The following is a 65,191-nucleotide window of genomic DNA, read 5'->3' on the forward strand; positions in this document are numbered from 1 at the left end:
ACCAAACAAATAAGCTCGTTAATTCAACACAGTCTGAAATATCGCCATTTTACTTATATAACTACATGCTGGCCCATGGCGTAGCCAGCATGAGGCAGACGAGACGCTTGCCTCGTCTGCAATTTCCCCAGATTTATTTTATTTTTCCAATGACACTGATATTTATTTTACAGGTCTGGGTTTACCTCGGCGTTTTTTTCCTCTCTGGTTACGCCCCAGTAGGTCTATAATGAAAATAAAACTCGTCCATTGTCAAAGTTTGCCCGAATTCCTCCATCATTTTTGCCCGAATATGAGATTATATCTATATTCTAAAGCTATAGAATATAGATATAAATATAAAATAGACAAATCATTAAAAAAAAAAAAATATGCAATATGAAATACAGTTACAAAGACCGAAATATTCGGTCTACACACGCCCGTGCAAAGGAATTTCCCTGATCTAGATACACGTCACACGTATGAGGTGCATTACGCGAGACGTCATGTAGAAACATCTTAAACTCTCCAATAAAGTAGGTACCCACGTGGACGGCTAGAACATAATGAAAATGCCATTGACAGTTCGGGTGTTTTAACGACACCACTAGAGCACATTGATTTATCAATTATCGCTATTGGATGTCAGACATTTAATAGGGCATACATATTATTATAGTTTTAGAGAGAAAACCCTCTACAATGTTTCCATTAGTAGCAAGGGATCTGTTATATGCACCATACCACAGACAGGATAGCACATACCACGGCCTTTGATATACCAGTCTTAGTGCACCGACTGGGACGAGAAATAGACCCAATGGGCCCATCAACAGGGATCGATCCCAAACTGATCGCACATGAGGCGTGCGCTTTACCACTGGGCTACGTCCCGCTCCCAGTCGAGTCAAATACCACACCAGTGATGTATAGGCAGCTTCACGTTAAGATGAGCTATAGCCCGAGTACTCTCACTGAAGAGGGCTAGACGGACATTTGGACAGATATTCAGCCCTACATATCTGTCCAAATGTCCGTCTAGCCCTCTACAGTCAGAATACTCGGGCTAGATGAACTACTGACGAAAGTTATGAAAACAAGTTGCTCTATTGAAAGAAAAAAACGAAAGAAAGAAATGTTCTATTTAACGACGCACTCAACACATTTTATTTACGGTTATATGGCGTCAAACATATGGTTAAGCACCACACAGATAATGAGAAAGGAAACCCGTTGTCGCCACTTCATGGGCTACTCTTTTCGATTAGCAGCAAGGGATCTTTTATATGCACCATCCCATAGACAGAATAGCACATACCACGGCCTTTGATATACCAGTCGTGGTGCACTGGGTGGAACGAGAAATAGCCCAATGGGCCCACCGATGGGGATCGATCCCAGACCGACCGCGCATTGAGCGAGCGCTGTACCACTGGGCTACATCCCACCCCCTTCTACAGTCAGAGTATTCGGGCTAGACGAACCAGGCGCGTGCGCAGGGGGGGGGGGGGGGGTTGGGGCCGAACCCCCCCCCCCCCCCCCCCCCCCCCCCCCCGCTCAAGGCGAATTTTTTTTTCATATCCCAATTTTTTTACATTCCTGTGAAAGCAGCTCGGCTAACCAGCAGAAAACACCTCAGAATAGCCCTAGAAGGGGTCAATTTTTCAAAATTTTCTGGAGGAGGGACCCCCAGACCCCCCGCCAAGGGCTTCGCGAATGCGGAGCTCGCGGTGTCGGGCTTCGCCAGACACGTCGACCCCCCCCCCCCCCCCCTCCCGCTGCAAAATTTCCTGCGCACGCCCCTGTGAACTATTGACGAAAGTTATGAAAACAAGTTGCTCTATTGCAGTTCTGAGTAAAACTGATGTTATAAAAATTGTAATTTTAAAACTTATGCCCAACCGCTTAAACACATGCGGGTCGTAGCCCAGTGGTGAAGCGCTCATCAGTTGCGTGGCCGGTCTAGGATCGATCCCTGTCGATGGACCTATTGGGCTATTTCTCGTTCATAAAATATAGCTTGGGGGCGGGTCGTAGCCCAGTGGTAAAGCGCTCACTTGATGCGCTGTCGGTATAGGGTCGATCCCCGTCGGTGGGCTCATTACCCTCGTTCCTGGCAGTGCACTACGACTCTCGTTTCACGGAAATAGTCGATGTGTTCCGAATGATAACTCACCGGTGACACCTCTGTCCCGTGGTATTTGACTTAACAAAAGATCCACGGTATCCACTTACAAGACCGAAATATATTTAATGACTGACAGTTACCGCAGTATTTGACATGGCTTTGTCCGGGAAAGTAGCGATAGTAACTGGAGCTGCACAGGGCCTAGGGAAGGCGTTTACTGAACGACTGTTGCAGCGTGGAGCTCGGGTCAGTAAATACATCAACAAACGTGCTAATCTTGTTACCGTATTTCCTGTATTAAGCACAGGAGCGATATTTTCTTTTCTTTTCAAAAGGTTCCCAAACGCGGCGCTTATTTGAGACCTAGCGTTATTTTTTCAAGCAGATTTCAGAAACCAAAAACAAAAATTGAAAAGGTGCCCGTTTTGTCTAACTAGAGACGATCGTGTATTTCTATCGTAGTATGCAATGGTGGATCTGGGGTGGGGTGGGGGACTCAATTTTACAACAGTTAAATATATATTTTCTTTTTCATTTTTTACGATGGAAAATCCTAAGAATTCCTTCGGAACATGTCACTGAGGCCTCCCTAAATGTATTTTCTGAATCCGCCACTGGTATGCCCTAATTCCTTTTTCCTTTATTTATTTATTTTGTATTTTGTATTATTTTGTACCACCACCCTGCTTAGTTTAGGTTAAGTACGGTCCTATACAGCTTATAACAGGTAGTTTTCTTAGCAGGTTTGTGTCGCCGATGTCAAGGTGGAAGATGGGCAGAGAACTGTATCGGACTTTGGCCAGACGTATGGCAAAGATCGAGCGACGTTCGTCAAGTGTGACGTGTCTAACGAAAAGGATTTGGAAGGTCTCGTGTACTTCTTTTTGATAACAACTCCGTCTGTCTGTGTATTTTTCTCTACAATAGGCTACATTAAATATTGATGTAATGACAGTGTCACTCAGGCCTATTGTCAATCTTTTTCATTATTCTCTGTATACTCGAACATTAATTTCATAAAGTATAAAGTTTGTTTTGTTTAACGACACCACTAGAGCACATTGATTAATTAAACATCGGCTATTGGATGTGAAACATCTGGTAATTCTGTAGGAAACCCACTACATATAACTTATACACACATAATGTAGTTACTACTTTATAGGCAGACTTAATTAAAATAATATATTCACAAGGACCTGGATTTTAACAAGTATCTAGAGTAAATGAAAGTATATAATGATATATGAAAATGAGAGAGAGAGAGAGAGAGAGAGAGAGAGAGAGAGAGAGAGAGAGAGGAGGAGGAGGAGGAGGAGGAGGAGGAGGAGCAGGAGGATAAAGGAAGAACAAATATGCACACACATACACACACACGCACGTGTTTTGATTATGTACATATTTATTATTATTTATAACAACATTTCAGTGGTCTGTAAAAAGAAGTAGGATATACAATAGGCATACAGATATGAAGGTGTTTTAGTTTACATCAATTTTACGTGACCTGTTGGGGCTGATGAAAACAAATGAACAAAAGTAATTTTAAGATTATATATCAAATAGAGAATGGTACATTGCCCACTTGGTAACGAATTTATTAAAGCAGTTTTTACTGTAGTGAATATGTTTCTCAATCAGGTATCTTTGTTTAACTTCGTTTTGGAAATGAGTAATGTTTAACTGTACATTTTGCACTTTGCATTTATATATAAAATACTTAGCTAACAATCTTTCTGATATGCAGGCTGATGCTAATTTATAAACAAATGAGTGAAATGGGACGCCAGTTAGTTAGAAAACGTTTGGGTTTATCGCCTTTGGGTATGCAGGTATATTATTCCAAGTTTCTGTGTTATAGATAATTCACCATTAATAAAAGCATAATTCACAGATCTAAGAACAAAATAACCAATATCTTTCCAAAAATTTTGTTTAATTCGGCAGAGAAACCGTCAGACCCTGGACTTTTATTGTTCTTTGTACGTTTTAAAGCATATGTCAGTAAACCCTCTAAAGAGTCTGCTTGTTCTCTGTTAAGTTTATTTATATCTTGACCTAAAAATAAGTCATGTAGGTCAGTATCAGCTATCGTATCTTCTTTTGAAGAATAGAGGTTTTCATAAAAGTTTTTTGTCTCATGCATAAGTTCATTTTTATTTGTAACGATAGAACCATCATTTTTCTCAATTTGAGTTATAGACTTGCTAATAAAGTTCCTATTTTCTAAGTTACAGAAATAGTTAGAAATTCGTTAACCTTCATCTATCCATTTGGCTCTAGATCTCTAGACACCCTCCATTTTCTTTTCACGCAGGCTTTCTAAGTCTTTTCTTTTTGTCTGTATAATTTCAAAATCTAATTGTTCGCTATTTTCTAATATCTCTATTTCTTCAATCAGCTGTTTTTCTAGTTTATAGTTTTCTTTTTTCAAATACGATGAGTATGAAATTGTCTTTCTTCTAATTTCCATAAGTAATACTTCTAGAAATAATTGATGATTAATTGTAAAATTTATTTCAGATAGGAGTATATCATCAACAGTATCCAAGTTATAGACAGACGCAGTATATTGTCTCTTAACATCAGAAATAACTTTTTTTATTATTGATATATAAGATTTATTTTTTAAGAGTGAATTATTAAATTTCCAATAGGTGGTGTGCCTTTCGTTTTCACTGAATTCGAGATTTAGACTTATAATAGAATGATCAGTTCTATATCCACAATGTATATTGGAGTTAAGGACATAAGAATACAACATTTCTGATATTAGAAAAAAATCTAATCAGCTTGTTTTATTGGGTTATTCTTCCTCCATGTGTAATTACGTAGTTCGGGATTATGATCTCTCCAGATGTTCACAAGATCTAATTCACCTATTATATCTAACACTTCATCGCGAGCTTTTGGATTGTTTACATTTATGTAGTTATGTGTATCAATCTGTGGGTTTAGAACAAGATTCCAATCTCCACCAAAAATATAATATTTATTTTTAAGAGCTTTTACTTCTTGTAGAACTTGCTTGTAAAAGTTTGGACTGTCTGAATTTGGTCCATATAGGTTTACTAATGTTATACGTATATTGTAAATAGTTATATCCACAATAAGTAAATTTTATATTCAAAATTGTTATTTATTAATATAGCAACTTTAGATTTGATTATGTATGGATCCCTTTGATTGTTCTAAATCAACTTCCAACATTATGTTTTCAGTTATTAGTCGTTGGTTTTGAACATTTCTCTTTACCATTGGTTACGCTAACTGATGTTTGAATATTTGGCCCCAGGTGCAAGCCAGTAGGAAGGACTTTGGGAGTTGGGGGGGGGGGGGGGGGGGGGGGGGGGGGGGGGGCACTGACTGATCGGGTACAAACTCTATATCAGATTTTGGTTACAATAGCAAACGTTAGTGTGATAAAAAAAGAGAAAAAAAAGAAGTTTTTTAAAAGCCCCCCCGGTTCCTATGAGCCTGAGGTGTATATATATATATTAACTGCGTTCATATCCTTCGTTATATTTAGATAATAATCCATGATACAATTCCAACTGATTCCCAACACTACATTAGTATTATTGCACTGTTATGTTGCTAAATGTCTGACAGATCTGTTCGTGGCGGTTAAACGTCGATACGGACCATTGGACATCATGGTAAACAACGCTGGGATCGCCAATGAAACGAACTGGAGTAAAATGGTCGACATCAATATGGTTAGTGTACAGCTGGGCCCGTGCTTATAAAACTTTTAGTCCAGACTCAATCGCTAATGACGTCACACACAAACAATTTGTATGGCGTTGTCATGACATTACTGTCTCAGACTCATTAGAGTGCCGAATCCAGACTCTAAAGGTTTTAGAAGCACCAAGCCAGATCTCGTGGCTTATTAGTGAACTACAAATAGACTTACATTTGTATTTCACATTCTATCTGCTCATGCGCGCGAAGAGTAACGTGCCTAGCCGAATCACGCTACTTCTGTGAGATTTAACACTTTGAGGATCATCTAGGGCAGCTGTCATATACGATGTGACTACATTCGTAGGAGATGTGAAACTGACGAATTACAAATACATATTTCATATCGGATAGTGTAATGGATGCGAAAAATGCAAAATTAAAACATTCATACAATAAAGTGAACTGTGGGTCACGTGACCTCATTTGCATATAATGGTGCTCGAGTGACCCACCTACCACGTAGCCTATATTTTGTGCTACAAGGTTTCTCCTCTCGCCTCTTTATGTCGTATCGTAGTTACCATCATTATAATATGTGCCTATCCTGAGTATTCTGCCGCGAGAGAGCTAGACGAACATTTGGACAGTTGCGATGCTCTCTTGAGGCTCATATAGACTGGATGCGGTGCGTGCGTGCGGTCCGACTTAAAAAATAAATCGAAATACATTAGTTTCGCCACCACGAAAAATACATTTTAAATTTAAAATTGGTTGTTTTTGTAGCTGGAGAAAACTTAAGTTATCGTGGTTCAGTTAGTTTTTACTGCCCGCCTCACTCCCAGGTGAAGTCTCATATAAACTGGATAGGACGCATGCGTGCGATCCGCCTGTTGCGTCTGCGGCTTGCGTTTGGGGGGCTATACACCATATACGATTATCTCATTGCTGCTGTTCGCACGCGTTTTGTAAACGCACTCATCCAGTCTAGATGCTCTCACTGAAAAACGCTTATGACATTTTTAAATATTTTTTTTAGAAAGGACTAATGAAAGGGACGTTTCTGGCTATTGAAGCGATGAGAAAAGACACGGGTGGTCATGGAGGTGTGATTGTCAATGTCGCCTCCTCTGCAGGTACACACTATTAATCACATTTCAGCTCCTTCGAAGATAAATATGAATTTGATGTGCTAACGGTCATTCAACAAATAAATAACGCAAAATTTGGCATTTATTACACTCCTCTTGTAACGTTTTGTAACATTAAGAGCACTCGCCCTTTAAAGTAACGCTCGTCAATACCCCCCCCCCCCCCCCCCCGCACCGATTTCCACGCGCGTGTGCCGGGGTGGGGTGGGGGAGTCGAAACTCCTTCCTGAGTCCCTACTCAAAGCACAACGTATTTTCCGGGGAGAGGGGGGGGGGGGGGGCAGAGAGAGATAGAGAGAAAGTGCTTGCGTGCGTGTGTGTGTGAGTAAAATCCGGTCCAACACATACATTATTTAATAGCATAAACATTTTGTTATTTAATAGGATTGACGCCGGTCTTTTGTACACCTTCATATTGTGCGTCGAAGTACGGCGTCGTTGGATTCACCCTTAGTTGGGCGGTAAGAGTGATTTTCCCTGGAGCCTGGTTCCCATAAACTCTGTAATACGTATTAGACCACACGCAGATACCATGCATGTTCCCATACGGACGTAAACGGTGTATGCCGAGTTTAATGTACAAAACCGTCTGTGACTGTACTGTTCCCATAAAAATGTAGGTGGTCTGCAGCGATCTGCGACGTATTGCGAATTTATGTGAACCAGACTTTAGTATCTTCTTCGTGACAGTAGGAGGAGTGGGGAGTAACTTTGTGGTAGAGCGCTCACCTGAGGTGCGATGAGTCGTATGATCGACTGGACAGAAGAATAAGAATATATATATATTTTTTTTAAAGTGTGTTGTTGTTGTTTTTTGTAAGGGTGGAGGTTAAACTGGGTATTACTGCATTGTGATATGATACCCCTCCCCAACACACATACTAGGTATTTTATGTTACTTACGACCCTGATGACTCTGCGAAGAGTGGTGTGTGTGTGTGTGTGCGCGCGTGCGTGCATGCGTGCGCGCGTTTGTGTGTATGTATGAGACTGTCTATATGTGTTTTTGTATTCCGTGCGTGCGTGTTTGTGGTCTTTGTGCGTGTTGATGTGTGTGTGTGTGTGTGTGTGTGTATGTGTGTGTCTGTGTGCGTGTGTTGTTTTGTCTGTGTGTGTGTGTTGGAGAAGTATTGAAGGTAGACTAACTATTTAGCCTTGACATGACATTATGTTGCAGGAGAGTCGGACTATAGTGGACCTTGGGATTAGGTTTGCAGTGATGTGCCCCGCCTTTACGGACACTGAGATCATAAAACTGGGAACTAATTCCATCATGTTACAGCCAGAACTAGCTACTAAAATGATGGATTTTGTTGGAATCAACAAGTAAGATAAACTACCGGTCAGGGTCTGTTAGGTGTTACGTACAGGACACATGGCTGTACATTACGACGAGGGAGTGCATTGCCCGTGTAGCCTAACAAAAACAAACAAACAAAAAAGAACGAAAGGGGACCTTTTAAATTTTAAAATGCCCTTTTTATCAAGTGAAAGATTTTTTTTACATTTTGCTGTTTCCTTATTACTTTTACCCCTTCCCCAATCTCCCTTACTTGTAATTAATTTAGGCTAGGTACAAACTAATTTCGATAATGTCTAGATGACAAGAAATCGTCGATTTCTTCTGCTAAAAAGGTATCTTGGCGTACTAGTTTAATTAATATTCTCTAATACCTACCTAATACTGATAATTCATTGTTTTGTTTTCATCTGCCATATTTGCGTTGTCGTCTGCTGAGGAACCCATGTCCTACGAGTGGTACAATTCAATTCAATTCAATTTATTGCATATTACCAAACAAGCTGCTTCTCCAATGTACGTCAAAGACCGTTGAGCGTGCTGTCCTGTCTGTAGGAAAGTTAATGTGAAATATTCCTTGCTGGGTTTAATTTAGTTCAGGTCGTAGGATTTAACATGGTCATACAGAACAAGCTATTGTAGCACACGCCTGTCATGGGCCCAGATTCTACTTTCGCCGGCTCCTCCGTCCAGGACAGGAATGGTTTGGGGTTGATGGGAGAGGGGGTCGCACGCGCTGGCATGTTCAAGGGAGCACAAGCAGCCCGACCAAGGTGGGTAGCGGGTTTCTAGGTTTTGGTAGGATGCGCCTATATAGTAGTACCAGTCCCCAACTCCCTTTTCTCCTCTGTCTGTCCGTCGGTCTGTCGTTCTATCTCTCTCTCTCTAACTTTTAACACGTTAGTGTCAAAATAACCAGTTACATGTATTCTGTAATTTTAAATGTGATGTGGTGTCGTTAAACAAATATTTTTTTTCTTATAGGAACCTGAGCCATGGGCGTACATAGGGGGGGGGGTTCTATGGGTTCGACCGAACCCCCCCCCCCCCCCTGAAATCGCTTTTTTTATAATTTAATATTTCTGACATTATTATATTTACTCAACATAGAAATATATGCCCAATATCTCTGCAATCTATTTTGGAACCCCCCTTTTTAAAATCCTATGTATTGGAACCCCCCTTTTAAAAATCCTATGTACGCCCATGTGAGCCCCTGCTTATAAAACGTTTAGTCCAGGCTCAATTTTATCCCATCCACCTGTCAAGGACCTTTGAATTCTATTTTCAAAAAACTACGAGTTTTGGGCTCCCTCTATTAAAAAATCCTGGATCCGCGCCTGTTCTGGAATACTGTTGTTTAATTCTTAAAAACTAAAATCAAACTTTATGCGAATGCACAAACCATGGTTTTAGGCAACCTTATCTATTCTAAAAAAAGATAATATCATCAATTTAATATTGCTTATTGCCAAACAATACATATACAAATCAAACTGCAAGACAGCCACGTTAACTACTCAAATTTGATACGTGAACATAGGCCCCTACTGAATTTTGGAAAAAACATGAGAGATATGATGGACTTGCCTGCTACAGCGAGTTTGGTCGTCATCGTCATGCAGGAACCGTCACATTATTTCAATGGAACACCATTCTTGTCATAATCACCACTGACATTACAGTTGCAATTACTGTGACATATTATAATCATAGGCATACGGGCTCCCATTGTTGTTGGGGGGGGGGGGGGGGCTGATTTTTGCCGAATCTGGATAACAACGTTTATTCATAAATTGCATTACTACCAAACAGTTACATAGGGTTGCAAACGAATCACTACGCATTTTTACACGGATTACAACTCATTTTGATGGTAGAATGATGGCAGTGGCGGATCCAGGGGTGTGTGTGAATAGGGTGGCTAGCCACCCCCTCCCTTCCTGGAAATTTTTAATGTTCATTCCAAACATAATTAATGAATTTTACGAATTAATTGCAGTTGCTGTACCGATCGACATTTGCCATTTTTAGCTAAATACATTAAACAGACAAAATATTACGTTTATAACCGACGTTTAATGCTCTTTTTACCGTAAGCGTAATGTTATCAGTTTCACTGATGACAGCTCACTTACCAGTCTATTTTTGCAAGATTTCCTCGCAGGCAAGTTCGTCGTCGTATTTTACTTACTAAAATCATTATCCGATTCGTCCAAAAAGCGACGTAGGCAGAACACATTAGATTGTTTTGTTGTTAAGAAGTCTGTGGAAGAAAGTTCATCTCAGTGTATGTAGTCTTACTGCAGTTAGAAACACAACAGATGGTTCTGCAAGTGCAAGCCTACATGATGAAATTATGCCTATTAAATAGTGTGTCTCCTAATGACATTTGCACCGTTTTCCTAACGCCTGGACAGCTAGGTCTAAGCGATGCTGAAAAGGTAAGCATGATAGATAATTGCTGGAAACCTGATGCATCATGCACACTCCATAGCCGAAAGTATAAGGACAGGCATGTGGTGTTTCAGTCGAGATGGCTCGAGCAGCACAGGTGGCTTGCATACAGCAACCATTCAGATTACAGAGGGGGTTGGTGTCTTTCACGTGTTCTGTTCCTCAGTAATAACGAAAAGGAAAAATTGGTGGCTTTTGTAAACACTCCTTTTACTAACTACAATAAATCAAAGGAATTATTAGACAGTCACAAGACAAAAGAGTACCACAAGCGTAGCATTGAACGGCCATTGTGTATTCGACCACAACAGCGCAGCATTGAAAATCGAATTGATGTTCAGATCAACCAAGTAGCATCACAAAATGCACAGAATTTTTTTTCGATTTTGCCGTATATAGTACAAGCAGTATTAGAATGTGTCAAGCAGCAAATTGCATTGCGACTAAATAGATTTTATAAAGCCAGAAATATGCAACTTCAATGCAATCTTGCGCCTTATGGCAAAATCTAATCCTGTACTTCATAATTATCTTGTATCTGGCCCCAAGAATGCACGGTACACGAGTAAAACTGTGCAAAATGAAGTAATTCATGTTGCAGCAACATTGATTCGGGACACATTTCGTCAGTGCCTTGGAACAGTATGCACACTTTTCTTCAATAGCGGACGAAACGCGCTCCCATGGGCGAGAAATATTATCTCTCTGACAGACCCATCCAAACCAGTAAAACGTGAAGTTTTGCTGGACATATGTTATTTGCAGAGAACCACCGGACTGATTATAGCTAATGCCATTCGAAATTATTTAGATGTTCAGAAAGTCGATATAAAAAATGGTCGCGGTCAAGCATACGACACCACGGCGTGTATGAGCTCAACACAAAAGGGGTTCATGCTGAAATAGCAAAGTCTGATGCAGAGTATCAAGCTTGTTGTTTGCATTCCCTGAACCTGGTTATTTGTCATGCATGCAAAATTCCACAAATTGCAAACATGATGAATTCTTGTCAAGAATTATTCAGCTACTTCGACAATTCTCCAAAACGATAAAAATTATTTGAAAAGATCGTTGATAACCTGGCCAAAAAACCTGCCAAAAAACACAAGTCGAAGAACATGTGCAAGACACCCTGGATCGAAACACACACTGCTTTTCAAACGATCCAAGACGTATATGAGTTTATTGTAATAACCCTGAATGAGATATGCGAGCCTTCGTGTGACGAAACTCTGTACCCAAACAACGAGTTATGGAACTGGGATTCTTCAACAAAGGCTAAAGCCAACGGCCTTCGACACATCTTTATGAATTTTGCACATGTTGTCAGTTTCATGTGTGCAAAAGAGATGCTGGAGCCATTGCGCCCTCTCGTGAGTGCGTTAGAGGGTAGACTTACGGAAGTTTACTTTGGCTTCCAGAAAATCGAACTTGTCACCAGTTTATACAACGATATTCGTCTTGAAATGGACAGCTGGTTTGATCGATTATATGAGAAGATACTAAATCTGTCCGACTTGATTGGGCAACAGAATAACGGCCACGACTTTGCAGTAGACAACAAAGTAGGGACAATCATCCATCAGATTCAGTATCTTAATATTGGAAGAGAACCGTTGCTATAGCTTTCCAGGACATAATATGCAACGAACATGACTGTCGTTTTAGTAACGAAAAGAGGGCACACTGTGAGCTGTGTGCTTTAATTCCAGAAGTAATCGCTGAAAAGGATTATATAAATGTTGTGGATCTTGGAAAGGTCCTGTACAAGAAGTGGAACCATGTGATGCCCATTCCGTTAGCATTTGAGTGCGAACTTTTGAGATGGAAAAATTATTGCAAGCGACATTCCCGTGACCACATCTGCTTCCCGAACATGCAGACAACACTTTCTTTCCCAACATCAGAGATCTTCTAAAGATCCTTGCTATCATACCCATAGGCAGTACAGAGGCAGAGAGATCGTTCTCCTGCCTTAGACGAATACAGACATGGCTTCGTACTACCATGACTACAGAGAGACTAGCTGACCTAGCTGTTATCGCAATGCATGGATTTTCTAGTGCAGTGAACACAAAGCAGATTTGTGACAGGTTTGTGGCTTTGCGTCCACGCCGCATGCAATCCGGGTCCTTATTGCTTGACTAATTACTGAAATACCTGCAGTTCCTGTTCACCTTGATTCTTCTTTTATTATCGCTGTTGCCAGATAAATCGCGTTAACCTTGCAATTAATTACCTTTATTCGATTTTAAAACAGGCACTAATTCCACTGTTAAAGGGACATTCCTGAGTTTGCTGCGTTGTAAGATATTTCCGACTAATAAAATATTTCTACGATTAAACTTACATATTAAATATATATTCTAGTTTATAATATCAGTGTCTATGTATTCAATGTGTTTCTGGTCGTCTTAATATTTGTAAGAAGCCCAAACTGGATTTTGTCTTCAAATAATTTCGTACGTACGAAAAAACAATATTTTAGGAAATAAGATGAAATTTAACCTAGTACAAATATTAGAACGATCAGAAACACGTTTAATATATAGCCACTAATATGTTATGCAGAAAAATATATTTGACATGTAATTACAATCGTTAAAAAGTCTCTGTTAGTCGATAACATCTTAAAAACTGCAGCAAACTCAGGAATGTCCCTTTAATGGTTTGAATGGTGTGACCTTTGTCGGTTGTGGCCTTGTATAAACCCGGATTTATTGTATTGTAGAAAATAAAGTCATCGCTATTGCAATATATGCTATGCTTTTTTCATCGTCTTTCACGAACACCTGGTATAATATTATTTGATTAGACGGTGCATGTCATTAAAAGTTTTGGTTTTGTATTGATGTCCCTTCGACTCTTTGTCTTCTGTCGCAATTCGTCATCCCATGATCTGACGTTAAAATTAATATACCGGGTATACTGTTACTTCAAAAAAAAATTCAGGAAGATGTAAATAAAGTCATTCCGTTATGAAAAATAATATGCCTGTTATCAACCAGGTGTACAATTGAACTGAGTATGGCTTGCATCGATAAGGACAAAATTAAATCGTTTTCTATATATTTTGGTGTGAATCAGGAAAACGGCAAAAAATGTATCAACTTTATGGAATTATTAATTAGGAATTAGGTCCTCGGAGATCAGTGAAATAAGGTTCTAAAATGTCCAGAATGCCGAAACTTCAGGGGACTTTGCCCCCGAAACCTTCACCATGGCTCAGCCCCCGCCGGTTTACTCCATCCCAATACAGCCACCCCCCATTATTATTTTCTAGATCCGCCACTGGATGAAAATACATGGTAAAAAGGTATCAGGTTAGCATTTTGCCCAAATATCTGTATACATTTTGCCCGAATTTGAGGTTTTACTCCAGCACTTGAGGGGCAGTTGACCCCCGCCCCCTGTCTCGTACGCTTATTAAATAATCCATTATCTCATGGGATGCGTAACTTTTTTCCAGGTGTATTCTATTGTATACTGTATATTTTGTGGTGAAATAAAATTACCCCAACCCAAACAAATCTTGCACACGAGTCTGGTTTGTAGTGTTCGAGATTCAGTTGTGTACCATTTCATTTCAGGGTGGAGACCGTTTCAGACGCGTTTATGCAACTTGTGGATGACCCAGAGAGTAACGGGACAATCGCAACCATAACCGCTAATCACGGAATTCGATTTAAGCGGCACAAGTTCACCAATTTGAGCATGCTATGAAGAATCAGCCCAAACCCCAATCCACGTGCTTATAAAACTCAAATCTAGACTCCAGACCTGTGAAGTCTCATGTGCATACACAAAAGGTGAAATGGGATCAGATTTGTGGTGTGCACAGGTTCTGAAATAATACTTTGGGCCAAACGAATGAAAAATTGAAGACTGATTGTTTGACATGTGTGAATAGTATTCCTCAACAAAACCTAGTACGTGATTTTGAGAGACAGAGACAGAGTGAGAGCAAGTTGGTAGTCCCGAGTTTGTTCTACGTGCACATTGTATTGCTATGAATACATGCATTTAATCTCTGCCAGATTTGTTCCGTTTGTACAGGAATGGCTATTTTGCACGTATAATAAATGTTTTCAAAAATGTATTTATTTTATAAACTGCTAACATGTATTGTATTGTTTATTTTAGTTTATAAGTAGACGTAGCCCAGTGGTAAAACGCTCGCATGGTGCGCGGTCGGTCTAGGATCGATCAGTTAGTGGGCTCGTTGGCCCATTTCTCGTTCCAGCCAGTGCACCACAACTGGTGTATCCAAGGCCATACTATCCTGTCTGTGGGAATAGTACATATAAAAAGATACCTTGCTATCATTGAAAAACAGTTTCGTGTTTCCCCAAGACTATTGATCAGAAGTACCAAAATTATGTTTAATAGCCGATGATTAATAAATCAATATACTTTAGGGCCGATTATACAGAATTAAAACTGGTTTTCAGTGTAGGCCTAGTGTAACAGATAAATATCTCCTTTGACGATACTTTTAAGTGAAAGTTTAGTTGCCCAAGCACGTATACTTATCCATAGGTTCTCGTTTTTCATACTGGGGTGGGGTTGGGTTAGGGCAGGCAGATGTTTTATAATTACCAGTTTGAAATGAAGTAGACGAGCTAAACATTATGCCAGCTTCTAATACTGTCCATGATTGTAATTAAAGGGACATACCCTAGTTTTAGCCCATGGAAATGCACACTAAGTTTGGTTAATCTACAGACTTGCAATACATTTGGAGTGTGTGACTTTGAAATGGTGAAATATCCTCTAAAATTAGACTAAAACTCGACTCCATAACTGTTACTTCTCAGACGCACGTGCGTTTTTAAAATATGAGTAATGCATTTTGTGATAAAAACACCAGGATGACCAAAAACACTTCGAATGTATGGAAATGAATAATCTAAACAAAATCTAAGTAAAGTATGATTTCAGTTATCAAAAACTGCTCTAATAATAAAAATATGCTTTAGTGTTTAAAAACTAGGGTATGTCCCTTTAAGGTTTTTATCAAAATTACCATGTGCTATTACATGATCTCTTGCTACCAATGGGGAAATTTTGCGGATTTCCGCTCCAGAATTACCAAATGTTTGACATCCAGTAACTGATTAAATCAACATGTTCTAGAGATGTCGTTAACAAAACAAACGTGTAAGTACACGCTGCCCCGTCTGTGGGGAAGTGCATATAAGATTCCTTGCTGCTCTTTGGGCGAGAGGTCTGAATGCGACGAGTTTCCTCTAGTATGTCAAAATTACCAAACATTTGACATCAAATAGCTGACGACCTTACAGGTCCAAAGAAATAACCGTACATGGAATCTCCTAAATCCAAGAGGCGAGACGTAGCCCAGTGTTAAAGCACTCGTTTGACATCAATCCTCATCAGTAGGCCCATTTCTCGTTCCAGCCAGTGCAACACAACATATCAAAGGCAGTGGTATGTACTACCTTGCCTGTGGGATGGTGCATATAAAAGATCTCTTGCTGCCAATCGAAAAGAGTAGCCAATAAGTAGGCCCATTTCTCGTTCCAGCCAGTGCAACACAATTAACATATCAAAGGCAGTGGTATGTACTACCTTGCCTGTGGGATGGTGCATATAAAAGATCTCTTGCTGCCAATCGAAAAGAGTAGCCAATAAGTAGGCCCATTTCTCGTTCCAGCCAGTGCAACACAATTAACATATCAAAGGCAGTGGTATGTACTACCTTGCCTGTGGGATGGTGCATATAAAATATCTCTTGCTGCCAATCGAAGAGAGTAGCCAATAAGTGGCGACAGCGGGTTTCCTCTCAATATAAGTTTAACTGGATTTGTAGCAGTACCTGATAAAGCACAAAATTTCAGCTCAACATCTTAACATTATGTGAGTGTATTTTTAAAAAAGCCTGGAAAATGGAGATGAAACCTATATGAAACCTTTAGTCTGTTATGGTTGGACTGGTAAGAGACTAAACTAATATGTTCTAGTGGTCTCATTAAACAAAATTTAACTTTATATATATATATATATACTGAACAAAAAAAGAAACTTCCGATTTGTACATATAGTATTTGTTGTGTTAAAGAATTCATTGTGTAATGAAATTATATAGGTAGTATTAGCCTTGAGCTGTATTATCAAGATTCATGAATTTTATCGATTATTTTTGCACTGTTAATCGTCGACAACGTGAAATTCAATTTGCACGTGCATGCATGGTTCGACATGTCCCGTGTAGTATTCGGTCAATTTGTTTTACTTGTCTTACTGACATTGTTGTCAAGTGAACGAAAACGCTTCAAAATTTGTAAAAACATTTACGTTTTTTACATTGTAGCATTTTTAGTATGCCAAGAATACCCAATAATTTACGCGAACGGGCGATTGGCATGTTTGATGCTGGCATGTCGACAGTTCTAGTCGAGCGATACGAAATCTTCGCGTAAGATTTCGAACGACAGGAATCACCAACGACTTGCCACGTCGTGGGCGCCCGCGTTACAACGCGTGGTCAAGACCTCTATATCATGAACACGCATTTGCGCAATCGATTCCAAACTGCCACTGCTACTGCTGCTAACACACCTGGGCTTCATAACCGAATCAGTGGGCAAACTGTTCGTAATCGTCTGCGGGAGAACGGTTTACATGCACGACGTCCTTACGTCGGATGCGTTTTAACGCAACGTCATCGTCTTAATTGGGCACGTGTACACACTCGTTGGATACGGCGACGCTGGAATACCGTTCTTTTTTCGGATGAATACAGATTTTCTTTAAAACGTGGTGATGGCAGGGTGCGCGTCTACCATAGGAGAAATGAACGCTATGCTGACTGTTGTGTTCTTGAACGAGATCGTTTCGGGGTCGTGTCATGGTCTGGGCAGCCATTGCCCATGGTTATCGTTCACCACTAGTCGTCATTGATGGCAATTTAAATGCTCAACGTTACCGCGATGACATTCTCGCTCATCACGTCATTCCTCCGTTCCATAACAACGCCAACATCTCAATTTTTCAGCATGATAATGCAACCTCTCATACAGCTAGAGACACTGTAAATTTTCTTAGGACAAATAACATTGATTTCATTGAGGACTGGCCCGCTAAAAGTCCTGATCTCAACCCCATCGAGCATGTCTGGGATAGTCTGGACAGCCGATCGAGGCGTCGTCCCAACCCACCCGCTAAACGTCAACGAACTTCGTCAAGCGCTCATTCAGGAATGGAACAACATTCCACAGGCAGAAATCTACACTTCAGTCAATTCTATGCGCCTGCGATGCACTGCAGTGGTCAATTCAAGAGGTGGTCATACCCGTTATTAAGTGAGCATTTTTTGGGTTTTTTAACCCCTACCACTCTTGGTCAAAATTTCTCCCAGTTTCCGTTAACCTATGGCCATGATTTTTGCACCAAACGATGCATCATGGAACACTCTTTAAACGCATATATAACAATTATTCCCCCGGTTTGTTTTCATCAAGTCATGTTCAAGCAAAGTTAGCGGAAGTTTCTTATTTTTTTCAGATATATACATACATCTACCCAGAAACGTTTAAAAAAACCAATATAAAAACAAAAACAATTATCGATTTTTAAAAACATTTTATTGAGACGAGTCAAATATTTACGTGACAATGATTACTATGTACAATGTGTGTATGAATGAAGGTAGCAGCACCAAAGTGCACATACCTGCCAATTATCTCAAAAACACAAGTATAACACTAATTTGTATATAGATATATTTAATGAAAAATAAAGCAAATATTTTCTTTACGATATAAAGTTGACAACAGATGCATTTTACAATAACTATCCACAAGTTGAATGATACCTGTCCCCAACATTTTGGGAAAAAAACGTTCACCTTTTTATAAATAAATAATTCTGGTGAAGATATACAATAGGCACATTAAGACACTGTCAACTATCAAGAGTACAGATCGAGAAATAAGGTCATTAAATATTATTATAGTCCTCTAAAGGTGGCAACAGGCAACAATTTGCTGATAATGCAAGATGACTGGCAGGTATGAAATAAGTTCCTAAAAATGTTTATTATGTTTTACAAAATGGATCAACAGGGAAATAATAAAAATGACACGATGTGATAAAATCCAAGAAACCATTCTCAAATTCTTCGTCGTAGTACTATGAAAATGTGACTGAAACCCAATGTTATGCTTTCTAATCAATGAATGCCGCCCTTTTTGAAGATATTTCCTTTTAAATAATCTCGTTCAGTCCAAGGTTTAAAGACAATTCTGCATTATAAATTCACACCCACAAAATACAGAAAACCGGATTAAAAACCATTAAAAACTGTGCAACATAAAACTTCACTGACAAAATACTTTGACTATATTGAACAAGTTTCTTTTTTTCCCCCTTCAGTTCCATCCCATAAGATCAGTAGACATATATTCGTGGGCTGGGCCGGCTCATGATAGCTGTAGACATGGTGGCAAGTCACACGATGAGATTGATTCCGCGTCCCTGTGCTGTTTACCTGCGGTATGGGTGATACGGCTGAGCACCCTGTGCCTGTCGTGGAGCCCCGTAACCCGCACCACCACCGTACCCAGGCTGCTGTTGTGCGTCGGGACCACTGTACGCACCAGGAGCAACAGGTTGTGCCCCCGCTCCATAACTAGTCTGGTCCCCATAGCCTGCTGGAAATAAATAAATAATATGTAATGATAAATAAAAAACTTAAGAACCGGTTTGAATTTTCATTTCTTCAGAGAACTGTACAGGTGGAAGAGTCAACTGTCTTCAGAAGTGTCCTTTTCACTGATCCAATCTGTAAATCTACTCGATTTTATTAACAGTAATCAAAATATTTTTAAAAATCAAACAGACCGAAAAAAAATTCCCCAACTATTCTGCTCAAAACGTCACTTTTCAGTGCTACTGAAGAACTTACTTTGAAATGACCACTAGGATTATTAGTGACACAAAAGAGAAGCTACCATATTCAAGGCATTTACTACACAGATTACTGCATGCATGCAAAGCTTTGTCAATAAAACCCTTGATTTTATTTTTCACAAAACTTTAAATTGAATACCATACCAGATTAGTGATCCAGATTTAGTCTTTATTAAGGGATACAATTTGACACTTTAAGGGTATTTCTGTTTAAAATCCAAAGAATTTAAATTAAATTTTAAATAAATTATCAGAATTGTTATTTTAAAGTTGTGAATAATATTTGATTGTGCAGTTTATAATTATGGTAGGTGTTGGTATGTTTAAAAACATTTTCTGGTAAGTTTTTTTTTAATGTTGGTTATGTAATTGGGACTGGAAAGAAAATCAATCACTCATGCATGTTGGGAGACGCGATAATCCCAATTATTGTGCCGATATCAAGCAGCTGTATCTCTCTGGCTGGGATATCTCAGCCCCAACATACACCAATGAATTCCATTTCTGAAATAAAACATGAATTTGGTACAGAAATGTCCGATTTCCAACCTAGGTATAATGGCCTATCCCCTGTAGAAGCTACCACACTCTCCCTTGTGTAGCTTACCTTGTCCCCCAGGGGCCGTGTACTGCCCTCCCTGTGCAGAGTTCTGTCCGTAAGACCTGTTGGGTCCATAACCACTAGCGTCTTGCTGATACTGACCAATACCTGCAGCAATAAACGTCAGGCTTAAGACTTTGACGTTAGTTATCGGACTCGCACACCTACTCAAGTTAAATTAAATCAACTACCTATATTTAGTGACGTTTGCACACAGGTGTCCACAAGTGTGGCTGTACACCAATCCCTTCCCTAGTATTACCATGCAATGCTTATAAAATGTACCGCAAATCAGTAACCTTGTTTAACACCCAGAGACTAAACTACTATGGAAATAAAAATCAATACTTCATTGCATCCTTCCATGAATGAATACATTACTTGAAACAAAATTAAATGGGCCAATTTCTTTTGTTTAAAGTTGAAGAATCAAATTGGTTTGAGAACTACTGTGAACATTATTCATTACATTTAAAAAAAAAAAATGTATATATGTATATATATATATATACTCTTCAAAAAAAGAAACGCAAAAGGGTACAAATGGGTTATAACTCCGATTTTATGTTTCCTACCGGTTCATGCTTTGTGAATATAAGGTCATTGCATGTCCCAAACACATTCCCACGGTTACATTCGATAAAACGCAGCTACTGTACAATAAAGTTCCAAAATGTGAATATTCGCAAAAACGCAGCCACGTGCAAACCATGTCACCACTGCACGTGCGTTGTCTGCACGTGCAACATGAACACCGACAGTATAAAAGTGCAGGGTGTTCGCTTGCCTGGCCTCTGTATCTGGCCGACAGTTGACAATCCAGGACATGCCACGTCTCAGTGAACCGCAGAGAAACGATGCCATCGGCCGACTAGACGCAGGCGAATCCAGAACGGCCGTTGCCAGGGCATTCCATGTGTCCCCAAGCACCATCTCCAGACTGTGGGACCGTTACCAGCAACATGGATCAACACGTGACCTCCCTAGATCCGGTCGACCACGGGTCACTACCCCCGGGCAGGACCGCTACATCCGGGTACGCCACCTTCGGGAACGATTGACTACTGCCACCTCCACAGCCGCAGCAATACCAGGTTTGCGCAGGATATCCGACCAGACCGTACGGAACCGCCTACGTGAGGTAGGAATTCGTGCCAGACGTCCAGTTCGAGGTGTCATCTTAACACCACAACACCGTCGACTCCGACTGCAGTGGTGCCAGATTCATCGACAATGGCCTCAACTGCGATGGAGACAGGTGTGGTTCAGTGACGAGTCCCGATTTCTGCTCCGACGTCATGATGGAAGATGTCGCGTGTATAGGCGTCGTGGTGAACGTTATGCGGCAAACTGCGTGAAGGAAGTGGACAGATTCGGCGGGGGTAGTGTCATGGTGTGGGCAGCCATCTCACACACTGGCAGAACTGACCTGGTCCACGTGCAGGGCAACCTGAATGCACAGGGCTACATTGACCAGATCCTCCGGCCACACATCGTTCCAGTTATGGCCAACGCCAACGCAGTGTTCCAACATGACAACGCCAGGCCTCACACAGCACGTCTCACAACGGCTTTCCTACAGAACAACAACATTAATGTCCTTCCTTGGCCATCGATATCACCGGATTTGAACCCAATTGAGAATCTATGGGACGAGTTGGACCGACGCCTCCGACAGCGACAACCACAGCCCCAGACCCTGCCCGAGCTGGCAGCAGCCTTGCAGGCCGAGTGGGCCACCATCCCCCGGGACGTCATCCGTACTCTGGTTGCTTCAATGGGCAGGCGGTGCCAGGCAGTTGTCAACACACGCGGAGGCCACACCCGGTATAGACTCCAGATGACCTTGACCTTGGTGGTGTGTCCTATCACTTACTCACAATGGACTAGAGTGAATTGTGAACAATCCTGCAACATTTGGTAATTATCGGACTCACCATTCAATAATTAAATCAATTCTCCAAATGTTACGACAATGTGGTTTTGCGTTTCTTCTTTTGAAGAGTATATATTTGGGGGGGGGGGGGGGGGGGGGGGGGGGGGGCAGAGAGAGAGAGAGAGAGAGAGAGAGAGAGAGAGAGAGAGGAGGAGAGGGAAAGGAAAGGAAAGGAAAGGAAAGGGGAAAGGGGAAAGGGGAAAGGAGGGTGTGTGCGTGTGGTACCTTTACAAAATGTTGCTAAAGCTGCATCCAAAAATTTAGTAGCCAATCAGCCAGAAAATATATAGCCAAACAAAATAATGCTCTTTCAAAGCATTACTTAGTTTTGGAATTGACATTTTGGGCAATTTAATGGTAGTTAGTTCATCAAATTTTCCTTTAACAATTCACATTTTATGTTCACCAAATTTCACTTCAAACGTCTGTAAAGGCAAGGTGGTTGACCACAGACAGGACAGCCTAATCCTACATTCCAACCAAAATTATTATAACAGGCCATAGAATTTCAAATTTCACGGGGAAAAACCTTTTCGGTTCCGTGCTTTGTGATCATGGGAACCCATCGAAAACTGTTTATTAAAAATAATGATATATATATTATTTATTTAGTAGTCGCTCTATATAATAATCATGAGAAACAAAATTTAGGTTCCATGATTTTGCACACGCGCTACAGGAAACAATAATTTAGGTGAAATCCAAGGGCCTGCGTTTCACTTGAATTGGCAAGTGGCTACTTAATCCTCAACTTCTGTGAAGACAAGGTGGTTGACCGCAGACAGGACAGCCCAATTCTCGACACCAAAAATAAAAAGACTACAACAGAAACAAACCTTGAGCAGCCGGCTGTTGTTGAGCGGCGTATGGATCAGCTACCGGCGCCACCTGCTGGCCTCCGTACGTACCTCCATAACCCTGAGCTCCTTGACCTTCAATCAATCACAACAGAAATACTTAAACAACTTCATTATTACCAATACATCTGACTGACAACATATTTAAACTTGGTCCGGTAACTGCATTAACTATGTACACCAGTAACAGCAGCTCTAGATATAGCCAAAACTTACATTTTTCTGAAATATTTGGGTGCAACAAATAGCAACTAGTGGTTTTAAAATTCTAGTAAAACCTCTGAAATCAAATTATGACTTAAAATTAGTCAGTGTAACATTACATATAAATATATAAAATCAAGGCTTACCAACTGATAAATGGATTTTCTAGAAAGATAGCTGTATATTACAAACCCACTATTTGTTATCAACTCCACTATTTGCTATCAGTCAGGTAAGCCTTGAATAATCTAATAGTTCTAACAGTATAAGCTAATAAAGAATGCAATCTGGTCCAACTTTGAAAATTCGTAATTTCAGAAAATATTTTACTCCCAGCCAAACCAAATAAAAAACACCCATTCTTCTTTTACCATTTTTTTTTAAATATAAAAGGGACAAATTCAAAATTAGAATGCTAAAGTTTGACCAGAAATACGTAAGTAAACTGAGCAGAGAACAAGAATTTAAAAGGAGCTGTACCAAGCAAAACATTTGATGTTTTATCCTCAAATAATTATCCATCCACTTGTTACCAAGGACCCTAATTCAAGTGTTTTGTTATGTTAGCAAAAAGGTTGATTCAAATGCATAAAGCATTCAGTCTTAGTCCCTGCTCAAGCGATACAACTCAGATGATAGTAATGTCAACATATACATTTAATAACCAAAGCTAGGGCATATACGTATAAAACTAATTACTATTTACAACAAAACCATATCAATTTAAATAGTTCTCTAAATTATATGTAAATTAAACAAATTAATTTAATAACTGAAGGCACAGTATCACAGATTACCTTTAAAAACAACAACCCCAAAACCCCCCACATTGAGTATGTAAATGAAATTATTTAACTGGCATACTAAATATTGCTAATGTACCACCCAATACATTTTTGTATACTCCTCTTCTGCCAATGCTATTTTGCTGGATCACTTATTATATCATCCCGTCCATGGCACTATGCCTTCAAGTCTAAATAATTATCACAAGATTAAGATATGGTTAGCAGCCAGGATACATCTCTAATGTAATTTATTTATGACTAATTTTAGCAGCAGCAGCAGCAAACTATATTTTTACAATTCAAAAATTATTATTGTGGCACACCTAATCCTGGCTACTTGCCATTTCATCTTCAGTCTCATAAAGACTTGTAAAACTAAACTTAAACCGATACAGCACCAAGACCACCCACAACTATAACTAATGGGCAATCCAGAGTCCATCTCTTAGTATAAAAACAAATGGGTGGGCATAAAAAAATAAGAGCTTTTAAAAAAAACTAAATAATGTATCAAATTGTTATATTTGACAAATGAATTTTGTACAAGCGTCTTTCAGCCCACACATTTGTTAAAAGCTACCAAAAAAGGTGAACTTCCATGTTATATTACTATATACAGAGAAAATAATTAAGTACCCCCTAAAACAAAGGACACTCTTCCATGTCTAAGGGATGCCACAGAAGCTGCGAGTGGCAAGTTACTTAATGTTTTAGACTCGTTGGGTAAATGAGAAAGCCATCATTCTGGCATGTGGTAGTTCCATTCGCTACAGACTTTTTGTCTTTATGAGATTATAATGGAACGTACATAACAGTCAATAATACCTGATTATTATAAAAATAATAAAAACATGTCATAAAAACAGAAGGAAAAAAGCCAGTCTGTATTTAATTAAGTTCTCTCTGCATAGTATGGCATGTTAATTCCATTGCTATAAATGAACTGGAAAATTAAACCGTTTCCCTTTACAAATGATGCACAAAGCAATTAAAGAATGTATGGAAGTCCAGCTTTAACAGCAATATCAAGCATCCAACTGGTCTGATAAAACAAAATTGAAACATTTATTTATACTGCGATACTGGCTAGTTATAAGCAAGCAGTATGTCAAAGCATTAGTTGAAAATTACTGTATTTGAAAGTGAACAATGAAAAATTTCACTCAGCTGGATCAGTTAACCCCAAAAGTAGTCCCACCTAGTATTTAAAAACAAACAAAAAACCCAATCACACCTATTACTTCGTTAAACCAAAATTGTATCATTATGTCACCAATTAATCAATCTTGCACAGTTGCTCTTTATTAAAGTCTCCAACCCTCTCCATCTCCCAAATAACAAAAAATCCCAACCACCGAGTCACGTAACTGACAAGGTGCCAAGACAAATTTAAAGAACTACATGGCCCTAAGTCGTTACATGACTGGTACAGTCCCCAGACCAGTTGGATGTGTGGAAATAAAGCTGGCGTTATCTCTACTAGTGTTCGAGGAGCACTGAGCAGCACTCACTGTGTTCTACTGATGGCTGACCTGGAAGGGCCACAGGTTGTCTTGAGGAAGGGTTCGGTGGTGCAATCTGGGGCATGGCGGCAACTGCGACACCCACAGGATATCCTGCTGGCTGGGGCTGGGCATATAGAGCTTGTGGAGGTGGGGACGCATACACAGCCATGGAAGGCTGGGAAACCACTACATGTGGCGGTTGGGAAGCTTCAAACACCACCTGCTGTGGCCGCGGCACCGGCTGTGCAGCATAAAGTACTTGTTGTGGCTGACTAGGTTGCCCGGGCTGACTAATGGGAGTTACCTGGGGAACTGCAAACGATAGGGGATGAGGCGGTGCCGACACAGTGACTAGGTGAGGGTGAGGGGCCGACATAGGGTGGTGTTGTGGTGGGGGTGCTGATCCATATGCAGGCTGTGAAGGAACATTCTGTGGTATGGGATCTGTGGGAGGAGGAAGCCCCGGTGGCCTTCCAGCCATTGAGACAGGAACACCTTGTGGAAGAACTGGAGGAACCGGTAGAGGGACAGGTGACGCCCCCTGCGGTGGTGGGCTTTGTGTTGGAGACCCTGAAAGCGGTTCATTCCATGGTCCAGCCTGGGGGCCAGGTGGAACAGGAGCAGGTGGGTGTCCAGTTTGGACAGTGGGGCTGGGAGGTTGGCCAGGGGAGGGACCAGGAGGTTGCTGTACACCATTAGGTTGTGGAACCCCAGCAGTAGTACCTAGAAGAAAATCCAAAATGAACGAGAATTCTGCAGACAAAAAAAATGTCTGCAAAAATGTGACAAGATAGGAAGTTACTATTAAAAGAAAGGATTATTGTCCACCTTTAAAAGAAAATACATCAACTTTGTTATAATGCTAACTGATTTAATAAAGCAAAAAGCGTATGTAAATAGTAATAAGTATGTTAATAGAAAATATTATTCTCGCATTTTTTTTTTTTTTTTTTTAAATTACATAACAACAAAAATCATATGGCAAATAAAGCAAAAATGAATGCCCATGCCAGCTTCATCAAGTAGTTTCAAATCACTGTAAAAAAAATTACGTAGTAAAAAAATTAGTGCAAAAATGTTTTAATAATGACCAACAAAAAGATATTGTCAAAGAGGTGGTTAATATCGGTTTTATCAAACCATTTTAATTTAAAGGTATACGGACCCCCTAGCTACTGCATAATGGTGGCTTTCAGCCAAAACATTTTTGTTTCTTAATTTCAAGCTTTTGCCGTACACATTAAAAATTATTATGTATATAGTGTGCCATTGTTGAGCTTCTTTACAGACAGCAATTGCCGCCAGTGCTGTTGTTAAGTTCGAGCCCTGTAATGGGGATGAAATTGAGAGATTTATTTGTGCACATTTAGCCAAGTATTGTAGGGTCAAACCACTGTTTACTTATTCCCAGGGTTAAGGTTTACATTCACAAGTTAAACATGCACAGATTGTCTGTTCAAATCAGTTAATTTGTATATTAATCATGTTTGAATAGTAGAATGTTCGTTTTTTTCTTTATTGGACTATGGCTTGATAAAATTGACCACAAAATGTCTTGTAAAACTAACTTAACCACTGTTCTCAGACCTGTATTAAAATTATTGTTAGCAAGTAAATGTTATTTCCGAACGACACATTTTAACTGTTAGTGATAAAGCAAACTTTTCAGAGAAACAAAAATATCAATGCATGAAAATGTCATGAGGAAACACAGACTGATTTCTAGCAATTAGTATATTAACTAAAAAAAAGATTATAATTGTATTCTACTATCTGCCAAAGTAACTGTGGTTTAGGTATTGTAGAGAGAAAAACCACAAAAAAACCTGCAACAAAGATTTATCTGTTGAAATTATGTACAGGAAACAATCCCAGAAATGTCTTAATGATCAAAACATTATTACAACATAATTTCTAATTATTTGTGAAATACTATACAACTACAATAATTTATTAGTGGTAAATAAAGGAAATTAAGTAATGAATTATATTGTATTTCTCGTTCCAGCCAGTGCACAACTGGTATATCAAAGGCTGTGGTATGTGCTATCCTGTATGTGGGATGGTGCATATAAAATATCCATTGCTACTAATGGAAAAATGTAGCAGGTTCCCTTTCTAAGAATATATGTCAAAATTACCAAATATTTGACATCCAATAGCAGATGATTAATAAATCAATGTGCTCTAGTGGTGTCGTTAAGTTTTTTTAAATATTTTTTTTAACTATTTGATAAAATGAATATTTTCTATTTTATTTATCAGTTTGACATGTTAACCCAATAACAAATTTGCACTGCGACTATGTACCACTCAATGCAAAGTCACCTATTCTTGTATAATCTGGCAGTGGGATAAATGTTCATAACACGTCAAGATGTGCATGTCAGAAATAATATTATACTAACAGTAATGTTCAGTACATATGACTGACTTTAGTCTTCAAGAATTTTATTTCACGTTTTTTGTACCTGGGATGAAATATTTAAAGTTGAGTATGCTACCCCAAATATCTACAGGTTGACAGGTGTGAGTAGTTCAAACGTTTGTACTTTTTAAATATACAACAAATTAAGTGTTTCCTTCTGATTTTTTTTTAAAACAACCAAAATGCCAATTACATTTTCCATAATTAGCATGTTGGAGCTCTCTTGACAAGACACTACTGAATCTGGTCAATGTTCCATCGTTCAAAATGCTATTGAATACCGTGAGCATATATCACAAAGGTTAAGTTTAAACAATATAAGCTACAGCCAACCTTGAACAAAAATAGTTTTCTGCGAAGCGACAAACTCTGAAAATGGAGTCCAACATTTCCCAGACTAAACTTCTCTTATAATAGTAAAAAAAAAATGTAACTGGGTTACAGGAACAATTTTGTTTAAGGATGGCAAAGTAAAATTAATTTAGGAAAAAATTTAAGGCACCAAAATAAAGTCTGGTAACCCATCACGAACAGGTTACCAAGAATAGATGGGACAGTTAAAAGCCAATCTCATAACTCAATATTTGTAATCACAATTTAATCCCACGACTTGAAATCTACCATCATTTAGCTTTTAAAGGAAAATCAAAGTGAAGTAAATGAACAGAATTTTATGGACAGACTAATCTGCTAGTAACTTAACTGAAAATACTTATTTTGATGCCTCTTTCAACAGCAGAATATACTTTAAACTGCAATTCTTAAGCTAAACCAAACAATGCAAACCATCTAAATAAAGAAAATGGGAAAACACATGGTTGAGCACATGCACTGAAGCAATGTCGTAATTATCCAACAAAAATGTAAAATTTATAAAAAATTTTTAGATCAATAAAATTAAAAAGCTTTTTCTTTGCAATTACTTTGTTCATATCCAGCACTGTCAAGAATTTAGTACCTAAATTTAAAAAGCATCAAAATATTGACAAGCCTTTTAAAATTATTTGGATTAACATTGCAGGCCCTAATCTAGAATTTAAAAAGTAGAAGTGACTTTTCCCTTTCCTGGAGAAAAGGGAGAAGTTTGATAAAAACAGGCAAAGTGCACATTTATGGGTACATTTCTTTACGTTTCATCAATTTCTGCGTTCCACCAGAAAAATTCTAAGTTTTACACTCTCTAACTAATATTTTGATATAATATAATACTTCTGGTAATACAATTTAAAGACAGTTGTATGTTTTTGTATACAGGGCTTCTAGATTATGGTAGAGCCCACTCCGATGGTTAGTGATATTCAATGTTGGGCTAGTAAATACCATGCCCGATGGCTAGTGAAAAAAAGTTTTCAAATACTGTACTTATTTGGTAAATATGAATATCCTGGACCCATTCCTAACTCCCAAATCTTAATGTTTTTAAATTATCTCCCTCTTTGGGTGACATATCTGATTATTACCATTAGTAAAATTGTATTTACTTTAAAGTAAAGTAGGGCTAGTGGATTTTTAATTGTGGCTAGTAAATTGTTAAAAATACTGATCCCATGGCTAGTGGATTTTATAAAAATTCTAGAAGCCCTGTTAATATGTGCTGTTATGTTAAAATAAAAGTATTAATTAGGATTTTCTGGTATTACTGAAATGAATGTGGCCGAGGATTAACAACGCTGGACTGGTCACAGCACACGGCTTGATATACGTTACTTTGAAAAACAGCAGCACGGTTTACCTGAAGAATGTCAACATTAGACTACGACATATATTTAATCTCCGCACAGCAGAAATTGGAACGAGTATTAACAATTGTTAGTAGATTTTGATAATAAATTTAACACGGTAAAACATTAGTTCATCAAATCAATCATACATTACAGAGCATGTAAGCAAAAAAATATTTCCCATTTATAGGCCGTTTACGAATACTCGAGGATACAGTCTGGTGTCAAGTAAAAACACTGTCCGACATAAGGCGACAAGGTGCCAACGAGCTATGACAAACTCAGGCTCTTGACATCTGTTGTGTGATTTTGTTTTTGAAATCGGATTAAGTCCAGAATATTATGGCCACTTCCACTTCTCACTACTGCTAACAAGTCTGCAACTTGAGCTGACTTACGACAAAAAAAAAAACCCTGCCCATTTCGCCAGCAAGATTAGGGCCTGCATTTTATCTGTGCCATTTTTTTTTTAATTAAATATTTTTAAATTATCAATGCCTCATTGCAATCATTAAAGTTATAACTTATTTACTACTTTTAACTGTGAATGCAAACCAATTAGAGTCCCAGTCCTCAAAATTCAAAATGGCAATCAACAGTGTTGCCATCAAATGCTACTGCAAAACTGATCTCTGATGGCATTCTAATAATTATCAAATATTTACTTTTATCTGTACTAACTGCCATCACAAGGTCATTTGAATTTCGAGAACTGGGGTCCTAGGTAATTATTACTTCAAGAAATTAATTATAGGTTCCTAGCTGACTATTGTAGAGTCGCATAGTGTGGAATGACCAATAATTAAACATCTTCAAAGATTTGCATTCACAGGTACTATATAGTACTATATATGATTAAAAAATAAATGTTTTAAATAAGAAAACCATGCACTGTAATAAGTTTATCAACAACTTTGTTACCCATGCACATGTTCAATAATTACAATGACGTCTCACTAAACCGACCACATGTACAAAATAATATACTAAAACAATGAAATAACACCAAACTATAGGCAACAAATTTGGTAACCCTCACACCATCCATAAAGCATGGTTTTTCACTGAACATGCTAATAACACCAATACAATGATAAACCTATTTAATAGGGATGTAACGATTTATCAATGTTGACATTTCTCTCTACGATACGATGCATGATGCATGCACTATTGTGTCGATACTTACGGAAAGAAAGAAATGTTTTATTTAACGACGCACTCAACACATGTTATTTATGGTTATATGGCGTCAGACATATGGTTAAGGACCTCAATACTCGTCTTTTATTAAAATTGATATTTGTCATTTAAAGTAGCAATTTATTTATTTATAATGCATGCACTATTGTGTCGATATAGTGAGGTGAATATCGCGATATATATCGTATCGCAACCATACTGTAGTTACACCCCTACTATTCAACACCAATAAAGCATGGAAGTTTCATAGTGGAAAACCAAATCAGTGTTCGAGATTAAAAATTTTGGGCAGTATCCCAGTTGGATACTAACATTTCAAAATCTGGTATCCCATCTGAGAATTTAGTATTATATGGTATCCCGGTGGGATACTGGGTTCTTGAAGTCTGGTATCCAAAATTAAATTCTGGTATCCCCGGGATATCGGGATACCGTTAATCTCGAACACTGCAAATATGAAACCATCCAAAAATGACAGGCAATTGAGAAGAAAAAGAAAATCATACATATTGATTCTAAGTTCATTCTCTATCATTATTTACAGTATTCTCTTCCATTACTTTGTCAACTTCTGCATTACAAATAGTGGAAACCCACCCTTACATGCTGATAACCCATAAGACATTTGACCACTCCTTCCCGATTAATTAACATTAGCTAATGAAATAATATGGCATAAATGTATATGTAATCATCACTTACAGAATGTACCATAATAATAGCCTAATATACTTGTACTTTCTCCTACCATTTCTTTCTTAAATGCATCACTGAAATTGTTGTGTACATACAAGAATTAAATTTTCTATGCAACACAGAGGAGAAGCATCAGAAATGTGAGAAAGATGGTCATTACTGACATATAATCATTAACCAACTGGGACATCGATTAACTACATTAATTAATTATGCTCGAACAGGTTAACTAAAGTGATGCATTACTGCTACCTAGTGGAAAAAATATAGTTATAAAAAAAGCAACATACCAGGTTGTGCCTGATAAGAACCCCATGCACCTGAAACAGGGAAAATACTCTTAAATTAACAACTGCCATGTTCAAATAAAAATAAATATTAGTACATGTAGTTATAAAAACACTGTACTGTATAGTCAAAACAAAGCTTTAAAAAAACCCAAAACTTTAAATCAAAGTCAACCATCCTGTTATGCAATTATACTTTTTTTTAAATTTATTTTAAAAAAGCAATGTATATTTAATAAACAAATTGGACATAATCCAGTAAAACAGCTAGTTTGTTACTTGCAGCACTTTATGGACTGCACAACTGTGGGAAGATTAGGAGGGGTGTTTTAGGGGATCCAGTTTCTCAAATGTACGTACCTTGACCTCCTTGATTCCACTGTTGCTGCTGCTGATAGCCGCCAGCCTGCTGACCGTAACCGTATCTGTGGATGAAAACACTTATTACAACACAGGGCACCACACACTACTATCTGTTGCGTCATTACGTGTAGCAGATTAATTAGTCAAAGTTTAGGAAAATGTAGTATTTAATTAACCCATTGGTCGTTACTAGTTGTATTTAGTATGAACCGATAACTGTTTATAGTGCTACTTGTATAACAGTAACATGAAGCAATGCTCTGGTATTAGATAATTTTAATATTGTGCTTGACCCATGTCGATGTTTTGCAAAGTAGTTGTTTACAAGGGAAAGAACTGCCTAAAACTAGATGTCACATGTCCCTCTCAATGCTGTTGTATATTTTTCACAGAATATTTGGACAAAAAAATTGTATTGAACTGCATGGAGTAATTAATGGTGGTGTGGAACCCCAGTCAACAAGCACTTCACAATATTACAGGTGGTTTTAGGATGTGATACTTAAATAAAAAAAATAAAACAAACCTAAAACAGCATTAAAAAGCTGAACTATTTATACTAATAATATGGCCATATTTATATACTGAACAAAAAAAGAAACTTCCGATTTGTACATATAGTATTTGTTGTGTTAAAGAATTCATTGTGTAATGAAATTATATAGATAGTATTAGCCTTGAGCTGTATTATCAGGATTCATGAATTTTATCAATTATTTTTGCACAGTTAATCGTCGACAACGTGAAATTCAATTTCCACAAGCATGCATGGTTCGACATGTCCCGTGTAGTATTCGGTCAATTTGTTTTACTTGTCTTACTGACATTGACTTCAAAATTTGTTAAAAAAATTAAAGTTTTTTTTACATAGTAGCATTTTTAGTATGCCAAGAATAATACCCAATAATTTACGCGAACGGGCGATTGGCATGCTTGATGCTGGCATGTCGACAGAAGACGTTGCAAGGCATGTTGGGAGTTTAGTCGAGCGATACGAAATCTTCGCGTAAGATTTCGAACGACAGGAAGCACCAACGACTTGCCACCTCGTGGACGTCCACGTGTTACAACACGTGGTCAAGACCGCTATATCATGAACACGCATTTGCGCAATCGATTCCAAACTGCCACTGCTACTGCTTCTAACACACCCGGGCTTCATAATAACCGAATCAGTGGGCAAACTGTTCGTAATCGTCTGCCGGAGAACGGTTTACATGCACAACGTCGGATGCGTTTTAACGCAACGTCATCATCTAAATCGGGCACGTGTACTCTCGTTGGATACAGCGGCGCTGGAATACCGTTCTTTTTTCGGATGAATCCCGATTTTCTTTATAACATGGTGATGGCAGGGTGCGCGCCTACCGTTGGAGAAATGAACGCTATGTTGATTGTTGTGTTCTTGAACTAGATCGTTTCGGGGGTGGGGGTTCTGTCATGGTCTGGGCAGTCATTGCCCATGGTTATCGTTCACCACTAGTCGTCATTGATGGCAATTTAAATGCTCAACGTTACCGCGATGACATTCTCGCTCATCACGTCATTCCTCTGTTCCATAACAACGCCAACATCTCGATTTTTCAGCATGATAATGCCACCTCTCATACAGCTAGAGACACTGTAAATTTTCTTAGGACAAATAACATTAATTTCATTGATGACTGGCCTGCTAAAAGTCCTATCTCGACCCCATCGAGCATGACTGGGATCGTCTGGACAGACGATTGAGGCGTCGTCCCAACCCACCCGCTAACGTCAACGAACTTCGTCAAGCGCTCATTCAGGAATGGAACAATATTCCACAGGCAGAAATCAACTTTAGTCAATTCTATGCGCCTGCGATGCACTGCAGTGGTCAATTCAAGAGGTGGTCATACCAGTTATTAAGTGGGTGTTTTTATTTTTAACCCCTACCACACTTGGTCAAAATTTCTCCCAGTTTGTTAACCTATGGCCATGATTTTTGCACCAAACGATGCATCATGGAACTCTCTTTAAACGCACATATAACAATTATTCCCCTGGTTTGTTTTCATCAAGTTAAGTTCAAGCAAAGTTAGCGAAGTTTCTTATTTTGTTCAGTATAGTACGTCCCAATATTTTAGGTCATATCAAGTCTACTTTGAAAACTATTTCATGAAAATAAAGCAGAAATCCGATGTAAAGCTGAAAAGACATCATGCAGTAAAATTGAAGTCAAATTTAAAAGGAAGGAAATGTTTTATTTAATGCCGCAATCAAAACATTTTATTTATGGTTATATGGCGTTGGGCATATGGTTAATGACCACAGATATTGAGGGAGGCAACTCGCTGTCGCCACTTCATGGGCTACTCTTTTCGATTAGCAGCCAGGGATATTTTTTTTTACACCATCCCATAGACAGGATAGCACATAACCAGTCGTGGTGCACTGGCTGAAGCAAGAAATAGCCCAATGGGCCCCACTGACGGGGATCGATCCCAAACCAACCGCACATCAAGTGAGCACTTTACCACTGGGCTACGCCTTGCCCCTCAAATTTAAAAGGTTCCAAATTGACAAGTCTACAAACCCTTGGTCACCATATCCTGCCTGCGCCTGTTGATTGAACCCATTGACCGGTGGACCTCCGTAACCGGGCTGCTGGAATCCTTGCTGGAAGCCCCCCATACCACCCCAGTTCTGCCCTGGCTGCTGGAAACCCTGTCCGGGTCCACCTCCGCCACCACCACCACCACCACCTCTACCCATTCCTGGACCATTGCGACCAGAGCGTGGTTCTGCACGTTTACACTCAACCTGTGAACAACAAAACTTCAGTTAATCGTCAATCAAGATACAATACCTACACATTAGCAATAACAGTTAATTAATTAATTAAATTATTATCAATAAGTACATGCATTATAACTAAGTATCTAAATCTAATAAATTATTTCGATTATTATCTGCTTAACAAGTTGATATTGATACTGTGCAGCCATCAGAAACCGACAAGTGAAGTTGGGTGCCAATGAAGTTGTTTTAATTTCACCTCTTGGATACAGTGGATGCAAGAAACTGGTTAACATCTTTTAAAATATTAAAACAAAACCCAAGCAAAACAATTTAAAAAAACCCCTCAAAATTGAGTTAAGTAACTTAAATAATGTCAAATAGTAACATCACTAGCAGTATATATTTAATATCAGGCGATGTCAAAATGTGAATAAATTAACATGTCCAAGTGACATGCAGTAATAAGTTGGCCATCCTGAAAGCTCACACCAACTCTTGAGAAAACCAGCAATCTGGAAAAATAATTTCTAGCTGAAGAGATATATAGATGCTATTTTAACTACGTTCAGGCATAAATTATACTGTTTATTAACTTGATATGCATTAATGTTTTCCAAGTTATTGCAGTTTTTTTTATTATCTATTTATTATAAAGCAAGATTGACGAAGAACTACAAAATGATATTATTGTAAACCATTAACAATTAATATTTAAAACAAAGTAAATAACTATTGTGGCACAATGTGCATACTAGTTTACAAGCTTTCTAAGTTAAAGTTGTACATGAAAAAGTCAATTCAGGTAATTTTAAAAAATAATACAACGAGTTGGCCATCTATCTATACACCATCAATACTGATACTAATAATGAAACTGATATTTAATAACACAATTCAACTCATTAAGCTAAGTATAAATTATTTGTCAAACACATTAAGCAATTTCTAAATGAACAAGTTTTTAATAAATTCATCCGTTATACAAGTGTTCAATATGAGCAGAGCTATTCAGTTAAATTTCAATATTCATTTAAGGTCCACTCTCATCACTGGAAAACAATAACAATAATTTTAAAAAATCTAATTATACATCTTGTGCACCGCTACAGTGTTTATATCCATCAATTTCCCCTTATTTTAGATTTAAAAAACTAAAATTAAAGCACCAAGAAGTACATAAAAGGTTGGTACTAAGAAGTCATTCAATGCTATATACATAATCAGCAACAAAGCTAGTTAGAACGGGATTGCAAACAACAAAATTGAAGTGAATAGTGTTGTAATTTTACTACTGTACAGCAAGAGACATTAATAATAATAATCTTGTGAACAAATAAGTGTATTACTATTCAAAATTGAAAACTAGCAATAAATAAAACTAACAAGATCTTTAAATCAGTTTACATAAGTATGGTCAGAACGTAAGCTCATAAAATAATCAAATGAATTATTTTACTACTGACCACCAAGTAATTGGCAACTTCACTGGAAGTATCTAAGTGATATATTTTATCTGGCACACGTATCAACATACTCAGCATGTAGCTAACTGAATAAAGCATGCACAAGTTTCAAAAACAACAGTAAACAAACCAGTTTAATTGTAATTAATGTATATAAATAATTAATATCTAAACTTGAATAATTACAGGCAATACTCTAAATTCTTAAATAAATAAATATATATATATATATAAATATAACGTAATATAATCACTGCAATTAGTGTTAAAATTAACCAGATAACTCAAGTAACGTGATGAAAATGAATTAATGTAAAGGATAACCTTCTTGCCGTCCAAGATAACATAGTGTAGTTGGCAAACTTGATCAACGCTCTCCTCAGTCTCGAAAGTCAAAAACCCAAATCCTAGTTGATAATATAACATTAAAGAGATGAACAAAATGCACAATAAGACACACGACTCCACTGTTGAGGCTCCGGTTTCCGCCGATGACTTGTATGCACACTGCTGAAGTTTCCGGTACTTAACATAAACCCTGAACTGTAATAATAGATTACCAACTTTGCTCAAAATATTTCTGGCGTTATAAAATTTCACACTATAAATGTGTTACTGAACTCACAAACTAATTTTGTGTACCTTTCTACTTTATTTCAAGAACAAAACTATTGTCAAAATAAGAGAACTCTAAAGAGTAACTAAAATTGAATTCAGATACTGTAAGGTCAAACACGCTATGTACAAAGTCTACTTCAATGTCTGTAAATAAGATACACAAGCCTTGACTATTGATGTTAGTAATAAAAGAGTGAATTTGTTTCACAATACCCTATTCTGAAATTTAGTAACATGCAAATTGGGTTGTTTTTTACAGAAATTATACAGTTGCTTCTCTTCATGGCAAACTTAAAAGATAATGTCTCCGAAAGTTTTTAATAATTTGCTTACAATAAACAGGTTTGGTGTTAGTAGACTGTTCATAAACCTTAGCATCAAATTTACGCATATCCAATGATGTAACCATGATAAAAACTGATTTGCAACTTCAGCAACACTAAAAGCATAATCAGAAACAGTCCTGCCTATCCTCTTAAGTCAAGGCAAGAAGAAACACACCTCTCACAAAACATTCCTCAAACTCAGGGTACTTAATTAGCATTATAAAAGAACAAGAAACATTGCAGTAAATGTTGAAACAGGGCTTCTAGAATTTTTATGAAATCTACTAGCCATAGGATCAGTAATTTTAAGAATTTACTATCCACAATTAAAAATTCACTAGCCCTACTTTACTAAGTTAATACAATTTTACTAATGGTAATAATTGGATACGTCACCTAGAGGGATATGGAGCTTAAAAACACTGATGTGTGTGTGTGTGTGTGTGTAAATATTCATATTTACAAAACAGGACAAATGCAGCATTTGACAACTTTTTTTCACTAGCCACTGGGCATGGCAATAGTATTTATTTACTAGCCCAACATTGAATATCACTAGCCACGGGAGTGGGGCTACCATAATCTAGAAGCCCTGTCAGGCATGGCAATAGTAGTTATTTACTAGCCCAAAATTGAATATCACTAGCCGTGTGAGTGGGGCTACCATAATCTAGAAGCTCTGGTTGAAAGAATAGCAATAATTTTACACGCATGTTGTACCTTTAAAATTCCAGTATCTTTTTATCAAGACACATTACTGTGCAAAGAGTAAATGTGTGCATAACTTATATTAGGCGCCAGAAAACTTTAAGGGTTAAGCAATTTTAATTGTATGAAAATGCTTCAAAATTTAAATACAAGATTATTAGTTGAAATAAGACGTAACTGCTTAGTGTGGGAAAATTGGACAAGAACATTATAAAAATCAGCAAAGCTTCAGTGAAACAGTGTCAACATGGACAAAGCCCGTCTTGCAAATGTTTTCTTAAAAGGATTAATGGACATTGATGGGTAGTAAATAGTTTGTTTAGTCAATTAGCACATACTGATTTGAAGAAAGATCAATTTTATTTTTGGTTATCTTTTCGCCAACTGGAGACCACTTGTTTAGTGTAACACTGTTTCACTCCATTGGCATTCATTAAAAAATATTTTAAAAACGTATATTCATAGTCAAAGCCTGTGTATTTACAAACTCAGCCATAGATCTTTAATATAATAAATGTACACTGAATGGTGCAAACACTTTTACTAGTGGCATAAATAGTACCAAGCATCTTGTAAAAAACCCAGTTAATAATAACAATAATAAAATACATTCGAGATAAATAAATAAAACACTAATATTTTGAGCAGTTGGGAAAGCAAAGATTAATACTCTAAATAACAAATCATTGGTAATGATGAACAACTTAAATCAACCAAATTGACATATGTAAGTTTGTAACCTTAAAAACTAACATTTTAATGTCCATCTAAACAATAATCCACGGTGCGAGGTCGGTTAGACTAGCACAACCACCTTTCACTAAATACATCATGAAAATAAACACAAATGAATAAAGTTGTTGCATTAAGTAATAACTCTTACAGTATTAGTACTATTAATGTGACAGATGTTTGAAGGTCCCTTACAGCTTTAAAGTAATAAACAAATGGAACCTGCTACTAGATATATAAATACTATGGAATTGTCAAATGCGTATACATAAAATAAAAATAAAATAAAATCAAAGAACAGTCTGGATACATAAACCTGTAACATTGTGCATCTACATACCTGTGCAATTCAACTATCAAATCAAACACAAATTTGATTTTATAATGTTATGCAAGTGGTGATATACAAACCAAACAAGCTAACTATTCTGCTTCCTGTAAGGCCCCTACTGCACAGCACAATAATGTTGCCAAAGAGGCATCAGAAATGTGCACACCCCAAAAATATTACCAATACCCAAAATATAAGATATAAGATAAAAAAAAGAAAAAAGAAGTGTTTTATTTAACACTGCCGCTAGAGCACATTGATTTTTTATCTTATCATCGGCTATTGGACGTCAAACATATGGTCATTCTGGCAGTTTTTAGAGGAAACCCGCTGTCGCCACATAGGCTACTCTTTTTACGACAGGCAGCAAAGGATCTTTTATTTGCGCTTCCCACAGGCAGGATAGCACAAACCATGGCCTTTGTTGAACCAGTTATGGATCACTGGTCGGTGCAAGTGGTTTACACCTACCCATTGAGCCTTGCGGAGCACTCACTCAGGGTTTGGAGTCGGTATCTCGATTAAAAATCCTATGCCTCAACTGGGATCCGAACCCAGTACCTACCAGCCTGTAGACCGATGGCCTGCCACGACGCCAGTTATAAGATCAAATACACACCACTAATACATTCTCAATATAAACAATGCTGCTACTACACACATTTTATTCTAATTTTAATGGTTATTATTTTTAACTTTAAAAGCAAAAAGAACCCATGCACATTGTTTTAAAAAGAAGGTATTTGTCAATCGATTACCTGTGTAACCCCCTGATTTATAGTAAAGATTTATGCACCATTTACAAACTGAAATGCTAATAAACCAAGTATTTTTTTCTATAAAAAGTCCTTACCTTAAAAAGTCCTAAAGCTCAAGTACCCGTTTCCTTCATACTAATTAGAACAGACAGGCTATCCATAGCCGATGAGGATAATGTAAGAAAGTTGTTTTCTTTCAGTTTCCACTTACTGCATACTCAGTGATTTGATATGAAGTCTTTTCCAAAACTCTTGTGGCCACATCTATAGTTTTTTAATTATTAAGGGCTCCAAGTATTGGTGTACACATCAAAGTTGCACCAAAAATCACACTTACCCGACTAGTATGGATTGTCTTAGTACTGTACATCAAGTGAACAGGCCCAGTTTAAGTCTAAATAAAAAAATAAACAAATCATATTTCAAGTACCTCGTGATCTGCCAGCTTCCTTATCCATCATGATTACCACTTCTGTCACCTGAAAAAGTAAAATACACCTACTGTATTCACAATTGTCAACTTTTTTGTGAGCATACAAACCAAACACTACAAAATATGAGGTTAACACAAGTGTACGCTTTACAACAAACCGTGATATAAATATTTCTCAGATAATCAAATCTCTTTTTTTTTTAAATACATACAACTGTTTCCAGTGGTTGCTCATAGAATCAGGAAGATGTGTTAGACATATAAGACATTTCCAACGTTTCACTTACGTTTCCATACTGACTGAATGTACTCTTGATGGAATCTTCCGATGCACTGGCTGGAATGCCGCCAATGAATATCTTGTTTGTGGGTGCATTGTACTCGGGACGTTGTTGGCGTGGTCCACCTCTACCTCGGCCACCACCTTCTCCACCTCCTCCTCCTCCTCCTCCACCACCACCACCACCACCACCACCTCCTCCCTGAAAAAAGCGAATAATATATTTTTGTATCATCTTTACCATCATAGAAATTGTAACAGAAGGAAACAATGGTGAAAGAAGTAGGTCATTTTATGAATTGAAAGCTTCTTTGACAGTATGATAACTACAGTTTACCAACAACAAATAAAAAATGCTAAATAAAATTTTTTTATAATTCTAGCAAAAATATTCTCTTAGCGATCCATAAAGGTTGCAAGTTAGGTAAAGGACAAACTTCTAACAATTGTGCAGTTGAATTTTCTTCAAATTCTTTCTTTAAAAAATAAATCTATCTAGCATTTAGCATAGTAGTACGAGAGAAAGCCAATTCCCAGAGATAAGACTAGGAACGTTTTACAATTAACTAGGATAGCAGTATACCACTTATTTTAAAATATCAAGTATGACTAGCTTGATAAATAATGATAATACATACCCTACTTCCGCTTTTGGTATTACAAGGTTTGGCATCAACCTAAAAATAATAAGAATTTTGCATTATTTTAACAAAAAACGTGATTCATAAAAATACCAACAAAAAGGCAGGCATGCCAACATTCAACCAAGCAGAACAAAACAAGACTAAGTTCCTACATTGGGAGAATAACAGGTTACAGGGCACATAATTCACGTAAACTGTTGCTGTGTTTGCCTGCCTGTGTCATACAATCTTAGAGTTCAGAAATAAAAAAGTGGAAAACTCCAGATTATAACCAAGTTCAATGCTAATTTGCGGTAATTGATTAGATTATGCAAATATAATTCATGCAAATGAACAATCAGTTACCTGCGTACAATCATATTAACAACTTTTCCAGGCTCACACTGAAAAGAATTTTGTTGAAACAATTTTCAGATATTTGAGACATTTCCTTGAAACTTATTAAAAAGTAGCCAATTTATTTAAACAATATTACCTACTACTAAATACTGTAGCCACTATGTATAAAAATCAGCAATTAGTTAACTCAGATTACCTGTCTGTTGTCAATCATGTGCTTTGCCTGAATGCAGATTTCTGCCACGGAGGGATCTCTGAACGAGATGAAGCCGAAGCCACGGGACTTGCCAGTTTCTGTGTTTCTCATAACAACAGCGTCAGAAACCTCGCCATATTTGCTGAAATACTCCCGCAACATATCTGTAAGAAATAATTAAAAAACATGATGGTAAAACAAAAAAGTCTGCAACATGCATTAAACCAGTCCTAAAAATAATATATTTAACAGGGTTGAGGTCAAAAAGTCTGCCTATAACCTAGTCAACAAGCTCTAAAATGCAGTGGTTTCAATAATTCATATTTTTCATCTTGAGCATATGGTCAGAAATATTGAAGTTAGATTGTCTTCAGGACTCAAAACTTAAGAATTTGTCAACCATATTCTAGAAACCCGGAGTCGTTTTCCAATTATTCCAAAGCATCACCAGCCAGGCGATTTGAAAATAAATTTGGACATTATATTATACCAACAATATATACTGAACAAAATAAGAAACTTCCGCTAACTTTGCTTGAACTTAACTTGATGAAAACAAACCGGGGGAATAATTGTTATATATGCGTTTAAAGTGTGTTCCATGATGCATCGTTTGGTGCAAAAATCATGGCCATAGGTTAAAGGGACACACCCTAGTTACGGCTAGTTGTTAACCATTACGGCGTTGTTTTTCGCTATTAAACCTATTTTTTCACAAATAAAATTGCCCTTCACTTACCGTTTATTATTTAGAATATACATTTCCATTCACCTGAAGTGTTTTTTGGTAATCCTGGTGTTTGTAATACCACAAAATGCATTTTTCGTATTTCTGAAAAACGGACGCACGTTTGAGAAAAAAACAGTTGAGCAGACTAGGTCTAATCTATTTTTAGATGGGATATTTCCATTTCAATGTCACCGACGTTGGTATACCACGTGACCGTTGTCATTTTGGTTCGGTTTGTTTTCTCGTGCACGGTTCGCGCAATCAACATCCGATTTGTTGTTCATTTGTGAGATTTTTCTTCACAGTTCGTGAACATTTTCAGTAACAATAAAGTTCAGACAAGTAAGTATCTCAATACAAAACGTTACAAACCCTTAAAACCAATAATTCTTACGATATCTGGAGAGGGGATACAACCAGGACAGAACAGTTGGAACATGTCCAGGTGAGGTAAAAAGAACGCACCCCAAGTCTGTGAAATTTGTCGTGACGTAGGCATTGTTGTGCTTCGAGCGACATCTACCGGTGACATCAGAATACAAACTTTCAAAATTATTTCAAGCAATTGGGACATGGGGATTCCCATGGTATTTATCGATATAAAACCTGCTTTTTCACTCCATTTAATAAAAACGTGATCTAAGTGTTACAGGTTTGTAGATTAACCAAATTATAATTTATTTTCGCTGGATGGAACTAGGGTGTGCGGCTTTAACAGAAACTGGGAGAAATTTTGACCAAGTGTGGTAGGGGTTAAACAAAAAACACCCACTTAATAACGGGTATGACCTCCTCTTGAATTGACCACTGCAGTGCATCGCAGGCCCATAGAATTGACTAAAGTGTTTGATTTCTGCCTGTGGAATATTGTTCCATTACTGAATGAGGCCTTGACGAAGTTCGTTGACGTTAGCGGGTGGGTTGGGACGACGCCTCAATCGTCTGTCCAGACGATCCCAGACATGCTTGATGGGGTTGAGATCAGGACTTTTAGCGGGCCAGTCATCAATGAAATCAATGTTATTTGTCCTAAGAAAATTTACAGTGTCTCTAGCTGTATGAGAGGTGGCATTATCATGCTGAAAAATTTAAATGTTGGCGTTATGGAACAGAGGAACGACGTGATGAGCGATAACCATGGGCAATGGCTGCCCAGACCATGACAACCCCCACCCCCGAAACGATCTCATTCAAGAACACAACAGTCAGCATAGCGTTCACATCTCCTACGGTAGACGCGCACCCTGCCATCATCACGTTGTAAAGAAAATCTGGATTCATCCGAAAAAAAGAACGGTATTCCAGCGTCGCCATATCTAACGAGTGTGTACACGTGCCCAATTAAGACGATGACGTTGCGTTAAAATGCATCCGACGTAAGGACGTCATGCATATAAACCGTTCTCCCGCAGACGATTATGAACAGTTTGCCCACTGATTCGGTTATTATGAAGACCAGGTGTTAGCAGCAGCAGCAGTTTGGAATCGATTGCGCAAATGTGTGCTCATGATATAGCAGTCTTGACCACGCGTTGTAACACGTGGACGTCCACGATGTGGCAAGTCGTTAGTGCTTCCTGCCGTTCGAAATCTTATGCGAAGATTTCGTATCGCTCGACTAGAACTCCCAACATGCCAGCATCAAGTATGCCAATCGCCCGTTCGCGTAAATTATTGGGTATGTAAAAAAAAAAAGCGTTTTCGTTCACTTGACAACAATGTCAGTAAGACAAGTAAAACAAATTGACCGAATACTACACAGGACATGTCGAACCATGCATGCATGTGAAAGTTGAATTTCACGTTGTCGATGATTAACAGTGCAAAAATAATCGATAAAATTCATGAATCTTGATAATACAGCTCAAGGCTAATACTACCTATATAATTTCATTACACAATGAATTCTTTAACACAACAAATACTATATGTACAAATTGGAAGTTTCTTTTTTTTGTTCAGTATATATATCAGAATCAAGCTAGACAATCACGTGAATCGGAGAATTTAATAATTTATATCAAGATGAGCTACTTATTATAATGGAAACGTGGTCCAAAAAGCTACCAACCTTGATCAGTGTTCCAGCTGAGTCCACCAACAAAAAGTTTTCTGAAAACAAAAGAAAAAGGATTATACTTAACAGTGTAGAACTTAGAATATATGTATATATGCTCAATGTATAACTTAGAATATATAGTCTCAAGCCTTGAAATAAAACATTTTAGTGTACCTGACACAATGTCCTGCACCAATCAATTTGTGCCTGACATGAAAGAAATTGTACCTGTCACAAAACATTGTAAATAAAAATGAAATAAATTTTTGTGTTTAATAATTGATATATTTAATTACTAAATAACCAATGCAGCAATTAAGGCAATAGTCACCAAATGATGACATTTATTATTGTGACATACTTACTAGTCTATGATGCATTAATATATGTCCTCTGGTAAAGCTGTATCCTCTAACCAGCCGCGAGCTACACGAGCGATTATTTTAGAAATCATGCGTACAGTTAGGATGCTACAGTTAGGATGCGGCAATGGAAGTCAATGATTTCTAAAATAATCGCTCGCGGCCGGTTAGGATAGGGATTAAGAAAACCCATGAAACTGTTGTCACTATCACTTTGTGTTGAACTTTCAGATTCATGATGATCCGACTCAGACTCATCCATTTATCCATTTTTTTCAATGTTATCAGTGTCTTGTTTGTGGTAATATTCTGTATTTTTGGTTGCCGAGTGATCTTTAGCATTTGACACACGCAGATTTGTGGACTCTTTGATCCATACGTCCGAAAAATCGTGATTATACTGCATTTCTTTTTTAAATGTTTTTCAGAATGAGCACGTCATAAGTGTAACCTCGCCGTTGGTGTTTTCTTCAAACTGTAGCCACAAAGAGGCATTTGTTTTAACTAAATACTCCTTTTACCATTTTAGTTCAGTGCTAGATTTTAAGATACTACTCTGCGGGATATTCGTTAGGGAATTTTTGGGGGACAATTTAATCGGCGGCTGCCCGTCGCGGATACTGGGAACAGTGACAGTTGATTTGTCATTATTGGTACCTATATGTTCTTTTACAGCAAAGACTGAAGTTATTTTGTTCAACATCCTTTAATTGTTAACCACGAGGCAATTTGAATTGCAAACTTTAAACGAAAACGCCACAGGAAGTATACGCTAAGTACGAAAGGTCAATTACTAATATGCATGACATTACTTTTCACAATGTAAGTTCCCGCAAAATCGAGACTATAAAAAATCCTACTAAACAGGTACGCGGACTGTAGATGAACTTCGTGTTGGACTGTCAAGTGCCCCGGCGAACAGGTTCGAATCCCACTGGTACACATTTGTATTTTTTCATTCGTAATCAAATTTTTTTTTAATCGGTGCATTAAGTGTATTCGACTCCAAAACAGCCGGCTTTTACTACAAAGTGAGCTTCGGACATGGTGACTGGCGCAATCGACATTGTTACCGTCAAGTTACAAATTTGTACCGGACAATGACCGTGACCGACCGCTTATTTCAAGGCTTGTACTCTGTCAAAAAAGAAACGCATTGGTGATAAAGAAAGAAGTGTTTGATTTTTACAAAACATTGGGGTTTTTTGTACAATGTTGCTGAATGACCATGTTTGTTAATGTTCCTGCAATGGGACAGCATGCCCAAATGCACCCTAAAACAGATTTAATGCACGCTGTGCGACAATTGCAGGAAATAAGCATTAAATGGTCATATTTTGGCAAATGCACTTGAAATTCTGGGATAAGATTGGGGTAGTGATGGGTATTTAAAGCTGCAATGCTTGCAATGCCTCATTTCCATTTTGACGTAGACGAGTTACAAAATGCCAAGCCTAAGCCTGCCGATTGTAAACATTGTAATAGGCTACCTCCAGTTAGGTGAATTGCAGTCAGCAGTCGCACACCACATGAACGTCTATCAGAGCACCATTTCACGTCTCTGGGACTGGTACCAGCAGTTTCAATCAGCTGAAGACCGGCCCAGAAGTGGAATACCTTGCATAACAACTGAAGCGACGTGATGGACGACAACGTGTTTACAGATGCCACAATGAATGTTTTGCCAACAACTGTGTCGCCCAAATTGACAGATTTGGTGGAGGGAGTGTCATGATGCGGGGAGCCATCTCATACACCGGCAGAAGTGAACTTGTATTCGTATACAGCAACCTGACAGCTGTACGTTAACGGGACGAAATCCTTCGCTGTCACATGCTTCCCATTTTGGATCGACTGAGGGAACTCTTTCAGCAGGACAATGCCAGGCATACGGCACATGTAACAATGGATTTCCTACAGAATGAGAACATTAATGTGCTGCCATGGCCATCAAGATCACCAGATCTCAACCCCATTGAACATCTATGGACAGACGTGTACACCAGCGTGACCAGGAGCCTTAGACGCTTTTGTAACTGTCGCATGCACTGCAGGAAGAATGGATTAGGATTCCGAGATCCATTCAGTCTATGCCAAGAAAATGCCTCCACTGCCGTCAGTCCACAGCAAGAACATTGTCAGATACTCATGTCAAATTTGGCTGTGATACAATCATAAATAACGAAATTATGCCACTTTGTATTAAAGAGATAATTCCATGAATATTTCGCCTGTTTCTTTTTTGACAGTATATATGGGTCGTTCTTTAAAACTGTGTACCATAAAGGGTCGTCCACTTTAAACCATGCTTGTCAAATATTTCTTAAATATTATTGTATATGTTTTAATTGTTAATTGCTGCATATTGATGTGAAAGATATTAAAGATAAAAAAAAAATTGAAATAGTATGTTTGTGTGTGTTATATTTGACTGAATGTCGCAAATTCACATCGAAAATGGCGCGAAAATCTGGGACATCGCGCATAACCTCTGAAAGAATCGGGAATTACAATTAAACAGCACCCATAAAAACATTTTGTGATATTTTAATCTATCAGTTGTAACATGTTTATGATGCTAATAAAGTACTTGTATCGAAAAAATGGCGCATGTAAAAAATATTAATAACATTTTAATGTCATCACCAACGTCACGCACCGTTTCTGATTTACACACCACGTGCTCACATTAACAACAAAGACAGCGACAACCAGATGGAACTATTTTTAGTTGTGTGTAGGCAACACACCATGTACGGATTGTGTAGCAGAGTACTTAAATATCAATACTGCATCCAAATGGTGTATTTTAGTCATTAAATATTTTTTGTAGCTTTCGTTTCTTGTATATGAAGTGACGTTGAAATTTTTAAAATCCGATTTTCCTTAATAATTAAAAACAAGTAGGGCCTATTTTGTCACAGATTAAGTCGCCCTTATCGGCGGAGAGATAATCATGTGTACTTTTCTCGGCCACGTGTTTGTTTTTGGCGCGCAAAAGAAAATTTGTTCATGGTTTCCAACGAGTGGCGTTTGTGACGTTGGTGATTTCCAGGCGAAACTGCACATCTCTGCTGTACAAAAGGTAAGATTTGATTGGAAAAAGTATTTCCAGAACGTATTTCTATAATTCTTTGATTATATTTATGTGTAATTAACCTATTTTATTGTTTGTTTTCATTAATCCTCTGGCTAAGGTATGTTGGTCTATCGATCATGTTGAGAATTACTATCCAAATCACAATTTAAATGTACACTGAAATTCGATTACAGCTACAATCATTCAGCTTTCTATTTAGTAGAAATATACCTTGTATCCGGATTTATGATTTATGTGTGTGTGATCACCAAAATGTTAGATGTAGTCAGTATTTATTCTAAAAAGCAAATTATTGCTTGATCATATCGTTCGTCACTCGGAAGTCGATATGTCGACTTCCTTGTGACGTAGGCGATCCGGATTTGTTTGTTTACGCTGAAATTTAATGATATTATCACTTATACAACTTTAAGTATAGTATAAGCAAATCTGTTGCTGTCGGGCTGTATATATATATATTTTAAAAATAGTTAAAGATAATAATGTTTCATTTTTGAGAGAAAACTTGGTCCGGCCATAGCTTTCGTCACACGGAAGTTGAAAATTATGTCCTCTTTGTGACGTATTAATATCGATTTGAATTTTTTCATACCGAGCATTTTTAGGCAATAGCTACTACAGCTGATGCATTAAAAAACATTTTATGGTGTTACTTTTATGCTTATGTACTTTTCACGCAAGAATTAGATATAACTGTATTTATTCCAGGAGGTAAACATGACTGTCATATTCTTCGTCACATGGAAGTAAAAAATGTCGGCATCCATGTTACGTAGTACATTCGATTGTGTACATACGGGTGTTATCACACTTGTCTCTTTACAATTATGTGTGTATTCTTGTATTAATCTTCAGCTGCACAAACTGCTTTTAAATTGAATGCTTTGATGTAAATGTATTTAATGAAAATGAAATTGTACCGTAAAATATGACTGTGTATATATCGTACGTCACTTGGAAGAGAATATGATGTGATTGCTTCTCTGTAGTGATGTTTATATCCCTTTATGACAAAATTGATTCAAAATAAATTTTCTGGTATATAAATTTATACAACATTAATAAACAGATGTGTGTTCACTCCCCCCCCCCCCCCCCCCCAAATAACTATTTTGGCAAAGTATTACAATGAGGGAGGTGAGGGCTTATAACTTGATAATGAATATTTATTTCCATTTGACATGATTTGTTTAATACAACAGTAGCAATGTTCCCGTCTTTGCCAGGAAAAGCAAGTTATCACTCCCCTGGAAAGTATTAGGAGAGTGGCAAACTAACCAAATTTATTCATAATTAAAAATCTGACACTATTTGTTCATTCACTGCTGAAACAAATAATTAGAAATTATATTCACAATGCATGAACTGAATTAATGAAGTGACTGTTTTTCTTCAGTTTCATATTTGTAGCATTTCAAATATTTTTTGCAGTAACAACCCATCACCATGTCGAATCGACAAAGCAGCAGGCTTGCTGCTAAGCAACAACCAGCCGATGAACAAGAGAAACCACCTCTTCTGCAACCACAAAAAAACGGGCGCTGAAGCTACCAGAGATTGGAAAAAGAAAATGAAAATTAACAATCCTGAAAAATATGATGCCTATCTGGAAAATTGCAGACAATCTAGTAAAGCCTACCGTCAGAATACTTCTGAAGAAAGACGCATTCTACAAAGAGAACAAACAAAATTGAGAATGCGGGCAATGCGTGAAAGAAAGAAATTAGCAGAGGAACAGCAACAAAAGCCCAGGCAGACCAGGGCAGCTCAGGATGAACAGCGGGAAAAATGGAGAAAGCAAAAACAAGAGTGGTGGGGAAAGAAAACGGAAAGGGAAAAGAAACAGAAAAAACGGAGGATAAATGAAGTCCGCCGTGAGAGATATAAGGAGAAGAAAGAAGCAACTCTAATTAGCAAGACTCCTCTTAAGGTAGCTCTTTTTAAACCGACAGAATGTGAGGCATATACCACATTAGAGGATAACAGGACGCCTGCTGCGAAGAGAAAAGCGTTGTCAAGGGCAGAGAGTTTATTTCCTTCCAGCCCAAAAAAATTTGTGAGAAAGCTCAACGATGTGATATTATCAGCAACACCAAGGAAACGGGCACTTTTTAGCTTTAGCTCAAAGCTGAAAACCGCTGAGAAGTTTAAAAATCAACTTGGCAATCAACTGCTGAAAGACTTGCAAACTTTATCAAGAAAGCGCACAAAAGCCAATCAGGTTAGGCGCAATGTTTTGATATCGGTGTGCCATAAATACCGTTCCATTCGTACAAGCAGCAGACTTCTTGGCGTGCACCGGAAGACTGGCCAAAATAATGAATATAGGCAGCCTGTCACCAAGAAGGAAAAAGCAGAAGAAACTGGAGAGAGAAACAGCTGCTTTCTTTGAAGAAGTTTCCTGTCCTCTGCCAGAAAAAAAGCTGGTTTCTAAGAAAACTGGCAAGTGTGCATCTGTTCTGTCTATGCCACTAACAGACTTGCATACCAAGTTCGTGGAAGAGAGTGGCAAAAACATAAGTTTTTCTCATTTTGCCAAGTGTCGGCCCTCCAATGTGCGACCCATGCGACAGGCTACATTGAGACAATGCTTGTGCGAATATTGCACAAATGTGGAACTCAAGCTTCACACCATCAACAAACTTGCCATTAGAGTGGACAACAATTGTCGTGTTCGGCATGTGTACCATGCAGTGGATATAATCACATGTGACAGAGAAAACGGGGCATGGCAAAAAGTGTGTGCATACAGGGAGTGCAGCACCTGCAGCATTGACAAGTTAGATGACCACCTGCAGCCACTTCTCCGTCACCAGGGTCAGCTGCCATGGACTAAGTGGGAGTGTCAAGCTAATATTGTCAACGGAAAAAGGGTAATTTTTCCTTAATTCTTTGAATTGATGACAGTAACTAAGCAATGATACTATTAGTATTAGATGTTTATTTTAAGTGCAAAATTATTTTAGATGATTTATTGGGGATGAATGTGGCTTTGTGATAAAGTGCTTGTTTGCGGTGTAACCTTCAGTGATCAATCTGGTTTCCAATTCCAACTGGTACATGTATATTGTTTTATGATGTAGTCTTAAGGTTAAGTGCATATAAAAATTCCCTTGCTCCGTATCAGAATTAGACCAGGGGTGTAGAAAGTACTTGCCCGCTCGCCAAATGCGAGTAAAAATTCTGACGAAAGAGTTTGCACCCCTGTAGACTAATGGTGGAGTGGTCATATGTCGCATAACCTGTTGTGTTAAGGTATTGTTACATTTATTATTGGTTAATATAATTCATTGTGTATTTCTTAACATTTTTGACATTTTCATTGTTCTCTGAGTAAACTATTGATAGACATGTTCTGGTATTTCAGGTAACGCGGAAGATGTTGATGAAAAAGCAGGGGACAATGGAGGAACTAATGGTAGAACTGAGGGCAGAGGTCACCTTCCTTGCTGGCCACCTCTTCAGAGCTGATTGGCAGCATCGTCAGTTTGAATCGATGAGAAAAACAACACCCTTTCCGCGAACCACGGTTAGCATGGTTCTCGACTTTGCAGAGAACTTTACTTGCTCAAACCAGGATGAAGTCCAAGCAGCACACTGGTATCATGAGCAAGTAACAGTTCATCCCATAGTCACGTACTATGTCTGCCCGTTCTGCGAGGAGACCATCTCCGAGTCCCTGGTGTTCATAAGCGACGATAGACACCACGACTTCAATGCAGTCTTCCACTTCACCAAAGTCGCCATTGACCATCTAAGGAATACCCGGGGATTGGAGCTGGACCACATCATCCAATGGACGGATGGCTGTGCGAGCCAATATAAATCGAAGGGCCCTTTTTCGGACATCTCTTGTGCTCTCGCAGACTTTGGTTGTACGTTCGAACAAAATTATTTTGGATCGCGCCATGGCAAAGGGCCTTCTGATGGAGAAAGTGCCGTGGTGAAACACCACGCAGCCACCGCCGTCAAAGCTGGTTCACACTTGATCACCAATGCGAATGATCTTTTTAATTACTGTTTTGCAAGTTCGCTGAACAAACAGCCAGAAGGTGGATGTAAGCATTTTTAAAGATCTTTCTTCTGGGTGCCAAGCAGCGATATTAGGAGAGACAGGAACCGGCCAGTAAAGACATTGAAGGGGACCCGTTCCCTCCACTGTGTTAAGTGTGTGGAGCACAAAGTAGTAATCACGCGTCATCTTTCGTGCTTCTGTGTCCCTTGTCAGTCTGATTTGGGTTTATGCCTGAACACACATACAACTGGACCGCTGGAGACTCATACTCTTCAGACTGCTGCTGTTCCAAGCCAAGCTGCAACTACAAACAGAACTCCCAGTGAAACTGAAGTAGTTGAACAGTCACCACTCCACGAGAACCTGAACCAGTTGAACCTGAACCAGCTCCTCACCAAACGGAAAAAAATAATCCTACTCCGAAGGTGGGAGATTTTGTGAAAGTGGCCCTCAAAGGTCGCCAAAGGGTTGTAACTTTCTACGCCAAAGTGTTGGACATTGAGGGTGCCACTGGTGACATCAAATTACATTATTTAAAATTGAAACCAGAAACCAACCAGTACATTTGTGCAGACAGTGCTTGGCTAGCAGCAGACCAGGTGCAGGAAATTGTTCAGCCTCCTTTACTCGTACCAGGTCGTGGCATTGCCTTTGTTTTTAAAGAATGATTATATTGTAGTTTAATGTGATGGATGATTATATTGTAGTTTAATGTGATGGATGTTTCACTTATGCTTCTTACTGTTACTGATACTAATTTTGATTTAAATGTTTTGTTTATGCAAATACGGTTTTTCTTTTCTAGTTTTAGTAACTAACGTTCTTATGAACTGATATTACAAAAACTTTGAACAAGAGTGGGTGTTTTTTCTTCCTTCCCCAAGAGCATGTGATTGTGGCTTCACTTTTGCCTATTACTTGTGCCTGTTATTGATACTTATTTTGATTTGACAGTTTTGTTTAAAAATTTCTACTTTTAGTAACTGATATTACAAAAGCTTTGGACAAGAATGTGTATTTTTTCCTTCCTAGATGTATGAATTTTTCACTAATACCTATGAGATTTTAGTTTTTTAGTTTTTATCTTCAACTTTTTTTTTTAGCAAAACTGATTTTGATTGGACAGTTTTGTTTATGCAATTATGTTGGGTTTTTTCATTATTAAAGCATAAATAAAAAGAACTTGGTACTTACATTGCTGTGTTTCTGTTTATTTGAGTAATACTATTGTGTGAGATGTTTCTAGAGCATGTTTAATGTTTCGTACTAATTTTGGTTTCCATGTGACATTGGTGATCATAATACATCATTCTGAATTAATTTAAACAAATAATTATAGATTCTTTTCATACTGATCACACATGTTTCCCAGCACAGAAATATTAATATTATGAACAAAGCAGAACTAAATACATGCTCATTATGTTCCTAACAAAACTGAAAGAAAGAAAAAAAAACTTGCAAAATTTGCCGATACGTAATTTGTCAAATACAGCTTCTTAATTACTTCATTAACATTTGGTCATCATAACAACTGGATTAAGCTATCACTGCTTAAAACTTTTACATGTGTTAAGAGAGAGAAAGTTAAATTGGTTGAATTAAAACACCTAATTTTTACCAAATTTGGTTTCCATGTTACACGGGTGATATTGAGAATTACAATACATTTACCTCCCTGTTATATGGTAATTTGAATTTGGAGTATCTTTTGTTTTAAATTATCACAAATGGTACATCTTGACCTTCACAAATATACCCGTTGTTGCTTTTTGAACCTTTTAACATTTGAGACCTATGTCACACTTTTGGTATACAGTTTTGGAGAATGACCCATATACATACACACACAAAATGTTTGTATTTAATTATAAAATACAATCCCATATTTTTTTATCATTCTAGGCTTGGTACCCTCCACTGGAGTAGGCAGGATTTTATACTGGGATTGGGGGGGGGGGGGGGGAGAGAGAGAGAGAGAGAACCACACTGTATATGATTTTATAAAATTTAATATTTAAAAAAAAAGTTTGATGGGGGTAGGTTCCTGTGGACCCCCTCCCCACACAACTGCAAGGATGGTGCGTGGTTAACACTTTTTAAAGAGGCACTTTTGTGGGTTATATTTGTTGTATTTCCTCAATTGAATTTAAAAGAAGTCGGTCCACTATATTTTACACTGCTGCCCCTGCTCTGGTACCCTCCCCCCTCACCCTTTTGAGCTCTAGTTTAGCTCGTGTGCATACAGGCTTGGAACAGATGTTTAAAAAAAAACAGGGTGTCATATTTAGCGACCACATTAAATAATTGTCTCAATCCCAAGGGATGAAGTGGTCACTGCAGATCCTATCCCATCGTGATGGTCCTTTCCATTACTCATGGGTTCTGTTTAAGAACCACTTCCATGCAAACCCTGCGATTGTCGGTTTGTTTAAAGTTCGGAAAACCTGCTACTTTTACATTTGAAAACTATCTCCTGAAGAATATTCAATTCAATTCAATATAATAAAAATTTTGTGTTTTAAAAATACAGGTGTTCCACCTTCCCAGTAAAATGTTTGAAAGGCTTCGAATCACACTTTCATGTTATGTCGGTCAGCGCGTTACAGAGTTACGTGACTTGGCTCTTCGAGTCGTTTTGACAAACGATGGGGAAAATGCGACTTTTTATTGCAAATATATTAAAAACGGGTAAAAAGAAAATTAATTATTTTATTGATACTTCATATATATTGTAAAAGGTATATGTAGATGCCAAACAAAAGTGAATTACATTTTTGATAAATGTTGACTATTCTAACAAATATTTCTTTAAAATTATTATCATTAAACTCTTATGGGGGAAAATAAGGAAATTTTGCCTAATAAAGAGTCATGGTTAGGGTTAGTGACAGTGCCAAAGGAAAGTTCTTCCGCGGAAGGTCGCGGGTTTCAACTTTTATCAAAACAAAATATAAAAAATTTAAAAGGCCGCAAAACATTGTCGATCATAGCTGCAGTTAATAGTTTGTATAAATAGTTTTAATTTGTTCAGGATTAAGCAGCACAACTTACCAAGTATAACCCATTTTGTGTCAAATGGGTGCATAAGCGTCAATTAAAACAAGCAATACAATTTTCAAATTCTTTTGTGTCGTTAGTAAAATAGATTTTTTAATAATTTAAAATATGTTAAGCTCATCGGTTTTTATATTTTATGAAACCTCGTATCTTTTACAAATTGTTTACCCTTCTTCTCTTTGCATCTTGCTCGTTTTGTCTGTACAGTTGACTATTTTCTTTGAAACTTTCTAAAACACGAGGCGTCTAAAATGGCGGCGTTGAAAAAGAAAGCGACCTCTTCTGGGCGAGTACAGAATTTAGCGCTTTCTGGACGGTTCGTCCCCTGTACATTTCGGCAGCCGTACATTTATCGCCACGTACATTTCGTCCACGTACCTTTCGTCCACTTGTATTCCGTCAAGTCGATGATTGTATTTTACACACATATATAAATAGTTGTTTGTTTCAAACATATGATCTTGAAAGCGATACGTTTTACGTAAGATTACTTATAAACACAATAAACATATCGAATTAGCCAAACAATATCATTAAAATTTATTTATTTATTTGGCACGAGTTTGACGTATAAATACATGTTCACCATAAAGACATACAGTACGTACCGTAAGGTATACAAAATTTGTACGTCGTGAAAATACATTTAAAAAGCGTCGCATTTACTAATATTTGTCATGATGAATAGTAGAACACAGGAAAATGCATTTCAGGGCATCTATTTTATATATATATATATATATTTTTTTAATGTCCGAGACAGCATAGCCCCCGCAGGCGCGTGTAGGCCTACAGAACATTGTGCGTGGTGGGGAGCGAGTTTAGACGAACAAAATGGCGATCGAAGTGTCTAAGACTTAGGGTGTATATCGCTAAATACTCCTTTTCAAAATATATTTAAAAAAAAGCACACAACAAAAGTCGCTTGGAACCCCTTGAGCACCCCCTCCCCCCCCCCTCCCCCGAACACGCGCCTTACCGGAACCCCCGCCCCAAAACCTCTATCACTTCATCTCTACCAGACACAGACACGGAATAGTAGGCCTATTTGTTGGGTCGGGGGAAAGTGGGGGAGGGGGGGGGGGGAGCAAGCATGGCATTGATGTTTATAATATAGTATTAAACGTGTATACAGACTTAATCGCCATGCTTTATTGCGATATTTGATCAGGATATAATACCGGTATATAGAATTTCTGGCCGTTCGCCCCTCAACCTACCTGCCAACATATATACACAACAGACACCACCCCGAATGTTGAATCGCAGTAGGATATTGTCCGCAAGAACGAATTGTTTGTGGCCGACATAATAATAGCATACATATTTTATAATTAATAACTATTTTGTAAATGCTACGATAAAAATTTAATAGGCATACCATCCTCATCCAATATAACAGCACATGCACGCACAAATTCCAATACAGCACATTCTTATTTAGGGCTATTTAGTATGTGAACGAAATTTACGTAAATATATTCAGCCCGTGGAGCAAATATATGGTAACTTAATGGGGGAAGGGGGTGGGTGGGATATTTAGAGAACAATTCGTTCAAACGTGATTTTAGTTGTGTATGTATTGTCTTGAGGTCATTGATGGACGAATTTGTGTTGGACGAATTGCCCGTGGTCAGAATGTACAGGGGACGAATCATCCGCGCCGCCTGGTGATAACGATCACAAGGGAAGTCACCGAATCACAAGATATATTAGCTTGGTACATGACGATGGGTTTAGCGTGATTATTTTTTATAATGTATTCACTCGATTTCATTAATACTTCAGGGCCGTAGCTGGGGGGGGGGGGGGGGGGGGGGGGGGCAGAACAAAATCCGAATTAAAAAAAAAAAAAAAAATTAAAGAAAATTTTCTTCTTTACCGTTTAAGGAGTTTTAGACTATTAACTACTCAGTTGCCCCACCCACCCCCCCCCCACCCCCACCCCCGAACAAAAATTCCTAGCTACGGCCCTGTACTTGTACTTAAAATGCATACCAGTACATTTTAAAACACTTTATATTATATATGCCTATATTAGTCCAATCAATATAAGTTGTTCAGGACTACGGGCCAGGGGCCTAATTCACAAAGGTTTCTTAGGCTCCATTAGACAACAAAGCATCCTCTTTGCATTGTACTGCGAGATCGCAAAGTTGTGAGACTTTAGTGAATTAGGCCCCTGATCTATCTATCTGTCTATCTGTCTAGGTAGGTAGGTAGGTAGGTAGGTAGGTAGGTAGGTAGGTAGGTAGGTAGGTAGGTAGGTAGATACATGGATAGATATATACACACATATAAAAACAGTCTACATGAACACAAAAAGAAGTTTGTTTTGTTTAACGACACCACTAGAGCATATTGGCTACTGGATGTCAAACATTTGGTAATTCTGACACGTAATCATCATCAGAAACCTGCTACATTTTTCATAATGCAGAAAAGGATCTTTTATATGCATTTTCTCACAGGCAGGAAAAAACACACCACGGCCTTTAACCAGTTGTAGTACACTGGTTGGAACGAGAAAAATCCCAATCAGGCGAATGGGTCCACCTCGGTGGTTCGATCCTGCAACGCAAGCACCTCAAGCGAGTACTCAACCGACTGAGCTAAATCCCGTCCGCTGTGTATGATAACGTATACTGCATGGTCAGAATCAACAATAGTAAACGAGTTGAAGCTGTCTTTTCATTTTTAGATTTACATTCATAAACATAACATATCTACAAAGTTTATTTTGGCACTCAAATGGGACAAACCGGCCTCGGTGGCGTAGTGGTTAGGCCATCGGTCAACAGGCTGGTAGGTACTGGGTTCGGATCCCAGTCGAGGCATGGGATTTTTAATCCAGATACCGACTCCAAACCCTGAGTGAGTGCTCCGCAAGGCTCAATGGGTAGGTGTAAACCACTTGCACCAACCAGTGATCCATAACTGGTTCAACAAAGGCCATGGTTTGTGCTATCCTGCCTGTGGGAAGCGCAAATAAAAGATCCCTTGCCGCCTGTCGTAAAAGAGTAGCCTATGTGGCGACAGCGGGTTTCCTCTAAAAAAATATGTGTGGTCCTTAACCATACGTCTGACGCCATATAACCGTAAATAAAATGTGTTGAGTGCGTGCGTCGTTAAATAAAACACTTCTCTCTTTCTTTCTCAAATGGGACATCACACATAATTAAAACTACTTAAAAACTGTAAGCCATTCACAGTTCTCTCCCTTTCCCTAAAGTCATCGGTTTGACAAACTGGTACCGGCCTCGGTGGCGCAGTGGTTAAGCCTCGGTCTATAGGCTGGTAGGTACAGGGTTCACAACCCGATACCGGCTCCAACCCAGAGCGAGTTCTTAAGGGTTCAATGAGTAGGTGTAAGGCCACTACACCCTCTTCTCTCTCACTAACCACTAACCAACTAACAACTAACCCACTGTCCTGGACAGACAGCCCAGATAGCTTAGGTGTGTGCCCAGGACAGCGTGCTTGAATCTTAATTGGATATAAGCATGAAAATAAGTTGAAATGAAATGAAACAAACTGGCGATGAGAGCTGGGGTGGTGGTGGATGGTGAACAGGTTTCAATTTGTTTTGTTAAACGACTCTGTAATTCTGACATATAGGGTGGTGAGCAGTATTATTAAACAAAATTATTACCCCCCCCCACCCATATTTCCCTTCCCCTCTCTGCCATTATCTCACTCTGACTAATCAGTAACAACAGTTTCTAACCACTAAACCAGAGAGTCCAGATAGCTGAGGTCTGTGCCCAGGATAGCATGCTTGAACATTAACTGGATATAAGCAAGGGAATAACTATAAATGGAGAGGCGAGATTTAGCTCTGTCAGTTGAGTGCTCGCGTGAGGTGCTTGCGTCGCAGGATCGAACCACCTCAGTGGATCTATTCAATTGATAGGGTTTTTCTCGTTCCAATCAGTGCACCACAACTGGTCAAAGGCCGTGGTATGTGCTTTTCTGTCTGTGGGAAAGTGCATATAAAAGTCCCTTGTTGCATTAGGAAAACTGTGGTGGGTTTCCTCTAATGACTATGACAATTAACAAATGTTTGACATCCAATAGCCGATGATTAATTAATCAATGTACTCCAGTGGTGTCTTTAAACAAAACAAACTTTTTAACGCTATGAATGGAAATGAAAAAAAAATTGGTGATTTAAAAAATTGCATACTGTATGTTAGCGCCTTGTGACGGTACATGCTCTTAAATTCTTTTCGCCTGTGGCGTTATTAATTGTTTTAGAAGGCCGTGTGCAGTTCCAATTGCACTTAAGCCCAGATGGGCAACTTGTTACGTGATACCTTGCGCGACGGTCATCGAGCTTTTCTAATACACACCTAGCGCAGGTGTGGAGGCCATGTGGCTAGTAGTTACGTACTATCTCCGGTAGTGCTGTTTATGGCCAGGGGTTTGCTTGCGGGATGGCGACAGCCAGTCTGACGATCAGAGGAAAATATACCGGCGTGGTGGTTGTGGAAAATCCACATACGTGAGGTACCGCTTTGTACCCCCAGGCGATTTTCGCTGTCTCTGAGAGTTTTGAATAAATAGCTAGGGTTTAGAGATATCTGGGAGAACTAGAAAGGCTCCAGGGGATCACGGACGTCGTCCACTGAACGATCTATATTAGTTCAGACGGGACTTTGGTAAATATATATTTTCTGCTCTGTGTATAACCTTGATGTGATTGATGTGACTTTAAATATTTTAATACTGTATTATACCAATATTATTTAGACGGTGCTGCCGGTCATCTGGCGCAGTAATCTGTAGGCTCACCGTTCTGATATATATATATATATAAAGCTTAGCCAGTCATCCTAGAGGACCTAGGTAAACTGTAGGTTATTGTCTTTATTGTGATAGGTACCAGTATTAATTCTGTATTACAAGGTTATTGAATGAGTAGTTAGGGTTAATTAAAAATTAACCAGTTAGGAATAGTGTTGTAATTCCTTTATTAATTAAGTTCCCCTGGAAGCGTTTCTCCATTATCACACGTGTGTGTGTTAGCGTTTCTCAATTATCACACGTGTGGGTGTTGTGTCACGGTGAAGTGATTAGCATATTGTGTAAACTAGACACCTAGAGATTAACTAATTAAGTGATCAGTTCTGGGTTGTTATTATTGTTGTTATTAATTAACTACTGCGGCAGTACATTTGTCAGCGTAGGTTAATACAGATTCCAAAGTGTATTGTGTTTTTGTTGTGTTTTCTAGTGAACTAAACGTGCTATATTATATATACTTTATATAAGATCTTATCTCTGATCATACCTAGAGACGAGCCACAGCGGGTATAACTGCCTGTTACAGAGAGATCTAATAGATATACAGTTAGGAGAGATATTTGGACAATCGTGTTTTATTCAGTTACGGGTATTATAGAATCCCCGTGACACGCCTCGACACCCCTCGGCCCCACTTCTGATTTTGGGGCCTAAAAACCTTCTGTTAATCGGAAGCACATTACAAAGACGGCAAACTCGGGGAAAGAAGATCTGTTAATCGGAAGCATATTACAAAGACGGCAAACTCGGGACAAGAAGATCGTTTGAAAAATCGGTTAGTAGCATAAAACAAAACTGAAAAAGGTAGAGGCTATATAGGTAGAAGTACGGTAAATAGTATCTCAGCAAGTCAAAAGTGAAAGTTCACCCGTCTTTTCACCCAGTTAACACTACCAGTGCTGCCATTGGTGATAGATGTGACTGGTTGATGTCATAAAAATTTTCATCTGGCCAGTACACCTGTAATTTAATTTGAACTAAAGTTAAAGTTTGTTTTATTTAAAGACACCACTAGACAATATTGATTTATTCATCATCGGTTATTTGGATGTCAAACATTGGGCAATTTTGACATATAGGCTAATCTTAGAACCCTGCTACACTTTTTAAATTACTAGTAAGGGGTCTTTTATATGTCTGTGTGCTGTGTTCAGAAATAACAATGACCGAAGTTTCAATAATGTTTCAATATCTTGAATATTTTAACTGAAATATTCGACTATAGCTGTTTCCATTAATGCGGTTGCGGTGCGGGTACGTCAAATATCGCACAACATTGTTTTAATAGTAAGCGTTTCCATTAATTCGATTTCCATCCGGCACCCGCGCGGGAACGCATGCGATTTTTTTCGATCTGATCATGGAGCGATTCCAGCTAGCCCGCATAAGAATCGCCCAGAGGATTCCTCTGGATCGCAGGGCTTCCCCCAAAATTCTAACTATGTCTCGTGTACTTCCAATGACACTTGATGTTGAAAAACCTATCGAACTTGTACTAGACCAAATTTAAAGCGCGTGTATGACTGTACAGACCCCCATCATCGAGATATACAATATATATATATATATATATATATATATATATATATATATATATATATAAGAACAAATGGATTAGGCACAGGTTACACAACTTACTAGGCCTTCTCCATAATACATACATGTTACGACAGTAATGTATTTTTGCAATTTAAATATGAACAGAAATAAGTATTATTGAAAGAGAGAAAAAAGAAAGAATAAAGGAAACAGAGAAAACACGCAATAAAGTTCTCTGTGTTCGATAATTAGACATCAGATTTGCTAAAAGAAAACACAAAACAGAAATAAGGCATCACACGTAATGAATATACATGTATCCATGTATGTATGTATGAATCAATGTACGTGTGTGTGTGTGTGTGTGTACACACATGTATATAATGTATATAACAATTTTTTTTAATCCATACATTATTTACTAATTAAGGGAAACGTTTTGTTTCATTTATATATTTATGTACATGAACAAATATTTCTTTATTGTTTTCTTCACTTAGAGCACTTTTACCATTTAAAACCGGTTGTAAATCTATTGGCTGAAATCTTTGCAATGAATTCTACAGAGTGCGTCTTTGCCTTTCATATAAAATGTATTCACAGAAAATTTGTAAAAGTGTTCTCGAAATTAGATCCACAACTACACGAAGAATCGGTGCTAAGGCCAACTCGATATAAGTCTGCTTTTAAATAACTACACCCGTGTTTTAACTTGGTATGCAATACATTTTCTCTTCTATTACCAAATGAATAATTATGGTGCAACGCATGGGACATCGGGTTTTATTTCTTTTTTAAATGATATTATGTTTTGACAATTTCGAATTTCAGCTCATAGGTTGTTCCAAAATTTTATTGTCGAATGAATAAATAATGATTCAAGTAAATCAGTTCTAGAAAGGTGTAGAGAAATATCATTTCGATTTCTCAGCATATATGGGACTCTTTGTTCAACTGTTTGTGGGATACTGTGTATCATAAAATCAGGAGCCATACCTTTCATTATTTTAAACATTGTGCACAGCTTTTTGAATTTACGCCTGGAAGTAAGTGTTGCTAATCCAGTTTTGTAGTACAAAGACTTGAATAATCTAGCGGCTTCTAACTGTACTTTTTCAATAATATCTTCCTCGACTAAAGAACACCCATCTCATACTTCCGATGCATATTGTAATACCGGGCGGATAAAAGTTACATATATTTTCAATAAAGTTTGTCGATCTAATAAATATTTGTATTTCCTAAGTACAAAAATATTTACTGAAGCCGATTACAAATATTATTGAACATATGAACATATGAAAATGTATAGACGTGTATGGTTCTGGTATACTTTGTTCTAATTTTTAACAATGGCGCTTCCTTTTGTTTGTTTGTTGTTGTTTTATTTTAAAAATCTTTTTCTGTATCAAATTGTACGTTGCGACTATCATAATAAGCTCTTTTTCAAATAATAAGTGATGTTGCAGTGTTTGCATCTCGAATGTCATTACTGGAGTAATCGTAGTCAGTAGCTGCATTAATGGAAACACAACAAACGCAAGCACCCGCACCGCAATCGGACGCACCCTGACCGCAGCCGCATTGATGAAAACATAGCTTATTACGGTCCTGTTTCCACACAGTAACTGTAAATGATCCCTGTAGTATCAGGCGCGGATCCATTTTTTCTTCTTCTTTTTTTCAATTTAAATGGAAGTTGTTTATTGGCAGTGTCTCGAAAGAAATGTTTTGGCATCAAAATACTTTAGGCCATGGGCTACATGGGGTCCTCGTGCATCCCGAACAACTCTACTACATTATGTTTTTTTGGAAGGCCTATGACCTGAACTAACTGGTAGCAGTGACAAAATTGGGATCCACTATTCATTTTCACCAGCATTTGAGGGTATTCTTGGAAAGGTCTTTTTCTGCTGTTGACGTCAGGTCATAATCAATACCCTCTAATTCTTGTGTACTAAAAATACTCATGCATATATATTTAATCAAAGCTTATAATCTACTGGTTCACATGGCACAATTTAGTGTAGGTTATTCACTAAACATCTATTACTAATTCACCATACCCCATATTCCCTTGTGACGTCTCATAAAATATCTCAATTTCTACAATATTGTTTCCCCACAAGAACACACGGAATGACTGCCACCTGCTAGTTCTTCGTATTCTACACTATCGTAGTTTTCACTTGACATCATTAGCATAATCTTGGCATTAAAATTAAACAAGGTGTGGTGTTTTGAACATGATAGGGGTTTACTGAAATTTACTCTCGTGATTAGAAATGTCGGTCTTAGATTTGGACTCATTATGTTAGAAGCTGATTCTAAGTGAGCCTTTTCCCCCAAAAGAATCCAATGATGTCTACCGATTTTTGATCAAATGTACACAACATGACCTGCGGCATCAAATGGTTTGTTTGTTTGTTGTTGTTGTTTTGTGGGATGTTTTATTTTTTATTATTAGTTTTTTAATTTGGTTTATATATATATATATATATATATATTATTATTATTTTTTTTTTTTTATTATTATTATTATTATTATTATTTTTTTTTTTTTTTTTTTTTTTTTTTTTGGGGGGGGGGGGGGGGGGTAGCATGAAAACATAATTATACCGGTATATGTAAATTCTGGACGATTTTGACATTGTTGTTTCAATTTAAATTAATCCAAGAATGGCTAATTCGATGTTCAGAATCCAAGATGGCCGCGGGGTGGGGGTGGGGGGTGGGGGGTATTGTGCACAAGGTTGCGATGGCCGTCACACAGTGTTGACGCAATGTGATTTTTGCCCAGTGCTCTGTCTCCAAGCTTTATAAAATACGAAGGTGGAACATCCCTTAATTGGGATGTTGATACGAAAGTGTGTCTTTTGATCTGTTCAATTCAATTCAGTTCGTTTATTGCTTTAAGCTACAAGCTTATCAGCACAACATATTTACACAGCATATATAAACACACTGGAGAATTAAATTATTATATACAATGAATCACATACTTTTGATCTAACATATTAAGTAACAATACATTAAAATATATAAACCAAAAGATATTAAATAAGTACAAGCATGGAAGTAATACATTCAAAGTTATAACATATGCGTCTGAAAAGTAATAACTTTTATAATATTAGACAACAGATGAGTGCCGTAACTTGTATACCATACAAATATATTTACCAATATTAATTAAATCTTTAGTGTTTTGGGTTTGCATCAGCTGTATATATTTAAAGACAGAAGGATTTCCTCTGTAGTATAACTTGATATATCGTTCTCTTAAGTTTTGGAATAATGGGCAAACTAACATTGGTGGTATTAATCTTCAACATCGTTATTACAATGGTGACATTTTCTATTATTGCGTTCAATATTATGGTATCTTCCTCTTTCAATTTCCAAGTCGAGGGATGATAATCTTAATTTGGTTATGTACTTTTTATAGTGGACGAATATGTGCTTACACAAATAAAATTGCAGAGTAATATCCATTACAATATGTTTATATAATGTACATTTTGTTAATATCTGAATTGCTAATAAAGATATTGTATTGTGTTGGGTTCCCAGTTATACTGGTATCAAGCGTAATGAAAAGGCAGATCCAGCTGTCAAATCTGCTTTGGATTTGCCTCATTCCACGTTTGGTGTTCCTTACACTGATCTCAAACACGATATTAACCAATATATCTTTTCAACTT

The 65,191-nt window shown here is 37.9% G+C and overlaps 3 protein-coding genes across 8 annotated transcripts; 2 read left to right on the top strand and 1 right to left on the bottom strand.

The window, feature by feature from the left end:
* The first annotated feature begins 2,160 nt into the window (after positions 1-2,160).
* LOC121385451 (15-hydroxyprostaglandin dehydrogenase [NAD(+)]-like) lies at positions 2,161-14,830 on the top strand. Of its 2 annotated transcripts, none has more exons than XM_041516141.1 (7): positions 2,161-2,356; positions 2,851-2,977; positions 5,723-5,829; positions 6,837-6,933; positions 7,333-7,409; positions 8,126-8,274; positions 14,296-14,830. In XM_041516141.1, the coding sequence occupies exons 1-7, from the start codon at positions 2,264-2,266 to the stop codon at positions 14,426-14,428; spliced, it is 783 nt and encodes a 260-aa protein (XP_041372075.1). In that variant the 5' UTR covers positions 2,161-2,263; the 3' UTR covers positions 14,429-14,830. The 2 variants fall into 2 exon arrangements, with proteins under 2 accessions (XP_041372075.1, XP_041372084.1); XM_041516150.1 differs by having other exon boundaries at positions 2,854-2,977.
* A 3,462-nt stretch (positions 14,831-18,292) lies between these two features.
* LOC121385463 (glycine-rich RNA-binding protein 3, mitochondrial-like) lies at positions 18,293-55,430 on the bottom strand. Of its 5 annotated transcripts, none has more exons than XM_041516169.1 (14): positions 55,311-55,430; positions 44,618-44,658; positions 41,817-41,980; positions 41,276-41,314; positions 40,645-40,839; positions 40,355-40,403; positions 36,776-36,858; positions 34,783-35,009; positions 32,223-32,287; positions 31,866-31,895; positions 25,534-26,250; positions 23,010-23,105; positions 20,244-20,345; positions 18,293-19,374 (listed from the first exon to the last, which is right to left on the bottom strand). In XM_041516169.1, exons 1-14 carry the CDS (start codon positions 55,325-55,327, stop codon positions 19,211-19,213), a joined length of 1,989 nt encoding a protein of 662 aa, XP_041372103.1. In that variant the 5' UTR covers positions 55,328-55,430; the 3' UTR covers positions 18,293-19,210. The 5 variants fall into 5 exon arrangements, with proteins under 5 accessions (XP_041372103.1, XP_041372096.1, XP_041372125.1 ...); XM_041516162.1 differs by having other exon boundaries at positions 18,293-19,377; XM_041516191.1 differs by lacking the exon at positions 25,534-26,250 and having other exon boundaries at positions 18,293-19,377.
* LOC121385498 lies at positions 49,574-52,420 on the top strand. Its single transcript, XM_041516201.1, has 2 exons — positions 49,574-50,940; positions 51,435-52,420. The coding sequence occupies exons 1-2, from the start codon at positions 50,386-50,388 to the stop codon at positions 52,137-52,139; spliced, it is 1,260 nt and encodes a 419-aa protein (XP_041372135.1). The 5' UTR covers positions 49,574-50,385; the 3' UTR covers positions 52,140-52,420.
* Positions 55,431-65,191: the final 9,761 nt, after the last annotated feature.

Source organism: Gigantopelta aegis, chromosome 2 (genome assembly GCF_016097555.1).
Source record: "Gigantopelta aegis isolate Gae_Host chromosome 2, Gae_host_genome, whole genome shotgun sequence".
Classification (NCBI taxonomy): domain Eukaryota; kingdom Metazoa; phylum Mollusca; class Gastropoda; order Neomphalida; family Peltospiridae; genus Gigantopelta; species Gigantopelta aegis.

Excerpts from the sequence above, each read along its gene's own strand:
- LOC121385451 (XM_041516141.1), top strand. The coding sequence starts at position 2,264 with ATGGCTTTGTCCGGGAAAGTAGCGATAGTAACTGGAGCTGCACAGGGC. Across the intron at positions 2,978-5,722 it reads TAACGAAAAGGATTTGGAAG|ATCTGTTCGTGGCGGTTAAA; the intron begins GTCTCGTGTACT and ends AATGTCTGACAG. Across the intron at positions 5,830-6,836 it reads AAATGGTCGACATCAATATG|AAAGGACTAATGAAAGGGAC; the intron begins GTTAGTGTACAG and ends TATTTTTTTTAG.
- LOC121385498 (XM_041516201.1), top strand. The coding sequence starts at position 50,386 with ATGAATATAGGCAGCCTGTCACCAAGAAGGAAAAAGCAGAAGAAACTG. Across the intron at positions 50,941-51,434 it reads ATATTGTCAACGGAAAAAGG|GTAACGCGGAAGATGTTGAT; the intron begins GTAATTTTTCCT and ends CTGGTATTTCAG.
- LOC121385463 (XM_041516162.1), bottom strand. Across the intron at positions 41,315-41,816 it reads ACATGATTGACAACAGACAG|GTTGATGCCAAACCTTGTAA; the intron begins GTAATCTGAGTT and ends TATTATTTTTAG. Across the intron at positions 36,859-40,354 it reads GGAAGCTGGCAGATCACGAG|GATTTGGGTTTTTGACTTTC; the intron begins GTACTTGAAATA and ends ATTATCAACTAG.